The sequence below is a fragment of the Leptopilina heterotoma genome, unplaced genomic scaffold, assembly GCF_015476425.1.
Source record: "Leptopilina heterotoma isolate Lh14 unplaced genomic scaffold, ASM1547642v1 Lhet_313, whole genome shotgun sequence".
NCBI classification, from domain to species: domain Eukaryota; kingdom Metazoa; phylum Arthropoda; class Insecta; order Hymenoptera; family Figitidae; genus Leptopilina; species Leptopilina heterotoma.
In genome coordinates, this window is record NW_025111014.1 from 139749 (window position 1) to 211837 (window position 72089).

Below are 72089 nucleotides of genomic sequence, written 5' to 3' on the forward strand. Positions count from 1 at the left end.
AATGCTAATAATAATTATAAGAAATAATAATAATTAAAAAATGTTAATAAAAATTATAAAAAATACTAAGAATAATTATAAAATTGAAAAATACTAATAATTATAAAATTAAAAAATACTAATAATTATAAGCAATACTAACAATAATTAAAAAATACTAATAAGAATTAAAAGCAATAATATAAATAATAAAAAAAAATTGTTCTGACAATAATACGTCAAAACAAATTTTTTTAAATATTCGCGCGAGTCTGTTTTATTGACACCAAAAAAGCAAATAGTTCTTATTTTCCAATGAAGATGTCGGATAAAAATTTGATTATCGCGCATGCCTGACCGTTTAACATTGACTGATGGGAGAAGAAGGGGGCATTCGAATCAGTTATCAGTTATCATCAGTTCTCTAGTGGCCGGTTTAAGAAGGACTGCCACAAAAGAGATTTATAAAGTTGTTTTTTTTCAACTATTTTATAAACAAATTACGACATTAAGGAAAACCTCTAAAGCGACAATGTCGTACTGCACTCGAATTTTACATGTGCAGGTAAGCATTTGTTTATTTCAATATATTTCTCAGTTATAAATGTCACTTGACCCCCAATGACCCTTTAAAAACTTGACAATAATTTTAGATTTTTACTTACGAAAATCTTTTTTTCTTTTCTTTTTTCATCCAAATAGTTTTCTATTCTACGTCCTTCAAACAGAAGATATAAATAAATATTTTTTGACTGTCCCCGATTTTTACAGAAATAACCACAATACGTAATGTCACAATTACGAGCTGTATCGTGAAATTCGTTTAAATATTTGAACAATGTAGTCTAATTTTTAAAGTAAACAAATTTGGAAAGAAATTTATATTCTTATTCACGTGATTTATTTCATTTGATACAAAAAGAACATTTTTTTCCAGAAACGTCAAACTGTCAAAGCTAACTAAACGTTTTTTGACTTCTTATTAGTTATTATGAATTGAAATGATAATTTAACAATGTACTTTATCAAACATTGTGTATAAATAAATTCTGTAAGCGAAAATTTATTAACAAGCTCATGTTCCATTTTCGAGTTATATAATTAATGAGGAGCAAACATATACAATCATTTTCGAGGTTATGTTTTAGTATTACGCGCATGTCCCATAATGGACAAAGTTATTTGCATTCTTTTTTTCTCAAAATTGTAATCCTACTAGTAAAGGAGAATATTTAAATGTAAAACATAAAAAAAATTGTTTTTCATTTTTATTATAAACTTATAATTAACCGCATATGTTTTCAGGTTAGATCTACTGAAGTAATTAAAACATAGATATACTTAACGTAATCAAATATAATTTCGTATCATATTGTATAAACATGCAAAGCAAGCATATTTATAAAATTCTTTATCTTATCTACTCTCATTCAATCGGCAAATTTATAAGATTATTGAAATGAATTTTTTTTTTATTTTGCAAAATTATTAAGACTATTGTATCTATTTTTAACGCAGGACTTTTGGTTTCAAGTTCCCGATGCCAAAATGTATTTCTAGTTCTCTTTCTGATATATACTTATATATTCGAGTACATTAATAATAGATTATTGTCAAAGGTTCAATAAATTTGCAGACAGTGAGTTTATTGCCAAGTTCAATAACATTTTGAGTTAGGTTGTGATTATCGAAAAAAATAATTCACGTACTTGGCTCTTTTTATTTCACAAATTAATTTCTCAATACTGTTTTTATAGGAAATAAAATTTTAAGTCGTATGTTTTAAAATTAATATTAGCTTTTTACGTGTATTCTACGTATTTGCAATTATTTTTATGACCTAATTTATTTAATGATCTGCTTGTTGTACTCGAATACTTTTGAGTTTCGAAGAATCTGTATTACGTAATAAATAATATAATAAATGGAAGATATTAAAGAATATAAATAAAAATAAGATAGTAAATATAATGTACATAATAAATAAATACAAGGTAATGAATAATTTACAAAAATATTGTTACAGAAATTAGGTGGATTCGCTGGTGAAATTCAGCAAAGATGTTTCCACGCGAGTCCTCTTTCCTTTGCTGCTGCAAAGGTGGCAATGAGCAAATTCGACAGTTCCAACTACCTTCCATACGAAAAGTTGGATTCAAATTTACAAGTAGTGAAAAAACGGTAAGAAATTATTTTTAATATTTTCGTTTGATGATTTTTAATTTCTCATCCATAAGTATTAATTAATTTATATTAATTTTTAGACTCAACCGGCCATTAACACTATCAGAGAAAGTTCTCTATTCTCATATCGATGAACCCAGTAAACAAGACATCCAACGAGGAACAAGTTATCTAAGATTGCGACCTGATCGTGTAGCTATGCAAGATGCCACAGCGCAAATGGCCATGCTCCAATTTATTAGTTCAGGTAATGAAATGCAAACAATCTTCTAATTAATTTTATTGGCAAATACAGAGAGAGAGAGAGAGAGAGAGAAATTTTATTTAAACCAAATATAATTTATTTGAGTTCAATAAAATATTTATCTCAGAGTCTATTAATTTATATTAAGAATTTTCATTGGAACCAAATAAAATTTATTTGGAATCAATAAAAGTTTAAATAGACTTTGAGTCAAAGATATCTTCTTTTAATAGAATTTTAATAAAATTTCAAGAAAACATTCAATTATTTTCTAGAATTTTAATAAAATTCTTCGAAAAATTCTATTATTTTTGGGTAAATAACACAATTTTATTCTTCTCAGGAATTCAATTATTTTCAATATAATTTTAATAAAATTTCTCAAAAGATTTCAATTATTTTTACAAATAAATAATTTTTTCTCATGATTTCAATTAATTTCAGTAGAATTTTTATAAAATTTCTCAAAAGAGTTAAATTATTTTCTAAAATTTTAATGTAATTCTTCTTAAAAATTTAATTATTTTCATTAAAATTTCTACAAAATTTCTCGAAACGACATGATTTCAATTATTTTTAGTAGAATTTTTAGAAAATTTCTCAAAAGAATTTAATTATTTTCAAAAATTGTAATAGAATTGTGAACAAAAAATTAGTCTTTTAAAAAATTATAATTAAAATTTTTCGATGATAGTTACATTCTCGTAAATTATTTTTAAAAATTAGGAAATACTGAAAAAAATCAAATTTTTTGTGAATCGACTAAAATGAGCTTCTTAAGTTGTCAAATTTTATTTTTCGTTGGTTACTTTTTACTAGTTTTTTTTCGATTTTAAAGCTACTTTTTATTACTGTTCTAAAATTAGTTATCGAGTGCAAAGCCTGCTTTCAGTCAAATATGTCTTTTTTCTGGGTGCAATCAAGATTTAATATTATTAAATAATTAATTATTAATATTTAATATTATTATTATGGGAATTAAAAGTTTTACAAAGATTCAAAGAAGTTATTGACTTAATCTCTTGTTTTGAAATTCCAGGATTACCAAAAGTCGCCGTTCCATCGACAATTCACTGCGATCACTTGATCGAAGCGCAAATTGGTGGCGACAAGGATTTGGCTCGTGCAAAGGAAGTGAACAAAGAAGTCTACAATTTCCTAAAGACCGCAGGTGCTAAATATGGTGTTGGATTCTGGAATCCCGGCTCGGGAATTATTCATCAGATTATTTTGGAAAACTACGCATTCCCAGGATTGCTGATGATTGGTACGGATTCGCATACACCGAACGGAGGCGGTTTAGGTGGATTGTGCATTGGTGTTGGTGGTGCTGACGCTGTTGATGTAATGGCGAACATCCCCTGGGAATTGAAATGTCCAAATGTTATTGGCGTGAAATTAACTGGTGAACTTAAAGGTTGGACCAGTCCGAAGGATATAATTCTCAAGGTCGCGGGAATTCTCACTGTCAAGGGCGGCACTGGCGCTATTGTCGAGTACTTTGGTCCCGGTGTTGACAGTATTAGTTGCACTGGCATGGCTACTATTTGCAACATGGGCGCTGAAATTGGTGCCACTACCTCTGTATTCCCCTATAATGATCGCATGAAAACTTATTTGAAATCAACTGGAAGAAGTGACATTGCATCTGCTGCTGATAGTTTTAGATCGTCATTGTTGACAGCCGATCCAAATGCGAAATACGATCAGGTTATTGAACTCGATCTCTCGACACTTGAGCCGCATGTTAATGGACCTTTCACGCCTGATCTCGCTCATCCCATTTCTAAACTCGGTAATTTTGTTCTTTTTTTGATTTTAATCAATTTAAATGCAAAAGAAAAGAAAGAAATGAACAAAATCATAATTCTTACAATTGTTTTCGCAGGCGCAACTGCCAAGAAAGAAGGATGGCCCAATGAAATCAAAGTAGGTCTGATCGGTTCGTGCACCAATAGTTCTTACGAAGACATGGGTCGCTGTGCCAACATAGCGAAACAGGCGTTGAAACATGGATTAACGGCCAAAGCCGCTTTCAATGTGACACCTGGATCGGAGCAAATTCGCGCCACAATCGAACGCGATGGAATTGTAAGTAATTTATTTAATTTTCGAATTTCAGCGTAGCCACATGTCAATAAAATGACAGGAAAAAAAAATTTTTGTCAGGGAAATTGAGACTTTTTTCGACTTATTTTCAAAAATTGCGACTTTTTCAACTTTTCTTCAAAATATTGCAAAAAAATACCACATTTTTTTGGTATAAAATTCAACTTATATCTATTTTTAACCGTAAACTTTCATATTTTCCTGTAAAAAGAATTTTGTCAGGCAAAATAATTTTAATGTCAGAAAATTGTAAGGAAAATGTCAGGGAAATTGATAAACTGAAAATTGTGACAACCCAGAATTTGTTAAAAAAGAACAGAACAAATAGAATAGAATATTTTATAACTAATGTTTACATTATTTATGATATCATATATGATATCATAATAGAATCTATAGATTCTATTATGTGATCTTCACACAAAGATGTATTTTGTATTCGAAAATCAAGTATAATATTTTTTATCGAATAGGCGGAAACACTTCGGCAATTTGGCGGCACTGTTCTTGCCAATGCTTGTGGTCCATGCATTGGTCAATGGGATCGACAAGATGTTAAGAAAGGTGACAAGAACACAATTGTCACTTCGTACAATCGTAATTTCACTGGTAGAAATGACGCGAATCCTGCTACTCACGCTTTCGTCACCAGTCCTGAATTGGTCACGGCTATGTCAATTGCCGGACGATTGGACTTTAATCCAACAAAGGATCGATTGAAGGGCAAGGACGGCAAGGAATTTTTGCTCGACAGTCCCTACGGTAATTATTCTTTACTTCGAGTTTAATTTTCTCTTGATTTTGAATTTAATTTTTTCATAACTTTGAATTTAATAATCTGTGACGCGCTCCAAAGAAAGGTACTTAAGAAGCAATCAAATTTAGGTTTTTTAAATAATTTTTGGAGTAAAAATACAGAAAGAGATGGAATTACTTTCTTAGGAAACAATTTTATTTCTTAGGAACGCGTCACAATTCTCATAACTTAGAATTTAATTTTCTCAATTTGCTATTTTCTGGGGAGTAAATAGTAAAAGGGGTTTTACAATTTCAGTGAATTAATTGTGAAATAAATTTATTTGAAGGTGATGAATTACCGAGTCGTGGTTTCGACCCTGGAATGGATACATACGATTCACCACCTGCTGACGGCACGAAAGTAAGGGTTGATGTGGATCCCGGTTCCCAACGCTTGCAACTTCTCGCTCCCTTCGAGAAATGGGATGGCAAAGATCTCACAGATTTGACAGTTCTCATCAAGGTTAAAGGAAAGTGCACCACTGATCATATTTCCGCAGCTGGTCCATGGCTCAAATATCGTGGTCACTTGGACAATATTTCCAACAATATGTTCATTGGGTAAGATTTTTTTTTTAAATTTAAAATTATTTAGAATTTAATTTCACTATTTAGAATTAAATTGACAATTTTGCAATTTTACAATTTAACAACTTACAATTTCACAGTTTAAAAATTTACTATTTACAATTTCAATTTTGCAAAAACTATATATAAATTAGGTTAAATTTATTATTTTGCGTATTCAGATTTCGACTTTTTTCGATTTATTTTAATAAAATGCGACTACTTCGACTTTTCCTTCACATTTTTTTAAAACAACAGTACCACTTTTACATTTGTTGTATTTATTTATTTTTTTAATGAAACAGACATTGAATTTTTTTTCACCTCAACAGTTTAACAAAAAGAACCAAAAAGAGTTCCAATTGCGATTTTTATAAAAAATTGAATTTTGGTGTTTAAAATATTAAATTCACGAAGAACTATCTGAAAATTATTCAAAATAATTAATTTAGAGAAAAATTTTAATTAAATATTGTGGAATAGAATTGAATTTTGTAAAAGTTATTAATAAAAATTTTTAGAAACAATTATAATTCAAAATTGTCAACAATTCAGTTTTTTGAAAAATGTTATTGAAATTTTTTAAAATTAGTTGAATTTTTGAATATAAAATTATTTGGAAAATTTTCGGATAATTGAAATTTAGTGAAATATAATTCAACACAATTGTATTTAAAATTTTATTCTAAGTGAAGTTTCTTCTTCTCCTTAGAATAATTTAATTTTCAAAGAACTGACTGAAAATTTTTAAAAATAATTGATTTAGAAAAGAATTTTAGTTTAAAATTCTAGAAAAGAATTGAATATTGGAGGATTTATAGAAGAAATTTTCAGAAATAATTAAATTTAAAAAGGCTTTAAAATGAAATTTTTAAAGATTTGAATTTGGAATAATTTTTATTAAAAATTCTGAAGAACTTATATTTTTAAAAAAATTTAATTAAAATTTTTTGAAACTAGTTTAATTTTTTTATCCACTTGAAAAATTTTAAAAAAATTGAATTTTTGTGAAATTGAATTAAAAATTTTATTTTAATTGAATTTTCTCTTTCTTTTTGAATAATTTAATTATCAAAGAACTTTCCTGAAAATTATTTTAAAAAATAATTCATTTAAAGAAGAATTTTAGTTCAAAATTCTAGAAAATAATTGAATATTGAAGGAGTTATAGAAGATATTTTTCAGAAATAATTAAATTTCAAAAGGCTTTAAATTGTAGTTTTTTAATTTTCGGTAAAAATTTTGAACAATTTGGTTACTTCAAAAATTTTAATTGAAATCTTTTCAAAACTAGTTTAATTTTTTTATTTACTTGAAAATTTTTCGAAAAATTGAAATTTTGTGAAATTGAATTTAAATTTTTCTTTAAGTGAACTTTCTTCTTCTTTTTTGAATAATTCAATTATCAAAGAACTTTCCTGAAAATTTAAAAAAAAATAATTGATTTAGAGAAGAATTTCAGTTTAAAATACAAGAAAATAATTGAATATTGGAGGAATTAAGGAAGAAATTTTAAGAAATAATTATAAAAGGTTTTAAATTCAAAATTTTCGAAGATTTGAATTTTTAATCATTTTAATTATTGAATAACTTTCTGAAAATTATTAAAAGTAATTGATTTAGAGGAGCTTTTTGGTTAAAATTTCAGGAAAATAATTGAATACTGGAAGAGTTATTGGAAAAAGTTATAAACTTTTCTGAAAATTAAGAAATATTCAATAAAATCCAAAATATAATTTTTGTGATAATCCGAAATTGAAATAAGAGATTTTTTCGGCTTTTTTCGTAGTGTGAATCGACTAAAACATTTTTTTTTTTTTCTTAAAGCAGACCCGAGAGCTGTGTATTAAATGTTTTTAATTTTGCCTTTACAGAGCTGTTAATTCAGAAAATGGAGAAATGAACAAAATTAAAAATCAATTGACCGGAGATTGGGGCGCAGTACCTGATGTAGCTCGATATTATAAGAAAAATGGAGTAAGGTGGGTGGCGGTTGGTGATGAAAATTACGGCGAAGGTTCATCCCGGGAGCACGCTGCATTGGAACCTCGTCATCTTGGCGGCCGAGCAATCATTGTCAAGAGCTTTGCCCGAATTCACGAAACAAATCTCAAGAAACAGGGTGTCTTGCCTTTAACCTTCGCTAATGCGAGTGATTACGACAAAATTCAACCCACTGATAAAATCAGTTTACTGGGTCTCAGTTCCATCGCTCCTGGAAAGGTAACTTTACAAACTTACATCAAAAACTCGTATTTCTTTAATTCATTAAATTTATTGCTTATTCTTCATTAATCGAGATTTTAATTAACAATTTTTATCTGCAGTCCGTTCAGGCGGAAATCAAACACAAGGATGGCAAAGTTGACAAGATCACACTCAATCACACATTGAATGAACAGCAAATCACGTGGTTCAAAGCTGGATCGGCATTGAATCGTATGAAGGAGATCGCAGGAGGAAAGTAAAAGTAAGAAACATTTTTAAAACGAAGACAAAGTTTCGAAAATCATTGCAGTGCAAATATAGTAAATTAAATGAATTAGAGTAAAGCGGCACAACTAATTCGATGTTCTCTGATAGATTGAATTTCGACGAAAAAAAACGTGAAATATTCTTAGAATATCACTGAAAGTAATTAAAAATTGTAATTTTTGAATTAGAATATTTCAGTCCATGTCGATTGAAATAATTGATCACAATTTAAGAAAAAATTATTCGAATTTATTTGAAAGATTTTGATACATTTTTCCGAATTTTTCAATAATTGGAAAATTTTTTCTTTCTAAATTCTTTAATATATAAGAATGATTGTCGAATGATGAATTGCCTCGAGTCAAATAATTTTATAAGTGAATCTAAATAGTATTGCTTATTGTATAGACAATAATATTGTCTCCTATTGACAATAGTGATTAATCCATCATTCTTTGCAAGTGAATGCAGCGGAGAATCTCGCAAATTTTTTAAATCAGCGATTTCTTTTTTATTAAAATCGTGTACGCCCCGATCGCTGATATTTGAAAAAAAGGAGTGTATTCTTCGCTGAATATCTGTCAAGTTATTATTATTTTCTTTCTATTTTGAAAATCATGTACATATTGTTCACAATGAATTATATATGACGAATATTTATAAAATCTCTGATAAAAAAAATCAGAGTATAATAATAACAACGCTTTGGAGTGACGATTAATTTCTATCAAGTTGATTAATTTACTTCCATCAATTCAACTGGAGTATTTACACGAATAAAGAAAGTGTAAAAAGTTCACGGTACTTTTATTTCTTGACCTGTCAATTCAATATTTTCTTCATTTTTTAAAAAAAATTTTTAATCAAAAGAAAGGAAAAGTCTACAAAAAAAGTTTTTCACTAGTATATAAAATTTCTTTAAAATAAAAATGCGCGCAGAAATAAAAAATACGCGTACAAAGAAATTATTTACTACCTAATTAAAAAGAGAAAATTGTTGCTTAATTAACTTTTTCGGAACAAAAAGATTTGAATGTTGATGTTGAACTGTTGCAGTTGAGTGGTTTCCATGACAATCGGCGTTTCCTTGACAACGTCGAGTGTTCGTGGTAATCACAAAAAAATGAAAACAGTGGATTATTAACTCTACAGTGTTTACAATACATTGTTTTGCACAATTATCTATTATTAAATAAAAAAAAATTAATTTACAATTCTTTTAATACAGTGATAATTGTCGTAAATTACTGAGGAATTATTTAATGTTAATTTTTCCAAGTTTTCATGTCTGTTGAAGGTGAATTTTTTATTACTGTAACCGGTGCCATCGAGTTCGCCGAGTTTTATGATGCTGATAATTTATTCTGCAAGTATGAATATCACTATGGTCCAGAGTGGACTGTCGTTGGCGTAAGAAATTTAAATTAATTAATTTTATTTAAAAATACCTATAATAAAATTTATTTTTTAGAGTAAAAAAAAAATTTAATTTAAATTAAATAGTTTTAAAAATAGATATTTTTTTGAAAAATGTATTACTTATGGAAGTATCAAGTCTCTTTTTTTAGAATATTTTCATAAAGTCATTTAATTTAAGGGTGTCGAGGAAGGTTTAACTCAGATGAGTAAATGCAGTAATGATGCTCGACATTTAGCGGTTTGGAACTTCCCTTTGAATATTGCTTTCAAAAGCACAAATCCACACGGATGTAAGTTCATCATTTTCTTAATTAAAGTTATTTTCAAATAAATTAATAAATTACAGTGAAAGAAGTTTGAAATTTAAACTATTTTTGTTAAAAATTGATACGTATATTTTTAATATCGAAACATTTTATTAAATTGAATGAATAAATTGAATCAGTAAATCTATATGAATTATTTTGAAAAATATTTATAATATTTGAAAATAATTTAATTCTTTTGAGGAATTCAATTAAAATTGTATAGGAAACAATTTAATTCTTATAAAGAATTTTATCAAAACATTTGAAAATAATTCAATTGTTTCGAAGAAGTTTATAAACATTTTTAAAAAAAAATTAAATTCTTTAGAGAAATTTTATTAAAATTTTTGAAAATAATTAAAAATATTTGAATTCTTTAAAATATTCGAAAATAATTGAATTGTTTCGGAAAATTTATTAAAATTTGAGAATATACTTGAATTCTTTCGAAAAATTTTAATAATAATTTTAGAAAATAATTGAAACTTTTCGTGAAATTTATTTAAAATTATGTATTGACAAAAATAGAATTGCAGCAAAGAATTTTACTACCTATTTATAAAAATAATAGAATTGTAGCAAAGAATTTTACTATTTATAAAAACAATTGAATTCTTCCGAAGAATGTTATTATTTATGAAAATAATTGAATCAATAAGTTGATTAAATAAATAAATTGAATCAATAAATAAATAAATTTATTTTATATTTTAATTTTGAGAAAATATATTGAGAAATAGTATTTAATATTCATTTTTTATAATAATCACAAGTGGTACAAAAAAAGAGAAAAAATTTACAATAAAAAGATTGAGAAATACTCATTATACTCATTAATAATTTATGGAAAAAGTCCAAAATGCAATCATTAAAAATATTTGGATCAGTGAAGAAATTCTTTTTCTCCCCAACTTGTTATTTCAATTGATTGGCTGTGAAAATTGCTTGCAGGGCCACAATTAATTTTATCGATGTATGGATTGGATCTTTTTGGACACGATGTAACTAGAGGATATGGAGTCTGTCATGTGCCGTTAACTGCGGGTCGACACGATAAAAAGTACGTGAATTTATTTTCACTGTTTCACATTGTCGAAGCATTTAATTGAATTCTTTATTTTATTTTTTGTTCACTTTTTTTTTTGTTTTTGATAGGGTGCCAATTTATGTTGTCGAATCATCTTCAGTTGCTCAGCAATTTTTGGCTTGGTTAACCGGAAGAAGACCGGAATTGATTGATCCTTCGATACTGGCTGGCGGTGATGGTCGTGAATGTAAGAGAATAAATTTTTGTTTCCTTTTTTGCTCTTTAAAAAAGTTCATTTAAAAGGGAGGGAAAAAATTTAGAAACTAGGAATATGACAAGAAAGAAAAGAGGGATTTTTTCAAGTATTCAACACTTTTTTTATGTTTATTTTTTGGAAAATGAAACTTGACGATTTTATATTTGAGATAAAAAGGAAAATTTACAATTTAAGAAATTTCCTTTTGTGGAATATTTCAACCATTCGATGTATGTAAATAAAGAGGAAAAAAGACTTTTTTTTAATTTCAGTGACACGAATGAAAGTTCAAGGATCACTTGCTGTTTCGTTTAACGTCATGTTAAAGGACTTTTTCAAATTGGGTTACGATAATGGTGAAAAGAGAAATAGGTAATAGATGAATTATCACTAACGAATAAATCCAATTTCTTCCTGTATAACATTTTTTTTTAATGTAAAACAAAATAAAATTGTCTAAAAACAAGAAAAGATAAAATGAATCTATTTAGAAATTACTTTTCTACAAATTAAGTAATTTATTTAATACACTGTAACAATTGACTCGATTTACATAAAAGTGGTATCACAGTAGAGTTATAAAAATAACGTAACACTTTTATACCGCTTAATGGAAAAAATACTTATATTGTGATATAATTTCTATAAATATATCTGTTTATAAATCTATTTTTGCCGCAGGACCGCGAATATAATTATTTTCAAGCAAAAATAGAAGAAAATTCATATTATAGTCGTCAACGACTATTATGAAAAACCAGTTTTCATTTTTCTTTTAAGAAGAATTGTATATTCACAAATACCATATTTACCATAAATAGAGACATTCACAATTATTGTCAACTATTCATAATATCGTACGTTAATTAATTGATCTAAAATTAAATATCATATTTCGATCAAAAAGCATTTATCGAAAAAAAATACCTTTTGACGTCGTTAATATTTTAAATTAATAATTATAGGTATGAAATATTTGCTAAAGCATCAAAATTGTCGGCAATTATTTTCTTGAAATGAAATTTAATATAATTTGTAAATAAACTGTTGAGCACATAATTAAAATGATATCAATTGAGCCTCTGAATGTGTGTTATCCGGAAATATTCTGGAAGTACAAGAGAACTAAATTAATTTCTGAACTTTATAAATTGTAAATCAACTCCAAAAATAATAAAACGAAAATATAATCTAATTTTAATAACTATAATTTAGTTTCGTTTTATTATTTTCCATTTTTCTTTTTTAGAATGAGAGATTGATTTTATTTAAATATTGTACGTTTTTTTTCATTAAACGATTAATTACCGTTTAAGCTGGTATCGGTCTACATTTTACATTTGGCACCTTAACATTGTCATCGGAAGTAGCAGTGCAATAAATATCTAATAATTCAAATATAACTCCGTTCGTCCATCCAAAGCCTGATTGAACTACATATTCTCCTCCTCCACCGTAAAATCCGGGTTTAACTGCATCGTACTGAAACGAAAAAAATTTTTTAACATAAAAAATATATCAAAAATACAATAAATTTTATTTATAATTAATATTCTTTTCGTATAAAAAATACTGCCGACTTTCTATATACTATATCTTGAAAAAGAATTTTGAATTTAATCCAAGAAATTTCTGTTTCAACTCCAAGAGATTTTTATCATGAAATTCGTTCACAGGGAAAAATTGCTTTTTTATTAGCAAAATTTCTCTATTGTCAAGAAATTTATTTCGAAATAAAAGATAAAATAGAATTTTTTACAATTCTTAATTTTACAAGAATTTTGTTACAAATTTTTTTTTTCTAAAATGTATCGATTATTCAAATTTTCTGTGAAATTTTTATTTTATCTCTGAAAACTGTCATATTTTTTTTCATTAATCTTAAAAAATTTAAGCAGCACGATTCTCGATTTAATAAAAATTTTTTAATTTATGATTGAACCAATTTTTATTTCACAATCAATCAATGGATTAAAAATTAAATTAAATTCTTATTTTTTTTAAATTATTATAATTGCTTTAAAAAATTAAATTAATTTGATTATTATTTTTTTTAAATTAAACTTTTTGTAAAAAAAATCAACTAAACTATTAAAAAATTATTAATTGCTTTGGTCAAACGATCAATTTTAATTAAGAATTTTACAAAAAACAAGAAAGAAAAAAATAAAAAAAAACACTTATGGATTTCTTCCACTAATTTTCTATAATTTAATGACAATTTTTATCAAATTATTTTTTTCTTAATTTAAATTAATTAAATTGTTTACAAAATTAAATTAATTCGACTATTATTCTTTTAATTAATTTTTCTTTTTAGAAAATATTTCAGAAATTCAAAAAAGAGTTACAGTCGAAATTCGATTGCACTAAAAATAGAATTAAACCATAAATAAATACAAGATTATTTATTACTACTAATATTATAACGAATTGTATACTTAATAAGTTAAGAGAAAAAAAAAGAAAATCTAGATTTATAACGAGCGTACTGAGATTTTTTCTACTTTAATCTCTGTTCTAGTTAGCTCTGAGGTCAATTTAGCAAAAAAAAAAAAAAAAAATCCACTAATTCAAGGGGAAATATATTGCGCTTGATATTTTACTTTTTATCCACTTTTATGAATGAGACAAGAAATTTAAATTTCGCGAAAAAAAAATGTAAATTATAATTTTTTTTCTGCTGTAAATTGTAGTTTGTGTTTTTGACTTTCTATTTTTTTTCTTTTTGCATAAGAAGTGCCATTTACCAAAATTTAATTTGCGACAACTGGTTAGTGGTCATTTCTTCGTCTCCTCGTTTTCGAGCCACTCGAAAACGGATTAACCATCTCGTTTAAAAACGAGCTTAGCGTTGGGTTGTAAAATTGTAAAACGAGTCATAGAGAAAAGTTCATGAGAGTGTCTCAAGTGCCATAGACAGTAAACATCCCACGTTTCGCACTTTTTTATTCTGCCAGTTAGATTCTTTCTTTTTTTTTGTTCCATAAAAACCGAATTTTACAACTTGAAATACATTCAAAATTTTCCAACCATTTTTCAACTCGTTTTGGCAATTTTATATTTTTTCTCCTTTTCGCTTCTTTTCTGGTGATATTTTTTCTAATTTCATATTTTTGTTTTGCTTCACAAATTTGTAATTTCAGTGTAAATAATAATGATAATAGCTCTCTCTCTCTCTCTCTCTCTCTCTCTCTCTCTCTCTCTCTCTCTCTCTCTCTCTCTCTCTCTCTCTCTCTCTCTCTCTCTGATTTTCATGAATCTGATTTAAAAAAAAACAATTTCCGAATAAGTGAAAAGTCTGGAATGAATTTAAGAAATGAAAAATTCTTGTGTGACAAGGCTGTTATATGAATTTTTGCGTTTGCCAAAGAAAGCACACGAGAGTTTAGATTGGAAATGAAGCAACATGAGGAAATTGAGATAAAAATAAATTCTGAAATGCTTTCTAGAGAATCGTATGATTTAATGGTTTGCTTTCTGCAAAAGTAATTCCCTGTGGATATCGTATACACTGAAAGGATGCTATGACTTTTTATGATTTTATCCTCTTAAGATTTTCTCCACGACGATATATAAGTGACCTTTTATTTATTTTCTTTTTTTCCCCCTTTTTTGCAATTCACATATTGAACACTAATTTGTTTCACCTTTTTCTCTCTTTTTTTTTAAAATAAAGATATGGAATTAGAAAAAAATAGATAAAAATCTATAATTAATCGAAATAATTTAAATTAAATTTTCAACAAATTTCTTTTTTGCGAAAATTTCGGAAAATTTATTCCATTAATTTCGATGACAGTTTTTCATCGATGAACATCGATGAATTTATTTGATTTTGAATATGAATGGCGAGTCCAGATGGGTCTCATTATTTCAGATATCCATACTTGCTTTAACACATTCAGGTCTTGTTGAATGGTTGTTGAAAGCTACGACAATGTAGATCGTCATCACTATCATCTCAGTTGAGCAGGCGTTAACAATAAGGGATGATGCACATTATATGCATTGTAGAAGTCAGACATTTAGTCCTCACAATAAACGATAATGACGGTGAAAAATAATTTTTCAATCCCTTTTTTTCGAAAAATTTTTCTACTTCAAATTTTTCTTCTTTTCCAGTAGATGAAAATTATTTCAATTTCTAATTATACTTTTCTCATTTATTTTTTCTCGTAATTTCCGTTTATTTTTCTCATTCTTTCCAAAATGATAAGAAGACAAAAGTTTTCAATTTTTCCAAAGAAAAATGCTTTTTAATGCAAAGCAGTCCACTTGATATTTTTGAGAAATATTTTTTTATTAAAGGCGAAACGACATTTGTCGAATAAATAAAAATGATTGGCAACTTAAGGGAGCTTTTTTCTTCAAGATGCTAAAGTACATTGAATTTCAAAGGACGTGGATATTGATCCGAGAGTCTCGTCTCATATAATTCCCAATGATTCTGCAACTGAAGTGATTGGAGAAATTGAAAAAAAAGAAGTGTGTCTCTTGACAAGAAGGAAAATTCACCGGAGAGTGAAAAATAACATTTCCTCTTATTTGCTTTGTCTTCTATCGCGTGTGCGTATTTTTATTCGAAACTTTGAAAAATACCGAATAAGTACAGCAGTTTCTTTTCTTTTTCTATACTCATCCAGTAATGAACTGTAAACAAAAATAAACAAATAATATTTTTACATTTTCTTTTTGTTAAACTTCTTTTTTTAACTAAATCTGAAAAATAAATGCACTTTTTCGAAATTCGAACAACGTTGGGAAAAAAATTTCAAAAATTGTTCTCCTTCAAGTTTTTTTTTGGATCAATATGAAAAATTATGATCTTAATTGGAGAAAAAAGAGGTCTTTTATTTATACGTCTGTTATTGTTTCGAGAGGCGAAACTAGAGGAAAGAGTGAACTAAAAGATTGAAGGATGTAAAAAGAGGTCTTTCCGTCAGAACGGAAGCTGACAAATTGCCGGAACCTTTAACTTCGGAAAAAAACGTCTTCTCTACTTAATTAATCGAATTTATTTCCCATCATTTATCATTAAAATTCTATCCGCATTTTCATAGGAAAATTATTACACATATTCCTTCGAGAAATTAAAAACCGTTTTTGTTTTAATTTTATTTACTATTCAGACATTTATTTTACTTATTTATTTATTTTTTTATTTAATTTTTAATTTTTTTATTTACGAAATATTAGAAAAACGTCTCAATTAGAAAATTTCTTGTCTCATTAATATTTTGTTTTCACCTCCAATTGAGAATAAAAAAAAGGATAAAATATTATTATTAATTATCATGTGAAAATGTTTGCTTTGATTTATTAAAGTTTGACAGTTAAGAAATTCGTTAATTAAACTAGAAGTATCAAAGTTTAATAGCGTAAAATTGTTCGTCTTTCATTAAAACTTTCTTGCAGTCTCTGATCTTATGATTAACGAAGATCTGATTTTGAATTACGAATACTGAAAATACTTGAGTTCGTATAACTTGATATATAAGTTCATATAAATACCTTTTCAAACATTTCATTAAATTCGTTGAAACCAATATGATTAGATCTCAGCCATCTAGTTGCAAGCTCTTTAGATAAAGTTACAGCCGGCTCATAATTCGTTAAATAAAGTCCAACAATTACCATCGATTGCAATGGTGCCCAAGCATTTGGAAAATCCCATTGCTCACCAGTGTCATCCAACGATGTGGGAATTCCACCTAAAAAAAATTATAATTCATTTTAATGACTACATTTGAATTGGAAAATAATTTTCTCATCCAGCGAGAAAAAAACGAAGTATTGAATAAATAAAAATCTTTATTGAATAAAAGTTAGGAAAAAGTAAAAGAAGAATAGAAATTTGATTTGTATTATTTTTTGAAAATCGGGTATTCTCTCCATAGATATTATCCTATTAAACTACATTACATATATTATCACGCCCTTTTACAAAAAGCAAGCTTGTGTATTAAATGTCAATAAATTTTACACTCTAGTAAGTTAGAAACTCAATTTTCCCCGATATTGTAAACTAGAATCAATCCTTAAATTCAGTTAACTTACTCTAATGTGAGATTTATTAAAAATTTTCTATTCTCTACAATGAGTTGAAAAGCTCCTTTAAAAAAGTTATTGCCATATAAACGAATAATAAAGATTTCTCCAAAAAGAATTATTTTATTAAAAAGAAAATTGCTTTCCTTTATTGAGTTTATGATTTTTGCTTTTGCCATCGTCTCTTTGTAATTTTATATTGAAAGCAAATATTGGAAATGCAATAAAGTTATAGCCAGAACAATTCTATTGCAAATATTTATCAAAAATAAATTTCAACTACAATTCATCTTAACCAAAAAGAAGAATTCTGCATAACAAAAATTTCTAAATCCAAGTAGAAAAAAGAAATTTATAAATATTATGGAAATTAGATTTTAAATTGAAAACAATTAAGAAAATATTGTTTTTTAATATTAAAAAAGATGGGAGTTCAATAAAATGTTAAGTTTCAAACTATTTATCCGAAGAATTTATGTTAGTTCTTGAGAAGTTTTATATAAAAGCACAAGATCAATGTATCCGTTCTTTTGAAAATCTCTTACTACGTTCTGGATGAAAGGAGACACCTACTTGGAGCCATGTGATTTTTACGATCAACAGAAATGGTCCATTCAATTCAGAGTTTGAAAAAAAGACACTTTTCGACTTAAAATGCTTATTTTCGACACTTACGATAAATTGCTTTTTGAGAATTAATTAATACAACTAATTTACACAAAAAATTTTTTCAATTGATAAAAAATCCTAATTTTTAAGATTATTATTATTACTGCCAGAAAATCTTTCACTCGAAGAATTCAATTATTTTCATAAATAGTCAAATTTTTCACAAAAATTACATTATTTTTAGAAATAAAAAAATTATTTTCAGGAATTCAATTATTTTCAAAATTTTCAATTATTAATAAACACAATTATTTTCAAAACTTGAAAAGAAATTCTTCATAAACTTTAATTACTTTCATAATTTTTAAAGAAACTCCATTATTTTTAAAAAATTCAATGAAATTCTTCAAATGAATTTATTTTCAAAAATTTTAATAAAATTCTTCGCAAGACTTAAATATTATGTTCAAGTTTTTTGAAAAAATTCTTCGAAGGAATTCAATTATTGTAAAATTTTTTTTAAATAAAATTCTTTGTAAGAATTTAATGATTTTCAATGCATTAATTTAAAAATTAAAAAAATAAAGAAAGAAAAATTATCATTAAAAGTTAGGAAACAAAAAATAAACAATTAACTTTAAACTCTGAACACATTTCCTAAAATATTAATAAATCCTTCGAAAAAATTCAATTATTTTTATAAATAGTAAAATTCTACGCAAGAATTCAATTAATTTTATAAATAGTAAAATTCAATTATGTTCTAAACAATTTCAATTGAATTCCTCGGATGAATTCAAATATTTTAAAATATTTCCATAAATTTCAATTATTTCCAAAAATTTTAATAATTTCTTCGAAACAATTCAACTATTTTTTAAAATTCTTTGCAGCAATTAAATAATTTTTAATCTAATTTAAATAAAATTACACGATAGAATTTAATTATAATTGCAAAAATTTCTATAAAATTCAATTTCAACAAGAATTTAAAATTTCCTAAAATTAATTCAATTATTCTCAAAATATTTTTAAAAAATTCTATATAAAAATTAAATTACTTTCAATATAATTTTGAAATATATTCGTCAAAAAAAATTGAAAGAATTCAATTATTTTCGAAACAACTTTAATTGAATTTCTCGAAAAAATTTCATTATTTTTAAATATTTCTATAAAATTCTTCATAACAATTTAATTATTTCTTAAAATTTTAATAAATTCTACGAAACATTTCAATTATTTTTATAAATTTTTATAAATAGTAAAATCCTTTGCAGAAATTCAATACTTTTTTAAACAATTTTAATAGAATTCCTCGAAAGAATTTAAATTTTCAAATATTAACATAAAATTCATTTATTTTCTAAAATTTTAATAAATTCTTCGGAACATTTCAATTATTTTTATAAATAGTAAAATTCTTCGCAAGAATTCAATTATTTTCAATACAATTTTAATAAAATTCTTTTGCTTTCAAAATTTTCAATTAAAATTATTGAAGAAACTCCATTAGTTTAAAAAAAATTCAAAGAAATGTTTCAATAGAATTTAATTAGGATTTTTAAAAATTTAAATAAAATTCTTCACGAAAATTCAGTTATTTTCCTAAATAATAAAATTCTTTGAAGGAATTCAATTATTATAAAATTTTTTGATAAAATTCTTTGCAAAAAATCGATGACTTTCAATACGTATTAATTTGAAAGTTGAAAATATTTGAAAAGAAAAATTATAAAAAAGTTAAGAAACAAAAAAGCAAACAACTAATTTCAAACTGCGAACAGATTACCGGTGTACTTTATTATTATTAATAATTAATAATTATCTATTATTTATTATAAAAAAAAAATACAAAATTTCTGAAGTATTGATAATTTTTATTCTCAATGGAATAAAATATTGTTATTCTTTTATATATCAATGTCTACACATTTAGTGACGATAATGATAATAATCTGTGAATCGTGAGAGGATCTCAAACAAAGGAATTACACTCTTTCCTAGATTATATAATATACGTAGTCGTACGTCTATGTGCGGTTAATTGAAAATGGGTTCTTGAGAATATGCATGGGTCAACAAAAATTAATATTAGTGTCAACACGTGCGAAACTCATTGCCAGAATATGATTCCTTTGCACGAAACTGCAATCAAATTTTTAATATAACCAAATATTTTCGAATTTTCCCTGTTGCTTGTTTGCAAAATTCGGGGAAAAACAAACAAAAACAAGAAAACAATTCTTCTTAGAATATTTTGTTTTTAATTTTTCTTTTCTCAATTTTTAATGAATTTTCCTTTGTTTCTAATTTTGAAATACGTGGGAAAATACTGACCTAAAAAGCTAGTGATGTTCTTGGTTTTGATATAATTTAGAGTTCTTTTAGCGTACATCACTCTATTTTCAATATTGTAACTCCTTGTGTACAATGGAGCGAAATTCGACGGATAAAATATATTCCTCTGCCTTTTGTGTAGCATATCGTAATCGTACCATATTCCATCTTTTTCATTCCACAAAAGTGTTTGTATTCCAACTTGATATCTCATAGCTATTTGCTGATAATAACGTGATTTCTGCAAAAGAATACAAAATATTTTAGTAACTTTAGAATAAATTTCCAAATAAATTGTTAAATTTATTTATATTCTAAACTATCAATTTCTAAATTAATAATTTAATATTTAAATAATATCGATAATTTAAATAATAATTATCGGTGATTTTTTTCTTCAAAACTAAATTTCACTTTCGTATTCAAAAAAAAAAAAAAAAAAAATTGTAATAAAAGTAATTTTATTTTCCCGCTTATTAAAAATGAAAAAAAGACGTCACGAAAATAAATAAAATTCTTTCAATGTTTAATTTCAACTCGATGAAATTGTAAATTTCTTTAGTCAGTAATTTACTACACGGCGATAATTGGTCAATAAAATTGTTCTCCTCTTTTTAATTGGCTTTTATGTGTTCACACTATTATTAGGGGGTCAGATTAATTCTTAATAAATCGAGAAATTTGCAAAATAAAAAATTTTCTCCCATCTTGTTTTTAAATATTGATTTTGAAAATTAAATTAATCGTACAATTTCATTTTAACAAGAACCATCTCTTATTATCTACTGGGATTTTATAAATGTGAATTTTCCACTGTATTCAAAGTGAATAATGTAAAAGAATATTGGTCTAGTTTCGTAAATTGAAAAACGAATCTGATGAAATGAAATTACATTGAAAACATGATATTTGCATGTAATTGATCAACTATATACGTTTTATCATTACCACATTTGAATGCGATGTATACTCTAAAAGTTTTGTTTTCATTACAATGATAATGACCGTTTCTCGAGGGAATTAAATTAATTGGGAATCTATAACAGTGGAATGTTTTTGTAAAATAAAATTGTCTGACAAATGAATTAAATTACGAAAAGAAGAGATATTTATTCTAATTAAATAGCGAAATAAAAAATTTTTAAAATTTTAATTTTTAATAAATTTACAATTTATATTAATTTTATAAGAAATAATACTTTTTTAATTTAAAAAAAAATGAAATAAATAAAGCAGATAATTTATTTCATTTATTTCGATTTGTCGAATATTTTCGCAAACTTTGGCTAAATTCGAAAACTTAAAAAATATATTCAAAACCAATTTCGTAAATAAAAGTGGAAGCGCGTAAAACAATAAATTTAATCGTCAGAGTATAGGAAAAAAAGCCATTTCAAAGTTAACGAGCGCTTTGGAAAATCGTAAGATAAAATGGTTTTTAAATTAGTAACATTTTTTTCACTTACTTTTAAGAAAATAAAATCATGCCTACAGTGTTGGCGAGTAAATATAGCCAAGGAAAAAAATTAAAAGAATTCTAAGTTTTCTATGATAAAAATTTATAAATAAATATTTCTCTGTAAAATCGTAAAGTTAAATATCAAACTTCTACATTTTTTTTTATTTTCATTCGCAGTATATATGTAAATGACTCAAAAAGGAAAGAATTCAATTTCTATCAATCTTAAGATTGTGTTTGCCTTTAAGGAGTTATTGAATTTTTCTAGAGTTGCAGGCAATTTGGATTAATTCCAAAAAGGCATGCTCAAACGTTTTTCATATAAATCGCGTAAATTTCAAAACTTTTGACATTGACTTACTTCCCAACACAATGGAGTGCAAATAAAACTGTCCACAGGGAATTTGTGACTGAGTACAAAAACTTGTTAGTTATCTCAAACTCTAGAATTGCTTAATTATGGAAATGCAATAGAAATAAAGAATAGAAAAAAATTGTTTAGATGATTTATTTTTAAAAAATTATTTCCAATTTTTAGTTATCTTGAAATTTTAAGAATTTCACTCACTGAAAATTTAACCGATAGAGAAAAAATTCTGTTAGAAAATGATCAAATCTAGAGAATTTTGATAAAAATGAATTTAAAAATGAATTCAGAAATTATTTCAAATTAATTTCAAAATAATTTCAAAATATTTACAAAATAATTTCGATTTTATTTGATTTTCAAAATTGATAGTGAAATTAATAGGATTCGTTATTTTTTTAAGGGAATATTGAAAATTTACGATATACTCACTACGAAATTTCCAAATTTAGCGTGAAATTTACTGAGACGTTTGGCATTACGTTGAAGATACGCATTGAGATCGACGGGAATAATATATTTTGTGGCAATATTTGAAATATTGCGCCGGGCACTTTGACCCAAATTTGAAGAGGAGACAAACCAACGAGCTGAAAAGTCCCAACCACTCTCAGCGCCAGCTTTTAAATTTTCGTACAATTCTTTTTTATCCTCCTTCCTGGTTAGATTTCTGGCCAATTTGTAATCCTCTCTATAAAAATGGACGTTTTTTGTGAAAAAAATTACATTTTCTAAATTAGAAAATAAAATTAAATCCAATAATTAGATTAAAATAAAATTCAATATTCTAAATTTATAAATTGAGTTCAAATAAAATCAAATTTTCAAAATTTAAAAATCACATTAAACTGAAATCAAAATAAAATTAAATATTCTAAATTAAAAAATTGAGTTAAATTAAAATCAAATTTTCAAAATTTAAGAATTACGTTAAATTAAGAAACAAATTAAAATTAAATTTTCTAAATTAAAAAATTGTGTTAAAATAAAAAAAAAATTTTCAAAAGTAAAAAATTACGTTAAATTTTGAAATCAAAATAAAATAAAATATTCTAAATTAAAAAATTGAGTTAAATTAAAATCAAATTTAAAAAATTTAAAAATTATGAGTTTAATTAAGAAACAAATTAAAATTAAATTTTCTAAATTAAAAAATTGTGTTAAAATAAAAAAAAAATTTTCAAAAGTAAAAAATTACGTTAAATTGAAATTAAAATAAAATAAAATATTCTAAATTAAAAAATTGAGTTAAATTAAAATAAAATTTTTAAAATTTAAAAATTACGTTAAATTAAGAAACAAATTAAAACCAAATTTTCTAAATTAAAAAATTGACTTAAAATAAGATGGCATTTTCAAAAATAAAAAATTAGGTTAAATTGAAATCAAATTAAAATTAAATTTTTATAAATATAAAAAATTGTGTTAGAATAAAATAAAATTTTCAAAATCCAAAAATTACGTTAAATTAAGAAAAAAATTAAAATTAATTTTTCTAATTAAAAAAATTGAGTTAAAATAAGCTGAAATTGTCAATAGCGTCAATAGTAAAAAATTACGTTAAATTGAAATCAAATTAAAATTGAATTTTTATAAATAAAAAATTGAGTTAAATTAAAATCCGATTTTCGAAATTATAAAATTGCATTAAATTGAAAAGTAAATTAAAATTAAATTTTCTTAAAAAAATGGAGTTAAATTAAAAATTAAAATTTTCTTTCTCAATTTAAAAAATTTATATTTAAAACTTTAAGTTATCTTAAGAAAATTCTGTAAAATAAAATAGTTCGTTAGTTTTGATTTTTTAGTTTTTAAAAAACATTTTACTTAATTTTAAGAACAAAACTGAAACAAATGAAATAGGAATACGAATTGTTAATTTTGTTAATACTAATAATAAATACCGATAACTTTCGGGCCTTGGTCCTTCATCTTCGACGTAATATCTAGCCATTACGTAATTTTTTCCTTTGAAGGGAACATTTACAGTTTTCTTCTTCTCCCAATATTCGAATTCTCTATCCAGAGATGGAAGAATTTCTTCAACAAATTTATAGTCCTGAGTGACGTCGACGTAAGTTTGTACCTAAAAAATAATTTTCCATTTAGAAATTCAATTCTAATTCAATTCTAATCTTAAATTCTAATAATTACTTTAAAAAAAATAAAGAACAGAAAAATTCCCTTTTTTCGTAAATTTCTCTTTTGCCACTCTATCCATAATCTTATATTAATGAAATATTTCCGATAATACCTTTTTTTCTACGACTTAAATCAAATGATATAGCCATCGAGATAAAGTTACATATCTAAACAAATAAAATGAATTTATTCACATAGATTTCTACGAATCATCGTGATACGATGGTAAAAAATGAGGAAAATCAATATTAAATTGTAAAAAAAATGTTTTCTATTCTTTTTTTTTATTATTTTACCGGTTTAAACTGGTGAAACAGTGCGGATTAAAATACGACGATAAATGAAATAAGTGAGGAATAATAAACATAATAATTGTCGTGAAACCTGACGCGAAAACAAAGAAGAATTTTTCGCCAAGCTCTTTGTACGCGATACTCTAAAATTACCTACAATTGTTGAAACTTATGTTACGCTTCCTCTTTATCCCAAGGCGCCACAAAAGCTCGATTCTGAGAAAATGATAATGTACCACCGAGTCAGGTACTTTAAAGTTTTCATTTTTTGAAACTTTATTTTCTCCATGTGTATATATATTGTACGATCCGACGAGAATATCTTGTTGAGGTTTGATGGTCACTCTTATTCAAAAGAAAGTTATATACATGGCACTTTGAATTGGAAATAGAAAATTGAATTTCATATTTGATTACTTTTGCAATAGAGACAAAAATACAAAAAGAGATAAAAATTCCTTTTTTTTGGAACAAAAATTTCTGTTTTTGAATTTGAATTCTATTGATTATCTATAGCAGAAATTCTGCTATTTGGATACTTTTATTCCTATTATAGAAGAAACAGGAAACAAAATGAAAAAGCCCTTTTAGAAATTTGGAGAAAAAACGAAAACCACTTTTGATGTGTTTTTCCTGTCGAACCGAATCGTTTTTAAGTACCTGTAGTCTTGAAATGAAAATTGAAGGGTGCCTCCCTTGAGTACAACTTCATCATCCCAAGTACATATTATACGATTCAGTTCTGAGATAACCAATCATTTATTTTCCCATGGGAATACAAAGAGTAAATTCCGAAGTCACAATAAATAAGGGATGAAATCGTTTTCATTTTCCTTTTAAAACGATTTTTTTTCTAATTCAATACTTTGAATTTAAATTAGTTTTTGCAAATTTATATCAATTAAAAAAATGGAATAAAAATAACAGGGTTGCTACAAAAATTTAATTTTCTTTTTCCCAGACTTTTCCCTGATTTCAAGACCAAAATTTTGACTTTTACTCTAAAGAATATTCTGATTCACTCTAAAATTGATTATAGATAGGTACTCAAAAAAATGTAACTTCTCCAAAATTCAATTATTATCTAAAACTTTAACTAAAATTAATTTTTAAATAAATTTTCATTAGAAAATTCTACGAGAATACAATTATTTAAATACAAACATAAATAATTTATTAATTGAATGTTTCTTCAAAAAACCAAATTTTTAAATAATTGAATTCTTTAGGCGAATATTAATAAAATATTTAAGAATAATTGAATTCTCTAAATTATTATTATTAGTATTAAAAATAATTGAATTTCTGTGATGAGTTTTATTGTTTATGGAAAAAATTAAATTCCTATAAATAATTTTATTATTTAAGAAAATTATTGAATCCCTGAAAATAATTTTAGTATTTAGGAAAATAATTTTATTATTGCGAAGAATTTTATAAAAAAGTTTAAACAATTGATTTTTTTCGAAAATATTTATGCAAATTCTATTTTAAATAATTGAATTCCTGTGAAATTTTCATTATTTTAGAAAATAATTGAATTTTATTATTTCTGAAAGTAATTAAAATTTTTACACGAATTCTATTTAAAATTTTAAAAATAATTAAATATTAGAGCAGAATTTAACAACTTATAAAGATAATTCAAATCGTAACAAGAATTTAAACAAAATTTTTGAAAATAAATAAATTTCTGCAAAGAATTATATTACTTTTGAAAATAATTTTATTATTTATAAATTATATTATATTATAATTATACAAATTATTGAATTAGGTAAAATTTTTGAAAATATTTGAAATGTTGACAATTATATTTAGATTTTTTAAAAATAATTGAATTTTTGTGATGACTATTGTTATTTATAAAAATAATAATTGACTTCCTCCAAATGATTTTTTATTTATGAAAATAATTAAATCTCTGGAAGGAATTTTAAAATTTATGAAAATAATTGAAATACTGCGAAGAATTTAATGCCAAATTTAAAAAACATTTGATTTTTACGAAAAACTTTATGCAAATTCTATTTTAAATAATTGAATTTCTGCGAACAATTTTATTACTTTTGAAAATAATTGAATTTTTGTAACGGATAGTTTTTTATGAAAATAATTGAAGTTTGCAATGAATTTTATTAAAATCCCTATAAATAATTGAATTTTTATATTCATTTATAAAAATAATTGAAATGTTGACAATTTTTTTTAGACTTTTTAAAAATAATTGAATTCTTGTAATGAATATTGTTATTTATGAAAAAAATTGAATTTTTCAATGAATTTTATTATAATTCCTGAAAATTGAAAAATTAATCAAATTCGTGTTAATTTCATAATTTATGAGGCAAACAAAAAGACACAAAAATTGAAAATTTTCTTATAAATTCTAAACATTTAATTTTTTTCAGTACTTTTGATAAAAATCCCTGACTTTTCCCCGATTCCCCTGACCTGTGGCATTTCTGAATAAATAAAAAAATAGAAATAGACAATAAAGAAATAAAAATAGAAAAATAAAGAAATGAAAATAGAATAAGAAAATATAAAGATAAAAGTAGAAAAATAGAAATTGAAAATAAAAAATAAGAGCAGAAAATGAGAAACAAAATAGAAATAGAAAAATAGAGGTTAGAATAAATTTAGTAACAAAAATAAAATAATAAACGAATTCTTACCATATATGTCAATAATGGAGGTTGACTTCTCATTAAATAATAAACTCTTCCTCCATTTGGAATGAATCCATAATTATCGACGAAACTGACGAAATTTTTTATCATTCCCTTCGCAGTACTATACATATTGCTGAGAAGTAGACCCTTGATGATCCAATAGCTGTCCCAGTAATAAAATTCTAATTCACGAAAACACAAATTTAATTTTACTATTTTTATACGAAATATTTGCACAATTAATTAAATCTTTTAAAGTATAATTGAAAAAGTTCATTTATTATAAAATTTCAACATTAAAGCAAACCTTTGAAACGTCCTCCAGGAATGATGAATCCATTTTCAACGGGAATTAAACTATGTCTATTGGGATGAAGAGCCACTTCTGGTTTTATTTTTCTTGCCAATATTTTCCACAGGTCATTCAAATTTTTTGCAAATATTTTAAATTTTGGATCCTGAATATGGGATAAAATTGGTGGATACTTGTTCCAGTCTGGTGGAATCCATTCTTCTAATTCAGTTTGATTTGTAAAAGCGTCCGAAATAAAGACTTCTAATTCGCTCTTCGTTGGTTTTCTATTTGTCCTCGTCATTAAGTCTTCAAATCTTTTAGGAGAAAATTATACGAATTTGTTCAAAAATTTGCTTTTTTAATTAATTGAAAATATAAATAAGAAAAATGTAATTAAATATAATGTAATTAATATAATATAATTAAATATTTAAAATTTTTAAATACGATTAAGTGAGTAAATTACAAAAATCTCATGAATTGAAAGAGATTAATTAAATATTTAATTAAAAGATTAATTATTTTTATTTTAATTGAAGGAATTAAATTATTTAAAAGTGTAAATTAAGCTTGCAATTACTTTCTCAACGTCACATCGGGATCGTTTCTTTGAACTAAATCAACAAAAGTTTTACTGTCTGGATAAATGTTTGATAATTGAATGGTTTCCAGTAATTCTCCAGTGCAGTAAATTTGACTGAAATGAAAGAAACATATTTAAGTAGAGTTAATTTATTTCTGGTGTGAGTAATTAGTGTAATTATTATTAAAGAATTATGAAAATCGAAATACAAAACAGTGTAGTAATTAAACAACTTAAAACAAATGATTGTTTTAAGTTGTTTGTTAAAAAGCGTTTGCGTCAAACGTAACAATTAGAAAATAAAAATGTTTACTTTTAAATGTGACGTATTCCATAACCTCAAATTCGGCATTGTTATGATTTTACGACATTAATAATCAAATCACCTGCTAATACTATTCTGCACCTGATTCAAAGCATTAATTTCAATAAAAGTTCGATTAAAAAAAATAATTATTAACCACAATGGAATTGATTCTTTTTATCTTTCTTGCAATTAAAATCTTGTCTTCTTGTTATAAACAATCTTTCTCCATTTTGAAATAATCGATATTCTACCAATTCTCCATTAAATATTGATTGGAAATACATTGCAGCGCCACCACTGTTAGAGAAGCACTGAAAGGTGTCAAGAAAAGCGGACAATATTTATGTTGCAGCTCCACCAATCAGCGCGCTGGATTTCGGCGATGAGAGCCCGCACCAATCAGCGCGAGGGAGCTGAACGCTGCAGTCGGGCGCCACACGTAAATACGGCCGAGTTTGCAGCGCACGCTCAGTCCGATTTGGGAAGCTCTTGAGGCAACATCTGCGTCGCTTGAAGAAATTTTTTTTACCGACTTTCCAACATCATTACTATCAATTTCTTACGCATTTCTACAGTAATGTAAGGAATTTTCATTTCCAGCATCGAAATGAAAGGAGATGTGAAATATAGAATCGAACATTTAGTCAATACAGGTAAATGCAAGCAATTTTAATTATTTGCATTTTTTTGATATTCAAGGTTGATAGTAGACGTCAAAATGATTTAATTAGTAGTAATCAGTAATAAATGTTGACAATTAGTAATGATATTATTATTAATAATGTAATTATTAGTTAATGTAAACTCTATACTCGTGTAATGAAGGAAAGCTTTGTTAAATGTATGTAATAATTGTAAAAATTATTAAAAATATCCGTGTTGGTAATTTCTGTTACAGATTCATCATATACAGTGTGACTACAGCGATGAGAGCTCGCACCAATCAGCGCGCTGGATTTCTGCCACGTGACCCGGGAGCTGCACGTAAATAGCAGCGGGTTTGCAGCGCACGCTCAGTGTGCTTTGGGAAGCTCTGGAAGCAACAACTGCGGCGCCTGGTGAAATTTTTTAAGCTTTTTTTCCACTACTAATGCCTGGCGCTGTTCTACACTGACGTGAGGGATTACCGGATTACCAGCAACATGAAGCAAGAGAACAGGGAGAATTAACTGATGTGAAAGTCAATGCAGGTAAGCATCTACAATGTCAGTACAAATGCAGATGTAAGCATGTAGAATGTTATTTACATGCTCTTGTGAATACTAAAGCGCCATAGTTGAATATTAAACTGGCAATAGTAAAGTAACGTAATTGAAATACATTGCGAGTCGAGACCAATCATTGCATAGTATTTCAACATGCCAGTCGGTGCAGCAAATATCGCCTTATACTTCTAGCGATATCTAGAAGAATTTGTAAAAGAGACATTGAGCTACCCGTACTTTTTTTGTCATGCCTGGCGCTACTTAACAGTGACATGAAGGAAAACAAACAAAAAGATAAATTAGGGAAATTAAAAGACAATGTAGGTAAACATATGTGAACAATTTTTTTCACATTCATGATTAATTGAAGTTACTAATCATTTAAAAAATACTTTATTTATTTTTTAAACGATTTTAACCTAAAAATATTTCTTAATTGTAAACGTTACAAACTTTAGAAACTTTGAAATATTTTCGATTATTTTTTAAATTATAACCTAAAACCTCTTTCAATATTACAATCTTTCGTATATTTTTCATCGAAATTACATTCGATTTCAACATTTATTAAGATTTAACTGGGCAATGGAGATTTTATTCCTAGCTTTGCAGTAATATTACTTTTTTTCTACAAAAGGAGTGATTGCTAGTGGAAGGGTTAAAGGACAAATCGCAAGTTTGTTTAATTATTATTTTTTTTTCATTAATTCTCCAAACGAAGTTATTGGAAATTTTGTCGCGACACGAATGTTTAGAAAGATCTTGCTAGCAAATTAAATATTTTCTTTTTTTATTTTAAATATTTTCTTCTCAAGATTTAAATCAACTGATCGACCTAACCTAAAATTTCTTTATTACGGATTTTTTTTTAAACGAACTTTCACAAAAAAAATTTTATGCATATTTAATGAATATTTTTAAAATATTCTATTTTATCGATTCAAGTAAAATAAAGTAGATTAACAAAAAGAAATTTTAATTTAATAAAGTGTAGTTTACAAAATTAATTAATTAATTTACAAATTTATTAATGTATTTAAATAATTTAATTTGTAGTAGAATTTTCTAATAAAAATTGATTTAAAAATGAATTTCAGTTAAAACTTTTAAATAATAATTGAGTAGTAAAAGCAATATAGCTCGAATAATTAGAAATAATTGAATTTTGGAAATGAATTTTTTTGCAAAAGTTTAATTGAATTTTTTGTATTATTTTAAGTTTTTATTTTATATTTTCTAATATAGGTATATTTAATTGAAGAATTTACGAATAATTGAAATTTCGTAAAATTGAATATTGTAAAGAAATGGATTTGAAAACTGGTTCGAACCCTACAAGATAGATTTTTCTACTTTTTTTGGTTTTCAATTATTAAAATTTAAAGATTAATGCGCAAGTGAAATATAAAAGTTAAACTTTGTTGATAAATTCATAACATTGAATTGAAGGTATTTTTTTTACAATTTTAAGCTCAGGTGACGGATGCGTCCCGGGACGTATGTGAGCCTAACGTGCCACTCAAATCCCTAGATTTGCACCTGAGCTGTGTGTAAGAGACGAGTTTGTGTTTTTTTACAAAAAAAAGTAGGTTTGAAGTATGGGAATTTAGGTAGGAATAGCTTTTTTGTACGACTGTGATAAATTTCGTATTAAATGTTACCGTAGGTAGGAAATTCGGAAATTTTTTGTAAGTGTTTCTCAACTGGAGTATACTAGTAAAATAGTAAAATACTGGTAATTACTTTCCTCATCATTTTCATATATTTACGTCACTTTGTTGTTTAATATTTTTTACTTTTATGACTTGAATTTTATTAAATATTTTCTATATATATATTTTTTTTATATTTAATTATTATTATTATTATTATTATTATTTTATTATTTTTATTTCTTTATATCTTTTATATATATATATATATATATATATATATATTTAATTTTTTTCTATATATATATTTTCTAATATTTTTTTTTTTATTTAATAAAATTTAATTAACGTTACACTGAAAAATATCAGTTTCTATATTTTAAACAAAAATATGAAACTTGAATACAAAGGTTAATTAATTTATATTTCAGTTGTTTGTCCAATTCTTTGTTGATAAAATCTTTCGCAAATAAAATGTAATAAAATTGAAAGTTCCATTTTGGTTCGAAAAGTAAAACGTATGAATTTCCACCAGATATAACTACATTTTTTTCAGTGTAAAGAACTTATATTTTCCATTTAAATTATTTTGATTTCATCTTGACAATATTTGTGTAAATTGAGTTTTATTATTTTCATGATAGAATATTTTTTTACTCAAAATAATAAAATTAATATTTATCATCTATATTGTCAGAAAAATATTTAAGAAAATCTTATTTTTATGAGAAATGATTAAATTAAATCATAATATTTTACTGTCTTGAATTGAAAGCAAACATGTTTTTATGACTTATTTAATTAGACATTTTTCTGAATAATATAAGATTTTCATTTTACTGTACAGATATTTTTTTATCAAGCACAAAAGAAAAATTAATTTGTTTTTTTAAATTAAAAGCTCTGTAATGATGAAAAAAAATATATATACTGAAATTTAAATGGAAAATATATTGAAAAAAAGAAATAGGGATTGTTTCTGTTTTCTTATCTTTGTTCTTAAGTTTCACTCAGACGAGCTAACAACTCGGGAAATTATTTTTAATTAACTCTCGCTTCTAATTGAATAACTCGAGAATTTTAACGAGTAAAATATATATATTTTTTCAAAAGTTATACAATAATTTGCTTACTGAAAATTTACGTTGGAAATCATTTTTTAAATTACATTTCTATTGAACTACTATTTTTAAATTAGCGAAGTTTTTTTTACTAATTCTTAGTAATTTTAGTTATTTAATTATAATTTTTTATTATAATTTAGTTAAAGAATTTTAAAGTACTAAAACGAAATAGTAAAGTTTTAGTACTCTCTAAATTTAAATTAGTAAAAATGTTTAGGTAATAATTTTAATTAGAGACAGACTTTTTGCTTTTGAATTAGTAAAATTTACTATAATAAATAGAAAATTTTATAAAATCAATCAAATATTATAATTTATATTTCCACTGATATATTAATAAAATTTACTAATATATTAGTGGAAATTACTATTTATTAGTTCAAATTAGTAAAAATTTTTACTAATTCAGAGAGTAGTAGTAAATTAGATTAATTCGAAGTAGTGATCGACTTTTTACTAATTGAAATTTAGAGAGTAATTTATTAGGTATTTAAAACTTTTTAATTAGGTACAATTATAATTAAAACTAAAAATTAATTTAAAAATGAAAAAAACATAAAAATGTTTTTATTTTATGTTTTAAAACATAAAACTTTAACAACTTTTTATATATTTTCGGATATATCGAGTATATATAGATCGTTGAATTCTGAGAGTTTTCCGTTATATAATTATTTATCGATTTAATATTGGATCAAAATGAACAAATAAATTCTCGTAGATAAAATATATCGTATTTTTATCGTTGACTTTCATAGTTCCTTGGTCTCAATTGAATGCTTTTATGGGAGAAAAAGGTATACTTAAGTAGCTTTTTTGTTCCAAAGATCTTTAGCCATGAATATATTATTGAAAACTTCTATAAGTTCATATTATATAACGAAAAATGAGAATCAAGAACACTTTTTCAGGTGCGATGAATAAGTAATTTTCATAAAGGGATTGCAATTTTGATTTATTAATACGTAATTGTGATTTTTCTATATTTCCAAAATATTTATTCTTAGGAGCAAAAATAATTTTTTAAATTTTACATTAAAATTCGAAAATAGAGGAAAGTGTATTTTTATCGTAAATACAATATATTAGATTTTGTAAGAAAATAAAAAAAAATTTTATTTGCATTTTGAAATTGCAATCTATCATTTAAAAATAGAGTTACACGTGAGGTGAACTTTTATTGACTTTCAATATTATTTTTGAAAAAAGAAGTCATTCTTGTCACGCAATGAATTGTATTGTCGAAAAAAAGAATTCTATTCTATAAAAATTCAAGGGTTATTTAGAGGGAATTCTTTGTCGTATATTTTAGTTGGCAGAGAAATTATGTTGTGAAAAAATATATCTTTTATCATTTTTTCTTCATTCTGAATTTAAAATAGAAGTTATACATATAAATAAATATTTGTTCAATATTCTTCAAATTTCTTCGCAAGTTGATTGTATGTATTCCGCATAATTTGGTAAATTCGAATTTTTCGTGTAATTTCACGCAATTTGCATATTGTAATTTATCATCGTGCAGAATTATTAAATCAATTTATTCCTTGAAGATTTCCTTACAACGATATTTGATAAAAGAAAAGTTTGCCGAACTGTTCTTCGTTTATTTTCAGGATAATAACTAATAACTATTTGTCGATTCCGTTTGGTATTGGAAAGTCGGTCGTATCTATTCTAAACTCAAAGAACAATATTCAGATTTCATACTTTTGAAATCTGTAAAGTAGCAAAAAAGTGTAGTCATCAATTTTTGTTTGTTTCGACTGTTTAACTTACGGAACATATTCTGAAAATCCAAAGAAAAAATTTCGAGTTTTTTTGATTTGTCTTTTTCCCAAAAAAAAACTTTTTAATTAAAAAAAAACTTTGGTACTTTTTCTAGAGAAAAATATTTACAAGTATAACAATTTTATTTGAGTTAATAAAACGAATTTTTTTTTACGAATTTAGGCGAATTTTTCTTTTGTCTTCTTTAAATGAAGATGAATTTATTAAGAAATGATATTTGGGTGAAATTTGTCCGTAATTTGTTTCTCAATTTCGAAAAAATTAGTTTGCACACCTTTTATAAAGTTTACTTGACCTTAGACAAATTTCTACGTTACAATGACATGACCTACAGAAAAACCAATGCCACTAAAAGATAAAGAAAATTTGTGTCATGGGTAACGATAATATGATTCTAATGCAAATAAACTGCGCTTTATACAATTTTTAAAGTAAATTTATTTTATAGATTACGTTTGATAAAAAAAAAGTAAACTTGCGCCTTTATGAGATGAAAAGCAACAAAAGAAAGTTATCAAGTCTAATAAGATGAATTAAATTATTTTATCATCCCCTTGATAAAATAATTATTATCACGATCCCCTTGATAGATCGTGAATATAATTAAATTTTCTTTTAATACATTCTTTAATCTCCTGTATTAAATAATGTTATTGTATTTATTCCGGCAGTTAATTTATAGTTACATTCTAAAGTAAATTTAATTAAATTCAGAAGTAAAGCTTCACTTGTATATGAAGTCAGACGTGTTTGATTGAAGGCAATTTCATTGTAACTAATGATTACATTTAGTGTTTGATAGTGATGGTAAATTATTTAGTTGTGTACAAACGATAAAATGAAGTAGAAAATAATGCTTTTAAATGTATATTGATTACTTATGTTTTTAATTTTTATTTGATATTGATTATGACGCTATTAGTCAATAGATTTTATAGATGTAGATTTTACGATTTTTCGAGAAATTTTGTTTGTTTCGTTTATTTATTTTTTTGTATAATTTAGTTTTTTCCTTTAAATAATATTGCAGGTGTGTTTAATGATCTATTTTTGCATACGTATATGAGTTAATTACTATTTTATCTGGTTCATATTTTTTATCGTATTTTTCGTTCCGCGTATATATCATTCATATTTGAAAGAACTAATCTCGAGATTGATATAAATCTATTAAAATTATATTAAATTGGTTATTTATAACTATATTCGACTTATTGAACTTTAGGTTATTTTTGTAACTTTTGTAACTTTTGTTATTTTTGTTACTTTTTTTACTTTAGTAACTCTTTTAACTTTTGTATAATTTTGAAAAATAAATTTTTGAATATCTACAATTTTTTGTTTTCGGCTCAGTTTTTGGTATGTTTACAAATTTATCGGATTGTTATCTGAGATTCAATTGATAAAAAAACATTAATGAAATTTGATGTAATCGTATTTGGAAATGGTGATAAAGCAATTATTATATCGAAAATTCAGAGAAGATTGTCATCGTTGTTTTCTGTGATAATAAATCTTTTTTTTTCGCGCAGTCAAGTAGTTTACTTTCGATAATTTTTTTTATCGACGGAATCTTAGTTCTTACGCATCTAGATCGTGATTTTAGCGTCATCAAATGGAACAACACGATATTAAGTGTTAAAGTTTGATAGTCTTCCTGGTAGCAATTTTTTTTTTCAGAAATAGGCTCGTAAAGTAAAATCAAATATTAATCTTATTAGTCAACCGAAAGGGAAGTTTTTCGAAAAAATAGTTTCATTTTCTAGAGAAAACATTTTATTATCCTTTAATGTTTTTTTAAAGATTGTTGTAACATATATTTTATATTATAGATAATTACAATTTTTGATATAGAGAAAGTTATCTTCAAATAGAAGAGTGAAAAGTTAAAAAAAAGAGAAAGATCAGCGTTGATATATAAGTTATAAAAGAAAAGACTTCCGTCTTGAAAAAAGCGTTAAAAGTTAAGGGACATTTCAAGAGGGTCGACGATAAAATCAGTCGTAACGTGAAGTATTAAGGGATGGGTTTTGGTGTAAAGTTGGAGGACAAGTTGACGACATTCATCAACTATAGGAGAAAGTTTCACGTGACCAACAGTCATTGTATATATGGAGTTCAAAACGTTTTGAACATGTACCTACTATATACCCCTCTCTTAACAAACTTACTGCAAACCCAAGATCGTCAATATTGACTTTTCGACAGGTGACTCCGCGCGGAGCAATCTCGTTAATCTTTCCATACCGGCTTTATAGAAAAGCTTGCACAGGAAATTCTCAACTTTATAAGTAGTAAAGACAAGTCTGTCAATATATAACTCCGTTTCAAGAGACACAATCCATTTTCACAGTTTTTCCTTCAAAACTTAAAACAGGATTGTGAACATTTTTTCAACTATAATCAGAATGTTTTTTCACTGCATAGCCGGGAATTCAATTTGACCGGAAGAAAATAAAAATTAGTTACCATTAACTATTTTATTAGGGAAATATTACTATTTGAATTAGTGACTGACTTTTTATTATCAAATTAGTTATTTTTAACTAATTCAAATGCAGACACCAATATTTGTCATTTTGTAGTACTTTAATTAATGTATTAAAATTAATTACATTTACATTACATTACATTACATTTTACATGATTGCCACAGACCTAGATATTAATTGGAATTGTTCTAGCAATAGTTTGGGGCCAGTAAAAAATTTTTTGACTAACAATTGTTAGTAAACAGAAGATAAAGTTCGCTCAAAAAATAATTTTCCATCTTCTGCTGATTATCGGCTGTGGTTACTTTTTATGAATTGTGAGCTCAGGGGAGTTTTTACATTAAAATATGTTTCTGTTTTATTTTTCAGTTTTCTTTTTCTGAATAATCGGAGTTGCAAACTTCGTCTGGGAGAAGATCGGGTACAGAAAAAAAACAGTTTAATTTTGGTCAAGGAAAGAGATCTCCATGATTGTAAAGGATCTCAGCCGAAAATCGTCATCTTGCTCTACAGGCGCAATGGTATCCGTATCCTTTGATCAACGTGAAATTGTATCCTTTATTGAGTTCTTTGTTTTTGCCTAATTTACTTCTAATTTTTTTCCTGTTTAAAAAACTTTATTAGTCAATTCACTTTTTAAATAATAACAGAGAAAATCTAATTTAATTATAAAAAAAATGAATTTTAATTTTAATTTTTTAAATATTATTTCCAATTTGTTTTACAAAATTAAATTACTTAACAAAGCAATTATTACTCAACTTTTTTGCATTTATTATACCTACTAAACTAATTTGCAATTATTACTTAACTGATTTGCAATAATTACTTAACTATTTTGCAATTATTATTTAACTATTAATTTACTAATTTTATTTATTTTACTAATAAAAATTTGTTATTATTACGTGGATAATTTCTGATTATTACTTAACTAATTTGAAATTATTACGTAATTATTTTGCAATTATTACTTCACTAATTTGCAAAAAACAAATTTTAATTATTAAAAAAATAACATTAATATTGAATCAACGAAACATTTTTAATCTAACAAGATTTAATTTGTTTTTTAGAGGTGGAATATATCCTTTATTTAGTTCTTTCTCTTTGCCTATTTCGCTTAATTTATTTTTATTAATTTTAATTAATTTATTTTTAATTTATTTTATATTATTATATTATTTAATATTATTATTTTTAATTTAACAAGACTTAAATTGTTTTTATTACCATTTTTTTTGATAATTAATCGATATAGAGATATTAATTTATTGTTAAATATGGCAGTAACCATATTTTTGTTTCAAAACAGTAGAATCAAGGTTAGGAAAAAGTCAGGGAATTTTATTTTTAATCATAGCTGGACATTCTGCAATTCGACGAACTAAAGGACAAGAAAAGATGTGGAGAAGAAAAGTGGCCCCAGCACACTGCCGTTTTTCTTTATTTTTTTTAGTAGTTTATTTAGTCTATTTTTGTATTTCTTTTTTATTTTAATTTCACGGTTCCGTGTGGCCCCCGACCTGGTGCAGAAGTGCAATGAAAAGCCAGGGATCTTCGGGGGTGGCCCAGAATAGGCGATGACGTAGGATCCCATCGCCACAACGTGGGCTCATCATCCACCGTGGGACATCTCAATGTCGACTATCACAAACTGTGATAGTCAGACTCATTATAACAGATTCATCTGTTATTATTTATCCTTCCCTGTTTAATTGACTTTTTCAATTAATTTCATTTGATTAAAATTATTTATAGTAAATTAAAATTGAAAATCAATTGTTTAATTATCACTTCTAAGTTATTTTGCAAATATTTTATCTTTTTTAAGGTCATGTTATTCAGTGGTCATGTGTCTCATATACTTTACTATGGGAACACGTGACCACTGAATAACAACCTTAAGGTCATGTTATTCAGTGATCACGTGTCTCGTATACTTTACTATGGGAACACGTGACCACTGAATAACAACCTTAAGGTCATGTTATTCAGTGATCACGTGTCTCGTATACTTTACTATGGGAACACGTGACCACTGAATAACAACCTTAAGGTCATGTTAATCAGTGATCACGTGTCTCATATACTTTACTATGGGAACACGTGACCATTGAATAACAACCTTAAGGTCATTAATAACAAGTGAATTGAAATTTTATATTGGTAATTTTCAAATTATTTATATTTTTAATAAATAAAATAAATTCAACAAAATTTAGAAATTTTCTTAAAACAGGGAAGGAATTTCGACAACATAGTGACGCCATTGCCAAAATGTATTATTTTGTAGTATTTTTATTTACTACAAAATTTAATACTTTTCGCAATGTTTCTTTGTATTTCTTTCTATCTATGAATGTTTATCTACAGTGAATAATTTTTTATTTACTTAATGTTTTTTTCATAATTTAAAGTAACTTTCTTTCATTTACAAAAATAAGAATTAAAAATTCGATTCATTATATTTTTATTTTTATATTTACCAATAGAAAGTATAACAATTTATTTAACAAAATTTTAACAGACAACAAAGTACATTGAAAAGCAATCTTTTTGGTTTTAAATTTGAAATTTGTTATTAAATACTTTTAATTTAATAATTTAAATACTTCTATTAAGTGCTATAAATATTTTCTCACTTTTTTTGAGAATTAAAATAAATTTTTAAATATTATTTAAAAATAATTAAAATTTTATTCACTGTATTCTTTATTAATTTCTATTTTCTATTTTTGAATGTGTGAGTAGGTTTTGAGCTCAGATGACGGATGCGTCCCGGGACGTATGGGTGAGCCTAACGTGCCCCTTTATCCCTAGTGTAGGCAATTTGCATCTGGGCGGTATGTGAGAGAATCGTGGAGTATTTGTGCGAGTACCTGTGATTTAAAAGTAGATTTGCATAAAATAGATACGGGGAAAGAAATAATTAGCTTTTTTGTATGAAAAAATGGAATAATTTTTTTTTTCGTCGTGTTAAATACTTGGGTAGGTAGGGAAATCGGAAGAAATTGCCATACGTACACGAACCAGACACCTGCGTTTGACGCAGTGTGCAACCATACGTACACGAACCAGACACCTGCGTTTGAAGCAGTGTACAACCATACACACGAACCAGACACCTGCGTTTGACGCAGTGTGTACCACTGGAGTACCAGTGAAAACCTTTATTTGATTATGTTTCATCTTTATTTAAATTTCTGTCACTATGTTGTTTTTTATTTGCTATTTAACCACTTCACTGGCGGGGCGTTCCAAATGGCGTTCCACGCGCCGAGGCCCAGACTGGCAAAAACACCGAAATGGCGTTCCTAATAAAACATTATTTTTAAAGAGTGTACACTACTTTTAACTTATACAAAGCAATATTTCTATAGTTTAGACATCATGGAACAAGATTATCACAATAAAAATTTCAGTTTTTGGGATTTTCAATGTTTTTTCAAACAATGAAATAGTCAATTTTTACCACTTTTCACCAAATGGCGTTCCACTTTTTTTCAATTTTTACACAGTAAAACTCATATTTTTTATTTAAAAAATATATTTACATACAAAACATTATAATATAATAATGTAATAAGTAAAAAATAAATATAAATAATTAATAAATAAAATTTAATAATTATTAATAATAACAAAAGTGGAACGCCATTTGTTAAAAAGTGTTAAAAATCGACTATTTCAACGTTCAAAGAAACATTGAAAATCTCAAAAACTGAAATTTTCATTGTGATAATCTTGTTCCCTGATGTCTAAACTATAGAAATATTGCTTTGTAGTAGTAAAATGTAGTGTACACTCTTTAAAAATAAAGTTTTATTAGGAACGCCATTTCGGTGTTTTTGCCAGTCTGGGCCTCGGCGCGTGGAACGCCATTTGGAACGCCCCGCCAGTGAAGTGGTTAATACAATTAACAAAAATTGGGTCATCCACGTATAACTTCACATACTTTACAGTTTACTTCCCTTTTTGCCCCCCTCCTTCCACATCGATGCCGCATATATCGTTAGGTACTTAGGTTCCATTTTTTTGAAGATAGGCTCAAAGAAATGACTGATTCCCTCCCTTAAAGTGTGACGTAATATATGGACAGACCCTATTTTTGTAATTGCTTTAAATATTGTTTTGCATTGTATTTTATCTTTATTTGTCTTTACACTGAGAAAACGATTTATTTGATTCAGGCAAATTTTGTTTGAATCAAACTTAAAATATTTTTGCTATACAGTCAAATATATTTAAATTTAATTAAAAGCTATTTTTTGGTTCATTTAAAGAAATAATATATTTAATTCAAGCATAAGTTATGGTTGCTTTTAAATTATGTGTAATCAACTTTGAAGTTTAAATCAAACATAAAATTTTTAAACATAATTTTTGTTTAAATCAACACAGAAAATATTTTTAAAATAAACATAATTATCTAAACAAATAATATTTTTGAATCAAAGCAGTAGATTTTTTCTATATATTCAGATTAAGCTTACAAACTAATTTCAATTAAATAAAATCACTTAAAATTATTTTTCTATTTGAATTAAGTATGTTTTCTCAGTGATACTTTGTTTGTGTTCTATTTTTTCAGGAAAGAAATGAGAAATTTTGGTTTATTTTTTAGAAACTAAAATTTGTCGTATTGTATATAGGGTACCGTGGATGTCCTAATTACCGTCCACTTTTTTTTAACAATAACAATAATTATAAAAAAATTATTTCCTCAAATCTGTCCAAGGTGAACTAATAATTATTAGTAACAATAAGTAATTATACTCTCTAAATCTGAATTAGTAGTTTTCTACTAATGAAATAGTGCGGATTCGTTTACTAATTGAATTAGTAACTGTTTTTACTAATTTTTAGTAGTTCTTTACTAATTATTAGTAGAAAATTTACTAATTTGAAATAGTAAAAAATACGTTCTACTAATTGAATTAGTAATTTTCTACTAGCAATTAGTAAAAAACTTCTAAAAATTAGTAAAAAATGTTACTAATTCAAATTGGTAAACGAATCAGCAGTAATTCAGATTTAGAGAGTAATCATTATATTTATTATAATAGCAGGCTTCGTACTCATCTACTAAAACCTACTATTTACTACTTTTTTTTTATGATTTTTTATTGATTTTTTTTTAGAAGCAGATTTCCCAAAAAAATTCAATTATTTTTATAAATAATAAAATTCTTCTCAGGAATTAAATTATTGTTATAAATAATAAAATTCATTGCATGATTTCAATTATTTTTAATACAATTTTGAATTAAATCCTCCCTCTAAAAATTCAATTATTTTTAAAAGTTTTTATTATAATTCTACAAAATAATTTAATTATTTTTAATAATTTTGACATAATTTGTTTATTAGAATTTGATAATTATTTTCGATACATTTTTAATTAAATTTCTTGAGAGAATTTAATTATTTCCAAATAATTTTAATAAAATTCTTTGTAGAAAAATTCATTTAAAAAATTTATCGAAATTTTATTGTTTTTAATAAAATTTCTCAAAAAAATTCTATTATTTTCAATACAATTTTAAATTAATTCCTCTCTTGAAAAATTCAATTATTCTTAAAAATTTTATTATAATTTCTTCAAAAGAATTCAATTATTTTTAAAAATGTTGATATAATTTATTTATTATTCATTAGAATTTAATCAGTATTTTACATACATTTTTAATTAAATTTTTTGAGAGAATTTAATTATTTATAAATAATTTTAATAAAATTCTCTGTAGATATTTAATTAATTTCAAAAATTTTGTCGAAATTCAATTGTTTTTAATAAAATTTCTCAAAAGAATTAAATTATTTAAAAAAATATTTTAATAAAATTTGGCGCAAGAATTCAATTATAATTTTAAAAAATGTTGATATACTTTTTTTTTATTAGAATATAATAATTATTTTCAATGCATTTTTAATTAAATTTCTTGAAAGAATTTAATTATTCAACAAAAATTTTTAGTTAAATTCGTCTCAAGAATTAAATTATTTAATTAATTTAATTACATTAAAATTTTTTTGTACGAAGCCTCTAATTATATTGTAATAATAATAATAATAAAATAATTATATTCTAATACAATATAAAAATTTACGTTTAAATTATTGCGAGAGTGTCTCAATTAAAAATGAACCCAATAAAATTTGCGCACGAAGGCAAAGGAGAAAAGGACATTTTTTTTCATTTAATAACTAAATTTCTTTTTCCTGAATATGGAAAAGAAAATGAAAAGTTTCGTTTGATTAAATGAGAAGAAAGGTTTAGCTTGGGAGGTGAAAAAACTTTTCTAATTTAGTCGACTAAACTCTTTTAAGAGAGAAAAAATTATTTCTTTTATATATGACTTACTTCGTATTAATTATTCCCAAGTTTCTTTTCTCTTCTCTGAATTTAGTAAATAATTAGTGAATTAATCACTTTGCTAAGGGAAGGATATTAATAATTTCCATAAAGTTTTATTAATACTTAATTATTTTCAATTTAAGAATAAAATTATCTTCTCTGATGAAAAAATTGTCTTATTAGTCGAATAAGGATTTGATAAAAATGTTTTTTTTAAAGAGTTTTAAAAATCAATTCGGTCTTTTTTTAATGTAATTTTTTTAATAATTGAGGATCTTATATGGAATTTTGTAAAATAATTTTAATATCGTATTTGAGTCACGAAATTTAATAAAAATATATCCATGATTTTATGGATCATAGTAAAGAGATTAACTTATTAGAAATGAATGTCGTGCTTAAAGAGGAAAAAAGAAATTTTTTGCCTAGGTATCACACAGCTGTCATTTAGAATTCAGAATGAATTCGGAAAGAAATGATGTGACAAAAGCTATGACTTGAATTTACAAGCACGATTCTCGTTATTGGTCTTGGCTGGAAAATTCCTCAAAAATATTGTGTGTGGGCGCAACTCTGCCGTCGCTCATTTATATATACATATATATAAAAATCCGGACGCATGGAGATTTATAGGAAGGTTCTAGGTGAATTACGATCGAGACGCGAGCATTGCCAGAAATTTTTTTTTTTTTTGGCCAATCTTTGACAATTTTCTTCATTTCTAACATGAACTTTAAATTCTATAAGTTCCTCAAACTCCTCTTGGAATCATATCAAGTGGTTTACTTTCTGTTAGCAGGAATTTCCAATAGATCAATGAATTATTTTTTTAATTTAATATAATTGGGAAAAAAGTCCACTTTTGAAAATCCACGTAATAAATTAATTATATTTCATTTTTTTTTTATGTTTTTAATTAAATTCAGTTAGTCAATTACATAATTCTGTAGATGATATTTTGAATAAGGTTAATTGGATTTCGTCTGCTTTAATTGCTTACTCGTAGTAAAATTAATTATGTAACATTAATTACATCCGTTTATTTGTTATTATTATTATTATTATATTTTTTTATTAGGTACTATTTACTATTATTAATTTTGTGGTAAATAGTAATAAAAGAATAGTATTATTATTATTGAGTTATAGGATCTTGAGAGTTAAAATAAAAGTGTTTCACAAAATTTTTATTATTTAAATTTGAAAAAATATTCATTCACCAATAAATATTGACCAATAAAAAGAAAGTATGATAAAAAAAAAGTCGCGGAAATTTTCTAACAGCTTTTTCCAGTGCAAACTAATAAAGTGAAAGATTTCATTTTCTGCCAAGTTTTATAAATGTGAGTAACATTCCGTATGTAAATAATAATAAAAGTGTAAATGCAATGCTTCTCGAAAGTTTGGCTGAGATATTGGTTTTGGTTTTTATTGTTATTGCTGGCAATTTTAACACTCGTAACAGTTTCTTCAATTCAAAGAATTATTCAATCAAAGAGTTTTTAAAAAATATTCTCTTTGTTTAAAGAAAATTTTGCTTTTACTATTTTTAAAATTTTTTATTTCTTTTACAGAAAATTTGTTTAGAGAATATTTTTTTAAATATGAATAAAAAGATTTTAGAGAGAATTTAGAGAATTTTTGCAAATTTTCGGGGGAGAATATTGAGAGAAGTTTTGCAAATTTTTAGAGAGAATTTAGAAAATATTTTTAAATTTTAAATAAAAAGAAATTATAGATTATATTAGGATTTTTCTGTGTGATGATTAATGAATGAAAGTTTATAAAAGTAATTAAATTTAAATGCACAGAGGCGACATTTTAATTTTGATTGAAATTAATAATTTGCGGTTAATTGGAAAGTTTATTGTTTTTATCTACTAATTAATAGGAGTCTTTTGAATGAAATATAATTCATTTTATCTTATATTTTCATGAAATAAATGAACATTTCTGGCATTTATGTTTGAACTGATTTAATCAAGAGATAAAATGTAGGTCGTACATTTGCATATATTAAACTATTTTAACCAACCAATCATCTGTTGGAACATTCGTGTTTAATAAATAATTATTTGAAAAATAATCCACTTTTCAATGTTCAAATTGCACTTTGAATTTTAATCATTTATTATTGCGTTGAAAATTATTCGCACTGAAAATTTTAAGTACAATAATGTAATAATAATAATGGAAATTTATTGAAATTTGTTTTATTTTTAATAATTTTATATTTTTAATATTTTTGAAAATTTTAAATTACATTCTAAATCGTATAAATAATTATTTCATTTAAAGCGGAAAATTATTTTCAATATTTTATCTCTTGTTTTTAAATAAGTTAAATAATTGATTAATAATTCATTTTCTAATGTTAAAATTTATTTTCAATTTAAATATAAAGTAATATAAATTAATTTAATTGTTAATTTTTTAAAACAATTTTGTTTAATTTTTTGTTTTTTGAAATTATTGATACATTTGTAAAGTGGAGAAAGTTTTTGCTTTAATGGTTCATTTTTGGGTGTGACAAATTTTTATGATCCCAGCACTTTAACATGCGGGTTATTGTGGACTTTGAATTAAGAAGTAACTTTGAGGAAAGTTTTCAGAGCTCCTTTATATATGAAAATGCTTTCAGAAGTAAATTTAAAACGGAAATTGTTATATATACGTGGTTATAAAAATGGTATTTAACTTCAAAGGTTTATTTCATTTTCTTTACGGACTTTTCTTTTGCTTCGCAATTTACTTAGTTGATTATTTTATCAGATTCTTTTTATTAAGTTTCGCTTTTAAACTTGGTTGATTGTTCTTCAGGTTCATTTCAATTTATTTTTATTCAATTCATTTTAATCTATAATATTCCATCTATTAATGGTTTATAATTATGTTTCGATAAAAGAATAATTGAGGATAATTAAGAAAATTTTCAATTTATAGGGAAATGTAGGTGCGAGAAATAATTTATAGTCCAACTTCTTTTCATTACTTGTTTTCTTTTCGTCTTCCACGATAAATTTTCTCAAACCAAAGTTCAGAATCAGCAATACGTTAAAGTCACCGTTATTCGATTTTGCATCGAATGTAATTTGTCTGAGTTCAATAGTTATATGTATATGTATATATATTGATTTGCGAAGGATGTATAAAATTTTTCTTTTCTCTCTTTCTATTTTGAAACTTATGAAAATCTTTTCCTATCAATATGTATATTTTTTCTATAAAATTCGATGCAATTTGTTTTTTTTGGACGAAATTTAATCACATATTTTACACTTATTTCGGATCCACTTAAGTCTATATTACGTCTGATCGAAACTGAATTTAAATGATCCTTTTTACTTCTTCTCTCGTTGGATAAAAATAGTGAAGAAGTTGAATTTGAAAAGAATGCACATGTATTTTTCATGATTCTAACACGTTCGTTTCGATTCGATAGATTTTATTTGCATTTTATTATTCTATTTATATATTATTATTTTTTCCACTGTTTGTGATGTGCACTGATTTAGTTGACGATGCAAATTTACCGTTGAATTAATTATCGAGGTATTATATGGCAAATGTTTATGGATTTAAAAATATGAGTGAGGTAAAATTGAAAATTTATGTATGAATATAATGAAAATGTTTTGTGTAAATATTCAAATATATTGCGGAGGCATGTAGAAATTTTTCCAAATTAACGAATTTTATTAAATCCTTTTTTTATTATTTTTATCCTTTATTTATTTTTTAATTGTTTAGTTGAAGGTATAAAATTGAAAGGAATAACTAAAAATGTAAATCAAATCATATGATCCAAATTTTTTGTATTAATTCGATAATTTTATGAAAACTGGGTAATTGTTGAAATACTTTTTTCAGTAATTATTATTTTAAATTTATACAGGGTTGCTACGCAACCTGGAAACCTGGGAAACCTGAAAATGCCAGGGAATTTTTTTTTAATCTTGAAATCTAATTTTACTTAAATATTTCATAATTAATTCAATTTTAAAAGAGTTGCGTTTACAATTTTTATAAGTAGATAAACTTCAAAAGGTTTCAATGTGAAATTTTGTAAAATTTAAATTTTGAATGAATTTCATTAGAAATTTTAAAAAACTTAGATTTTTGAAAAATTGTTGAAATTTTGTAAAATTTCAATTTTTAATGAATTTGATTAGAAGTCTTAAAGAACGAAGATTTTTGAAAAGATTAAGAACTCAAATTCTTCTGAAATTAGTTAAATTTTTTAATATATATTTAATTGATTATTAAAAATAAAGGATTTACAGAAGAATTTTACTTAAAAACACTGAAAGAAATTGAATTTCAAAGCAATTACAAGTGATTGCAGAAATTCAATTATTTCAAAAAATTTTAATCAAATTCTTGGCAAAATTTCAATTATTTTCAAAAACTTTCCTCAATTCAATATCTACTACTTTAAAAAAATTTTACAAAAGAATTAAATTATTTAAAAAAAATTTCAATAAAATTCTACGCAAACATTTAATTATCTTCATAAATAATAAAAATTTCACAAGAATTCAATTATTCACAAATTATTTTCATAAATAATAAAATTCTTTTTTGGAATTCAATTATTTTTATAAATAATAAAACACATCACAGAGTTTGCTACAATTTATTTACTAGAGTTTAAGTATTATTTTCAATACGTTCTTAATTAAATTTCTTCAAAGAATTAAATTATTTTTAAAAATTTTAATGAAATTTTTTGTAACAATTCAATTTTTTTCAAAATAATTTTAATAAAATTCTTCGTAGAAATTTAATAAATTTTAAAAATTCTTCAAATTTCAATTATTATCAAACTACTATTTCAATAAAATTTCACAAAAGAATTTAATTAGTTAAAAAGAAATTTTAATAAAATTCGTCTCAAGAATTAAATTATTTTCAAAAGTAATACAATTCTTTGCAGAAATTCAATTATGTTAAAAAATTTACAAAAATTCTCGTCAGAATTCCAATTATCTTTATTTATAAATAATAAAATTCTTCTCCGAAATTAAATTATTTTCAAAAATTTTAATAAAATTCTACGCCAACATTTAATTATTTTCATAAATAATTAAAATTTCACAGGCATTGAATTATTTTCAAAAACTCTTATGAAATTCTTTGGCTAAGTTCAATTTTAATACAATTTTAATCAAATTTCTCAAAAAATGAAATGATTTTTAAAAATTTTATTAAAACTTGTCAAGCTAATTGAATTATTTAAAAATTTGTTTATAAAATTCTTAATGATAATTCAATTTTAAGAAACATTTAATTATTTAATAAAATATTTATTTTTGTATTCAAATAATTGAATTCTCGTACATTTTTCTAATAATAATTGATTCAAAAATGAATTTCAGTTAAAATTTTAGATTATGATTGAATATTGAAAGCATTATAGCTTGAATGTTTAAAAATAATTGGATTTTAAAAAGGTTTCAAACTAAAAACTTTAAAATTTTGAATTTTTCACACTTTTAATTAAAAATTAGTAGAATATTAATTTTTTTGAAAAAATTTAATTGGATTTTTTTGTTGAAATTATATAAAGTTTTTTATTTTCTAGTATATATATTTATAATATAATTTATAATAATATTATTCATTAGTTTAATATTTAATATTTAATCTTCAATGTTTATTTAAACCAATAATTTTTATTTAACTTTATTTTTATTTGTTGCAAATTTGAAATTTGGAGAGAATTTAATATTTTGGAGGGATCTTGGAATATTTAGTGGACAAGGTTACATGTGGATTTGGTGAAAATCTTTTTAAGTCTCGATAGATATATCTTTCGAAAGCTGCTGATAACTGATGAGCAGCAGTTGTAGTCGAATTTTATGACGCGCATTTACGACTATCCATTTTCCTGAATTACTCAATCTCAAGTATGAAGGATATATTCATGAGAGGTTCTAAAAGGGGGAGAATAGGTGTCTCGTGAAAACAATATATTACTGATGAAAAAACCACTCGATAACATACGTTTCAGAAAAAAATAACGATTTTTATATATTTTTATTGTATCTATATACACTATATAGATACAATATGTTACTATTTATGTAGGTATAGAACTTTTAATCTAGCGGAAAATGCGCTTACAAAATGTTCCTCTATTTTTGAATTATGTTATATACACAGGTAAATTGTAATTCCAAAAAGTTTTCAATTTCAATAATTCGAAATACTTTTTTTCATATTTTTCCCTATATTCTTCAATCAATTCAATGCATTTCATTGTTAATGGAAAATTCACTAAATAACCCTTTGAAATTTTTTATTAGATTTTTTAAATTTAATTCCCTTTTTATTAAAAAATTCTTTTGAAGAAATCTTCTTTGAATATGAACTTTTGTTATTGGCATTATTTTTTTTAAATAAAAAAAAAATTTACGATTGCATTGAAAGATTTTTCGTGTTTATTTATTTTAATTGGTTCTTGATTTTCCAATGAAATGATGTTATTTATTTTATTGGGAAAAAAATTTTTTTTTTTGTAGTTAGTTAAAAATGAAAATCTCGCAGTTTTATGTGTGCATTCGCTATACATGAATAAAAGCTCGTAAAGAACATGAAAGCATTTTCCACTTTTCTATAGATCGATGATACAAAAATGCAATGCGTTGAGTAATGTCTTTTATTGTGTTTGGAATTTTATTGATATTATGTATATAAGAAATTCATAAAATAGAAATTTATAAATGGTTTCGCTTGGAGTAAAATTTTTTTTTTTCGAATAAAAGAATTATGGAAAATTGGTGAATTGTAATTTGGTGGTATATACAATGAAAACTTTTCAGTTTTCAATGCACGAATGTATTTTTGTAGATAATAGTGAACTTGTTAGTAACGATAAGGCAGAATCGACGAACGCGATTAAATTCAATGACCTTCCGGTCTTTCCTTATTCTTATAAAGTTGGAGCAATAACTTCCCTTGGCATTTTCATTTTCGAAATTTTAATCCTGTTGATGGAATTAAAAATCAATTTCTGTTTAAAGTATTTTTGCAATATTGATAATATAGCGAAAAAAATGTATTTGATTCAAATGAACGATTTGTCTTATCAAATATATATTTATTTATATCAAATAATTTTTATTCAACGGAGAAAAATGTAGATAGTAACTTTTACTATCTACAAAGTAAAACTAAAATTTTCTAGAACTTCTGTGCATTTTTCCCAATTTTTACTAATTTTAACTAAAAACTAAAACTTTTTAACTTTTAAACTTTTTAACTAAAAAAATGTCCGAAGTACATTTTTGTAAAATGTTAGTAAAATTTACTTTGAACGTAGCAAAATTAACTTTGAAAATAGTAAAAGTTGACAGAAATGCGCAGAAGTTCCTGACAATTTAAGTTTTACTATGAGAGTAAAAATAATAATTTCATAACATTAAGAAAATGACTGTAAATATTTTTAGTTTCGTCGAAAAACCGGAAAAGGAAAGTTTAAATTTATTAGAGACTCCAAAAGTTAGTAAATAGAATTTTAAAATTTTGAAAGAATTGTCGAATTTTGATAAAATTTCAAAAATTCTATTATTGTTTTCAAAGGAAGTTTGGTTACTTCTCAAAGAATTAATTCACTGCATTCCAGTACTGAATTCAAATTATGATAAAACTTTAGAAAAGATATTAATTTTATGAATCATAAAAATTTGAACTTTGGTAGTAAATGCGGATTTAAATAGAAAAGAAATTTTTTGCAAAGATACCAAAAATATTCCATTTTTAATATACTGTTTCAACAAAAATTTACAATTATGATTTTAATCGTAATTTTTGTTTGTTTCTCTTAAGGGCATTTGAATCGTTATGACGTCAATTTTAGAACACTGTGACGTCATATTGGTACACATATCTTTATAATGTTAGAGGTTATATATTTTGTTATAAAGTTCGAGTAAAAAATGCTTGGTTACTTTTTTTGGTAAATTAAAGAGTGGAAAAAATATTCGTAAAGAAATATCATGTGCAAATGATTATAGAGGAAGGGGGAAGTTTTATTATTTGTATATAAAAAAAAGTAAAAGAAGAAATTAAAGAGAAACAGGTGATAATGAATTATGGAAGCAATATATAGAAAAGCTCATGTATATGGGTCTGATTGTGTATAGTCTTTTCTGCACTTTCTGTTCAACGATGGGAACACCCGCGGTTGATGAAAAGTGGAGACCAAAACAATGGCCAGACCCACAAACTCGAGAGAGGTTGAAGTTTCGTTGAAAGAGAGGAATATAGTCTACCTCGGTACATAATATAGCGCCGCCGGCAGAAATAAGCTGTCGCTGCATGAGAAATGCACCATAGAAAAGACGAAATTAAGTAAAACGTGCAAAATTAAAGTTTTCACGCTAACTTCTGAAAATGCATTGTTTCGGTTTTCACGTCTCGAAAGTAGGTGTTAATTGCAACAATGCCTGCAATTATCTTTAGAAAGCAGTCACACCAAAATTTAATGTCAAAAAATCTTATTATTTTGATTAAATTTTGGTAAAAAAAAAGTAATTTTTGAAATCACCTTTGTATTTAAGATTTTAAAATTGAAGAAATATTGAAATATTTTCAATATTGCTAGAGATTCAGATGCTGCGTGGGAAGAAATTTTAACAGGGTTGCCAAAGGTCAAGGAAGTTAGGGAATTCAAGGAAAAGTCAGGGAAATTAGAATTGTTCAGAAAAATCAGGGATTTTTTATTAAAAGTACTGGAAAATATTAAATTTTCAGAATTTATAAGAAACTATGAAATTGACAAGAATTCTAATACAAAACCTTCAATTTTTTTTATTTTTGACAATAATTTCTTTTTAAATAACTTAATTCTTGAAAATCTATCATAAAATTATTACTTATAAATTATTTAATGAATAATTTTACTTAAAAATTTCAAAATTAATTGGATTTCAAGAGAGTTGCGTTTACAATCTTCATAAATAGATAAACTTCAAAGGTTTCAATTTAAGATTTTAGAAAATATCAATTTTTAATGAATTAAAAATTTTAAATAGGAATTATAAGAACAACTGATTACAGAAATTCAATTATTTTCAAAAGTGATAAACTTCTTCACTTAAATTCAATTATGTTCAAAAAATTTTAAAAATTCTCGTCAAAATTTCAATTATCTTTATAAATAATAAAACTCTTCTCTGAAATTTAATTATTTTCAAAAATTTTAATAAAATTCTTGGCAAAATATCAATTATCAAAAATTTTCCTCATTTCAATTATTTTTAATATCGATTTTAATAAAGTTTTCCAAAAGAATTCAATTATTTAAACCGAATTTTAATAAAAATTTCAAAGGAATGCAATTACTTACCAATTTTTTATAAACTTCGCAACAATTCAATTATTTCGAAAAATTTAAATAAAATTCTTTTTAAAATTCTATTATTTAAAAAAAATTTTGACAAAATTCTTTACAAGATTTAGTTAATAAAATTGCAATTTTAATAAAATTTTCCTATACAATTCAATTATTTTTATACAATTCTTCTTAAGAATTCAATTATTTTCATAAATAATAATATTTTTCTCGAGAATTTAATTATTAAAAAAAGTTTTCTTAAAATGCTTTATAAATTTAAAAAATTATAATAAAATTGATCATAGAATACAATTATTTTCGTAAAATATTTAACACTAGTCCTAGGAGTACAATATTATTGTCAAAAATGTTTCTAAAAATCTTTGAAACAGTTCAATTATTTTCGTAAAAAATAAAATTCTTCCAAGCAATTAAATTATTTAAGAAATTTTAATAAAATTCTTCCCAAGAATTCAATTATTTTTATAAATAAAATTTTTCACAGAAATTCAATTATTTAAAAAAAATTTTAATAAAATTCTTCGTTAGATTTCAATTATTTTCAATTTTTTAATGAAATTTCTCGATAGAATTTAATTATTTTCAAAAAGTTTAAAAAAATTTTGAGAAATTTAATTATTTAAAAAATTTGAATAAAATTCTTCACAAGAAATTACTTATTTTCATAAATAAGAAAACTTATCGCAGAATTCAAATTATTTTTTATATAATTTAAAATAAACTGATAGAAAATTGCATTTATTCGTAAAATTACTTTTTAAATTCACCAAAAGAATTCAATTATTTTAAAAAATTTTGATAAAATTCTTCATAAAACTTCAATTTTAAGAAATATTCAATTATTTAATAAATTATTTATCTTTCTATTTAAATAATTGAATTCTCGGAAAATTTTCTAATAAAAATTGATTAAAAAATGTTAGCGTTACTCAGTATGGAATTTTTAAATAATTAACTGCAATATTGCATAGCAATGTTGAATTAATAGGATAGGGGAGAGTACATTATTATAAATATAAATTTAAAATTTTTTTGATTCAATATTCTCTGAGTATTGTGACAATATTAATATGCAATTTTGCTTCAGTATTAAGATAATATTATTGCAATTTTGTGTACATTAGGAATAAGTTGCTTATAAAAGAAATGGAGAACGTTTGATTACTTTCGGTATAATTTATGCCAAAAGTGAGAAGTCGATTAGATATTATTAAAGTTCGCTTGTTAAAATGTAAATTAAGTGTCTTTTAAAAACGTGACATGCTGTATAGTTTTTTAAGATAGCGTGCTAGTTACTGCTCACAAAGTGGTGCACAAAATTATGTGTATACAATTTTCTTATCGTTGTATAAGTTTTCAGTTCAGGGCAATTATTATTTGTGTCCATAAAGTTCATTGGTTAAAATCTTAGTTTGCAAACTTTTAGAAGAAAATGAAGTTTCTTAAGCCTCTGATAGTATCGAATTTATTATCACGACTGGAAAAAATAACATTCTGGAAAATTGATCATTTTCTTCTATTAAATTTACAATATCGTTTTCTTTCACAATAACCCCTTTTTCATTTCGATTCAATGAAAAATTGTAATTTAATTATACAAATTTGTAATTAAAGAGTTAAACTTTATTTTCCTTTCATCATTTATTTTATTCGTTTCAGTAATTTGTTGGAATTTTTGGAATGCTGTACAATTAGTGTAGTTTTTTGATAATTAGTTAGGAATTTAATTGAAATTAATTTTCATTTGTATACATTAAATGACAATTTAGTTTTTCATTATATTCGAATGTAAAAATTTATCCCTGCTTCATTTATTATATTATCCAAATTTCTGTCCTATTCGTATCTCATTAAAATGAAACAAACCCGTTTTATTACATGTTGGAATTTTTCGCTAAAGAAAATGTTAATTTTTTTTTTTATATCAGAAAATTATAATTAAAAATAAAATGTTCGTTTAAAAATCATTTTAGCGAAATCACACAGTTTCTTGGTGGTTTTAACACCAATGTTTAATTTTGCTGACAATTTGAGAATTCGTTTCGTAAGCAAACACACGTTTAAAATAGAAATGGAAATAATATTTCTGATTTACGCAGTAAATTACTTGTGTAATTTTTATTCAATGCTCCAAAATTATTTGATAATTAATTTCTTTTCATATTAAGATAGATTACAATTTTCTTGGATTACAATAAATAATTTTTTTATCAGAGTTAATTGGAAATTTTAATAGATTAATTATAGTTACTTATTTTTTTTATTAGTTTTTTTCAATGTAGTTGCAGTTCTGAATAAAAAAAAATTATCAGAAATAGCATAATAATAAAGTTGACAAGTAATAAAAATTTCTCAACTATTTTTATGTATGGTATGACTTTGAAAAAAATCCCGTTTATCAAACACGTTTTCATGTACATATATACCAAGGAAATGTATAGTACATATCAATTACTATTTCACACCCAAGTGTACAGATATTTCTGTCATTCACATTGATTCATTTTAATAACTCATTTGCATAATGTTCTGCGCTCAGCTGATATTACGATCGTGTAATTTTTTTTAGCTTAAACAAACATTTCTACAAGAGAACATTGACATTGATGTAGTTTTGCATTTCGATTTATCTTAAATTGACAATTAATTAACAAATTAATTAAATTAGCATATTTTTTTCATACTTTTTATTTTGTTATCTAATTAATGAAATTTGTTTTTATTAATTAGGAAATAAGTATTAAATAGTTTTTCTCTTAAACAAAAAAAATCACTGAAAAAAATTTATTTTACTCAAATAATCGATTGTTTATCAGAATATAAATATTTACTTGAATCAAATAATTTTTGTTTAAATCAAAGAAATAGAATTTGAACCAATATTGTTTGTATTCGAAGCGGATACCATTTAATTGACTTAAATAAAAATTATTTGATTCAAGTAAATATTTACTTGGTAATAGACAAGTATTTGATTATTTGGGATAAATAAATTTTTTTAGTATAATTACTAATATTATAGTTGAACAGAATATATATTTATTAAATAGTTTTTTAATAATTTTTACATTGTTATTGAGTTTTTAATAAAATTTTAATTAATTAATATTAAATGAATAAAATTTATAATTAAATTAATATTAATTAATATTAATTAATATTAAAATATCAATTATTTTGTCAATTTAAGATATAAATGAAGTTGATGATTTTTTTGGTGATTCTGAATTGTAGAAAAATAACTCACCTATCGCAATGATCCTTGATATTTAGTTTTGAACCACTGAGACTAAAGGCACTAATTTCAGTGAAGAGTAGAGAAAAAATAAGGAAAAAAATTGCTCCATTTTTTTGAGGATTTTGGTTGAAATATTTATGTAGACTAGTCATTTTTATTATCTAATTTTTTAATTATCTAATGTTTTAAATTCATTTAACGGATACGCGAATTCAATTACAGGTCAATGACCTGTTTTGCAATAAATTATTGTTATTTAATTTAAAAATTTTGACTAGATAGAATTAAAATTTAAATTGTCGATTCTTAATTTAAGAACGACTCGCGTAACGCGCTTATAGCTACTGATGGCCTTTCCGCACTCAATATGACAACGGCTGGACAGAATGGCTCATTTATATGCTTCGCGAATTGATAACAACTCCTCTGCTATTGGCTGTTGTTTAAAATTCATTGGAATTACAACTATTTCTAAAAGTAATTAGGTTCCTTCCTTTATTTATTTGTCAGGGTATTTTTTTTAACAAAATTATTCTGATGTACACATTTTGTTTTTCATTGTCATTTTCTTTTCTATTTTTATTGTATAAATTACGAAGGACGTGTTCATGGTTTTTTTAGTACTAGAAAGTCCTTTAAAATAAATATCGCTATATAAATATTCAGGTTGAATTGTTATTGTTTTGTCAATTAATGATTTTTAATGTTTGATATATAGAGACTGTATTAAAAATTGTATCATGGGGATTTTAATAAAAAAAATTGAAGTAGGTATCGTGGTCAATTTATTAATAGGAATTTGTCAGTATTATTATGATTAATATTTGTAATTTTATTATCAATAAAAACAGTAACAATAATGACACTAAGATCCATCTCGAGATAACGTGTTTCTCGAAATCATTTTTTAAATTTTCCATATTTTATTTATTCGGGTTGTTAAATTAACAAGAAATTAAAACATTAATCAGTAGGTAACATTAAAATTAAAATTAATTAAAATTTGAAGTATACTATTTTAAAAACGTATTTCTCCTTTTTAAGGATAAACAGTTTTAACCTAGAACTTTATTTATATAAAATTTAGAAATTATTATTACCTACAGTTAATAATATAATTATATTTATATTTTATATTACTATTATTAATTTCTAAAATTTATTTTAAAAATAAAGAAAAATTTTGTTAATTATTTTGAATAAGTAATATAATTTTCTAAAAGTTAGATTTAAATTATGGAAATTGTTATTAAACATTTATAATTTCTTCGAATTTCTTTTTTTTTTATTAACTTTTTTCAATTTATTTCTTTTTTTTATTACAGATAATTCAATTTTGCATTTTTTTAAAAGGATTATGCACATTATTGTAGAACATGTGAATGCTTCTTTTTATTTATTTTTTGAAATATTCTATTTAAAAAAATTTTCAAATTTACAAATTTTTTTTATATGATAATTATTATGAAAACGTCACTGGAAAAACAGATCTGTCACTTTCAAATTTAAATAGCAAACAAGAATAGAGATTAATTTGTAAATTATCTAAGAAATTAAATGAGCGAAATTCTTATTGAAAGCTCAATTTCAAAATTGATATTCAATTATATTTATGAAAATCATTGAAGATATTGAAATAAATGTAAATTTTTTGCAAATTATATTTTCAATTGCTTTGTTACATCAAATATTTATAAATTAAAAAAATTACGTTTTACGTTTTAGGAGTTGGATAGTTTCTTTTAAGGATTTTTCTTTAGCCAACCAACGTCTATAGAAAATAAAGAAAATTAAAAATTTGGTTAATTTTTTCAATATTTAAAATCGGGGCTGTGTACAATTATTACGTAAGGATTTTTTTTTTGATAATTTAACTCCCCCTCCTTTTCTCTTATGTAAAAGAGAAATGAAAATAAAAAACATAAATTAGGATCATTTTTTTGCTGGTCATAAGGAATAAATGGAGTCACCCCTTCCTTCCCCCTTAAAAACCATACGTAATTTCTTGTATTTTTACCTCTTAAAATTTTTAAAATTAAAATTTAACATTTTCTTAACAATGAAATTAATAAAAAAATAAAGTATTTGCAAATATAAGTAATTACTGTTGTCATCGTCATTTATGTTCTCTTTGATATTGTTTTATTATTATTTTTATTTTTATTAAATAGAAAAAAAATATTTTTTTGTACATTGAAACATAATAATTTATTTGATTCAAATAAATTATTACTTGTCAATTATCAAATAAATATTTACTTGAATCAATTAATTTTTATTTAGGTCAATTAAATGGTATTTGCCTCAAATACTGAAATTACTGATTCAAATACAATTTATTTGACTAAAATAAAATTTATTTGACAATAAATACCTATATAATCGATTATTTGAATCAAATAATTTTGTTTTTAAAAATCGACAACTATAATCATTGCACTGAAGAAATGTTATTTGATTCAAACAACCGATTACTGGCCAATTGTTCAATGTTTACTTAATTTAAATAACTATTTACTGAATTAAAATAAATATTTACTTAAATTAAATAAATTTTATTTAAATCAACTAAATTGTATTTGATTTGAACCAATAATTTCAGTATTTGAAAAAAAAATTTGATTTTAATAAAAAATGTTTGATACAAATAAATAAAAATAAATGAAAAATAAGACTTATTTTTCATTTATTTTTATTTATTTGCATCAAACATTTTTTATTAACAATTACTTAGTAATAATTGTTTGTTTCTTTATTTGAATCAAATAATTTTTTTTTCAGCGTGTTTTCTGCTTCTATTTATTAATCTTGGATAAACGAATGTCAAAGTTAAATAAAAATTTAATTTGTAGAAAGAACAGGATTATTAAGGATTCAAGAAGGATTATTATTATTAAAAATGTACGAAGGATTACCAGAGATTTCTAGGATTACTTTTTTTTAAGTAAAAAGGTTTTTTTTACTCTTAGTTTTTGTTACAATTTGTTTGATTGTTAAAAGAACGTATTTTTTCAATTTACTGAAATTACTCCTTACTTTTTGAGGTGCGTCTTTAACAGTTTAATAGGTTATTAATAGTAATACTAATTAATTAATAACTTTAAATATTACATTAAATACTAAGTAACTTTAAATTTTTTTTGCAAAAAATCTTAAAAGATAATTCTTTGGAATTTGTCCTATTTTTTTAGTAGGTTAATTACCGACATCGATAAAATTCACTTTATCTAACTTACAATAATATTTTTCGATTAATTTCCATATCTTATTTAATCAATAAGTGAAAAATATATTATCTTTAAAGTTTTGAAGACTTGAAAACCAGCAAAAAAAAAAAAAATGTTTTCCTTATTTTTATATTATCAATATTGAATGCAAGTCTATATTAATATTGTTAAAGTCATAAAACCGTTTTTTAATGCACTTGGCTATAAATTTTCGAAATGTTAAAACTATTAGAATGCAACTATTTTTTATAAAATTTACAATTGTGAATGGCTACAATTATTCTCAATGTGTATAGCTATATTTGTTTTAAAGTGATCTGGATAGTGACTGTTTTGTGAGAAACAGGTGGTTTGATAATTTATTGTATCAAACGGTATTATTGTTATTAGTAATTTATTACAAAAATTGTGCATTATTTGTATTTTTTTTTTGCGTTTTTAAGGTAGTTAAAAAACAACTGTTTATTTGTTGTTGTTATTGTTAATTTAGATAATTCAGTTACACCGCTTTTCTAAGGATATCAAATTGAGACAAAAAACGTATCAAAATTGTTGCGAATTTTTGTTGTTTTTGATACGTTTTTTGTCTCAATTTGATATCCTTAGAAAAACTGCGTGTATTGTCAATTTTTATAATTATAATCTTTAAAAAAATACTGCTTGATTTTCTGTTTTAGTATTCTCTCTCTAAATGTTTAGAATTTTTATATTGTAATGAGAAATACTTTTTTTTGAAGTAAATTTATTTTCAAAATTATTAACTAAACATTAAAGATATGATTTTTTAATTTGACTTTTGATTCGTTTTTTATGTTGACTTTGATCTTATTTCTGGTTTTTAGTTTTCTAACAAAACACATGTTCTCAATTGTTTACAAAATTATTTGTATTATTTTGTTAGTTTGTTGCTTTTATCTTCATAATTGTTATTTTCGTACATTGTCCTATCTTCCTTACGTTTGAATATTTTCTATAATTTCCAAGTAAGGAAAAACTTGTGTTTCCTGTCGGAAAATTTGTTTACATATAGATAAAATGCCACTTGACAGTTGAAAATAATGTTTTCCAATCAACAGTTGTAAAACATGTATATATGTAAACAATAAAATTGTATCAGCTATCTGCTCCTAAAACTGTTTTAAATAGTTTCCGTTTCAAAAATTTTATTGAAAAAAAGAATGGTTTCTGCTTGATTCAGTTTTGGAGTAAAATATTGCATAGAATAAAAAAAAATAATGGATCCTTTTTTTTGCGGTAATTTCGATTATTTATACAGTATATACTCAATAGCATTGTCAAGAATAGAACCTCAGATTTACGATTTTAGGTATGTGAAAAGCTTTTGTGCATTGGAGTATAAACTAGAAATTCCATTGTTTATAGAACCCATGTATCGTATTGTTATTGGTTTGTGGATTTTCGTATAAAACTTCGTTAGGTGGAAGGGAATATAGTAATAAAAAATGAATAAAAGGAAAATGTTGTTTAATGTGTTTAATAATCCAAGTGTATACAATAAAATACAAAGTATAATACTAAAATGTGACATTATTTTCAAACTGTTTTCATAAACTGTTTAATTTTAGTTTCATTACAAATAATATATGTAGAAGTTTAAACTGATAGACAAAATAATTTTCCTAACTCGATTATTTCAAATTTTTCAATTATTCATTTACTTATTTTCTTATTTACTTACAGTTAATTTACATTTTATTTAAAATTTACTTTTTTGTAATTTTTCATTATAATTAATTAGTTTAAAATTTAATAAACAATTCAAAATAAATGTTTAAATAAAAATTTTGTTACTACATTTTTAATAATGTAGCTTTTCACTGCTTTCATAATAAATGTAAAAGCTTTAGATGCTCTTAGATCGAGATAATTTTTAATCCCCATTGTCGCAGTTTACTTTCTTAATTAGATATTTTATTTGTATTCTTTTTATTTTCTCCATATTTCCTCATATAATTAAAACAATTCTAATATTGACTATTTGCAACTGTTTTTAGAATTAAAATCAATTGAAGTTTAATTAATTTCGATTTTTAATCCTTTTGTTAAATAAACTTTGTTGCGAAAGGGCATTCCATTTATTTGCTGTTCATATATTTTTGCAAATAAACAAACATCGTTGTTCTTTTTCCTCGTGTAAATTCAAACTAAAATATGGACAAAATAAAAGCTTTTTTATTTCTGTCGTGTAATTATTTTGTTCTGTTTTTTTCACCTAATAAATGGCTACAAATATTTTTGTTTTCCTTTAAAAATCTTTCTCGAAACTTTTATCACGCGATTTAATTTTTTTTGGTTTATTTATTCGAAATTTAAGTTTAATAAACATTTTTCTCTTACGAATTTTTAGAGGTGTTAAGAAAAATAGCATTTTTAAATAAATAGTTAAATCCACATAGATTTGTGAGGGATGGAAACTTTAATCAGATTTCTGATTATAAAGTAAAAGTATGTTTTAGATTTAAATTTAAATGACATTTACTTCAAATAACAAATTCTTTCAATCTCTTTAATCCACGTCATGCAATATAAATGAAGGAATTTTCTAAATTTCGCGTCAAACAAAAGAGACGTATTTCTTTTAATATTTCCCCATCTGCAACGACTCGAAGCGTATTTTAAATGTAGCATGTGATATACCTGCACTTGTTTTATACACGTGTCATACAAAAAACCTATATTTGAAACATCATGATTTTGCGAAACTAAGAAAAAAGTAATATAAAATAAACTCTTTCTATTTTTTCTCTCTTTAAAATGTCACTGATTAAAAAATATATGTACATATTTACAACAAATTTTCAATACTGAAAATATAATTTAATTATTTACGAAATTGAAAAAAGAAAATCCATTTAGAAATAGAAATACATATCCTTATTAATGAAATACACAAAATCTGAATAAAGCGTTGACGTTTCGATAGGGGAAAAAAATATATGAAATATTGATGCAGATAGAACTCTCATCGACATTCAATCTGTTCGAATGTCAAACTCCAAATGATATGAGATAAGTTCTCTTTTCATATTCGTTTCTGGATATTTAGTATTCAAATCACACTCCTCTCCAGATAGGTTTTAATGTCAATTTAGTGCATATAATATATGAGTACTTGAAGGAAAAAAAAAAAAATTGAAGAGCAAAAGGAAAAAAAACAATTAGTAACAGAGATGATAATGATGATCTCGCTCTTATTATATCTCTTCCTGTATAAGGGCTTAGGGGGTTAAGTGTGCAAAAACTGCCCCCGCATCTATTTTTTTCAAATTTGGCCCATATATTACTATCCATATGACTATAACTTTCTGCAATTTTGAACTCAAAATTTGCTTTTTTGGGGGAGTTATGGAGGGGGAAAGCAAAATCAAAAAACTTATTTTTCTCGAAAACTACTGAACCGATTTTAATGAAATTTTAAGAGGTTGTAAATATAGATAAGACGATTTTAGAAAAGAAAATCCAAATATTTTTTTCAAAAAAAATTTCAAAAAAATTAACTTTGAAATTTTCAAAAAAAATTTTTTTTTTTTTTTTTTAAAGTGACACCTCTAATTTTTGTTTTAAAAGATACCTTAGAATGTCCGCTTTAACATATATTTTTTCCAGATTTTTAAAAAATGTAGTTTTTTAAAAAAACGACTTTTTTGAAAAAAAAACCCAAAAAATTAATTTTTTTCGGAAACTACTTAATGGATTTGAATAAAATTAAAATCTGTTGTATATATAGATAAGACAATTTAAAAAAAATATTCAAAATTTTTTTCAAAAAAAAATTGCAAAAAAATTAATTTTGAAATTTTCGAAAAAAAATTTCTCGATTTTTTTTTTAAAGTTACACCTCCAATTTTTGTTTTAAAAGATACCTTAGAATGTCCGCTTTAACATATATTTTTTCCAGATTTTTTAAAAATGTAGTTTTTTAAAAAAACGACTTTTTTGAAAAAAAAACTCATTTTTGAGTTGAATTAATTTTTAGATAATTCAAAAAAAAAAATTGTTGGACCTTTTTTGAATGTTGTATTTTAAACTTTTTTCGTCTGCAGTTAGCCTATAATAATAGTTTTCGGAATTCACCACGAGAAGGTTGCAGTACGATTTTGAACTCCATATCGGGGTGCTTTTTTAATCACAGAATAAACTTGGGCTTAATTTAGTTGTCTATCAAATGACACCATTGTTTAACGAGAGAGAAAGAAACATATATTATTTATAGTGGTTTCATTTGAATAACTTACTCAAATTAAAACCATGTTTTTACTGTGAACGTGAGTCCCCTTGCCTCTCACGGAATCAAGGTTAAGGAAGTTGACATTATTACCTTAGTCCTCGTCACTATCACTTTCAATCACAGGAGTTAAGTTAGTCTTTTTGAATATTTCGCTAAGTATTTCCGCAGGTTTAATGATTCTGGACAAATATCTTGCATGGCTCAAGTAATAAACCACTGCAGCTACATGAGAGCAACAACCAACAGTCCTATTACCATTGGCACATTCGCAAAAGTAATGGATCAAACCCGAAACACCATCTGTATTTGGTTTATAACGTACAAAGCATCTGTACGCAGTACGAGAAATATGACGCGATTGAACTCTTATTTTCAAAACATTTGACTGGTCTTTGACATACTCCAGTTTGAGTTTATCATTTTCGTCCATCATTTCTGCCAAATACGATATCGCTTGAGAAAGCTGGTAAGAACCAGTAAACAAGATTTTCAAATCTCGTTCCGTCATTTCGGGAAAATCTTGTAGGTCATCTGATGAAACGGATTGAAAAGGTAGCTTACGACGAAGCCAACCATTTTCTTCTACCTCAGTTGCTAATATATTCGGCTCATTTTTTTGCTTGTGCATTCGTTGCAGAATATCATCAAACATATCGACATCTGAGTGAAATCTTTTTCCAAACTCATTGTTGAGAAATGATGTTATTCTAAAAAAAGGCCCTATCTTCGGTATCAATTTGTTATCAAGTTTATGGTCCAAAAGACGATATTTCTGCTTTAAGGCACCATGAACTGATTCAACTGGCCAACGGATTTTTGTAACAAACCGTGAATTGTTAGCTTCTTCCGTGGACAGTTGTTTTCGTTTGCCTTTTAAAGCAGGCATTAAAACTTGAAATTTTTTTTGTTCTAAAATGTGTGTAACATCACGAAATCCTCGATCTAGAACGAATACATCTCCTTCTTTCAGAAGCCTACTTAAACCATTTGGATTTTCAATGAGGCCTTTTAAAATTTCTGAGTCGTTTAGATTTGCAAGAAACGGTCCTACCATGTCGATAACAAAACCATCAGTTGTACATATCGTGAAAGGTTTACAGAGAGGAACCTTTTTTTGCCCTGAGAAAGATTTCCTTTGGTATTCGTTATTAGTGCTCTTTTGATGCCGAGCGTAGGTGCCATCGCATATAACAAACAGTTTGTCCTCAACGTTAAATAATTTCTTTGCCATATTAGTTGTATGATTTAAAATAAGATCATCTCTGTTTGCAGCTTGTATTCCAAAACGCGTAGGCAAAACATCTTTTTCGAACGAATTTATAATGCTTTGGCAATACTCAGAAACATTATGTTCGTTTTTGAGTTGAAAGATAGAAGCTGTCATTTTATTTGAATTTCCCGATCTTAGTTTAAATAAAAAAACAACAATTGCCTGAATTACGGAACGTGATTCTGTATTGCGGAGTGAAGTCAACATACTTTTTATTTTCATAATTTCATCCCACTTCAATCCGGTGAAAACTCCTAATTGTTCCTCTGGCATACTATACTCACCTATATGTTTAAATAGTGAAGAATCACATCGCACAGTAAGTGTATCCATTAATTTAGATAATTCCAGTTCCGTGAGACTAGTTCTATTAGAATACACTTTTAATAGTTTTAGATCTTCTTCATAAATTCTCTTTTTTATGATGTGACTTTTACAGCAACGATTTCCGGAAGGAATGTAAATTTTTGTTTTGACATAAGTAGAAATTCTAACTTCTTCTGCAATTGTAGTCAAATCATTAGTAGAAGAACATAGACAGCAATATTTATGTGTAGCCACTGTACGCGTTAAAGGAATTTCGATATATTCAATCTCAGGAGTTTCTTTCGTTTCTTTTAATTGAATTTTTACAGGTGGATCTTTTATATCCAAATCAAGAGAAAGATCTTGCTCTATTTCAAAGTCATCATCATTTTTTTTATTATTTCTATAAATCGAAAGCCGACAAGGTTCACACAAAATATCATTGACAACAATCAATTGTTTTAAGGCTGAAGAGTATAATTTAGCTTCCTCTTCATTTTTTATAATTTTTATTTTTCCCTTTTTATGAACGAGAAATTGTTCACAACTAGCACATTTTACTAAAATTTTCGACATAACAAGAATTAACTTGAAAATTAAAAAAAAACTTACCTGCTCTAACTGCTCAATAAACCGTCCTTGATTATGCAGAAGTAAAATAAATAATGTAATAAACGAAAACAGTATTACAAATACACTAAATGCTTATGACATATTCATTGCATATAAACAATTCTTACAGTGACAATTAACAAATTCGTAAAATAGAAGCAATTACATGGTCTTCATGTACTAAAAGAACTAATAATAATTATATACCTATAAAAGCTTATATAAAATATCTAAAAACAAATTCGTTTGTGAGTAAATCGACAACAACCTCCTGGTGGTTATGTATATATATATATATATATATAAATTCAAGGTGTAACTTAAAAAAAAAAAATTTTTTTAAAAATTAATTTTTTTTGGATCTTTTTTGAAAAAAATTTTGAAACATTTTTTTTAAACTGTCTTAATTATGTTTATAATATATTTAACTTTCATTTAAATCGGTTAAGTAGTTTCCGAAAAAAATTAATTTTTTGGTTTTTTTTTCAAAAAAGATCTTTTTTGAAAAAACTACATTTTTAAAAAATCTGGAAAAAATATATGTTAAAGCGGACATTCTAAGGTATCTTTTAAAACAAAAATTGGAGGTGTAACTTTAAAAAAAAAATCGAGAAATTTTTTTTCGAAAATTTCAAAATTAATTTTTTTGCAATTTTTTTTTGAAAAACATTTTGAATATTTTTTTTAAATTGTCTTATCTATATATACAACAGATTTTAATTTCATTCAAATCCATTAAGTAGTTTCCGAAAAAAATTAATTTTTTGGGTTTTTTTTTTCAAAAAAGTCGTTTTTTTAAAAAACTACATTTTTTAAAAATCTGGAAAAAATATATGTTAAAGCGGACATTCTAAGGTATCTTTTAAAACAAAAATTAGAGGTGTCACTTTAAAAAAAAAAAAAAAAAATTTTTTTTGAAAATTTCAAAGTTAATTTTTTTGAAATTTTTTTTGAAAAAAATATTTGGATTTTCTTTTCTAAAATCGTCTTATCTATATTTACAACCTCTTAAAATTTCATTAAAATCGGTTCAGTAGTTTTCGAGAAAAATAAGTTTTTTGATTTTGCTTTCCCCCTCCATAACTCCCCCAAAAAAGCAAATTTTGAGTTCAAAATTGCAGAAAGTTATAGTCATATGGATAGTAATATATGGGCCAAATTTGAAAAAAATAGATGCGGGGGCAGTTTTTGCACACTTAACCCCCTAAGCCCTTTGTCTCGTGAATATGTGCATCTGCGTCAAAACACATTGTATGAAGAAAAATGTAGAAAAAGTAAAAGAGAGACAGTCTGCTATAACTTTAAATTATATTTCCGTGACGTTTACTTTTTATGCTGCGGTGAATCGTCTAGACAGAAAGTATTGTGCAGTAATAATTATTATGCACAAACATAATTTACAATTATATTTCTTAGAGGAAATTATTTTTTTTGGGTTAATTTAAAGAAAGTAGTTTTTAGACACTTTTTGGTAAAATTCGTTTTTAGAGTTCAAATGTTTTTGTTATTTTTTCTGTATAGAGGAAAATTATATAAAGAAAGTAAAAAAGTATCAAAAAAATAAAAAAAAAATAGAAGAGTTAATTTTAGATGCACTTGGTGTAAGTTCTATTATCTACAAGATAATAGAAGTTGGAATCAAAACGTGGTTGTAACTTTCTGTGTCAATTTGGCACACAAACCAAGGAGATTACATTTTACCTACATTTTGAATGTACTACATAAAGTGCATATGGAAATTTGAACACTAGTTGCGTATCCTCGCAATGCAGGAAACACTTCCTCTCTAGATAGCTAAATTTATTTCATGTTTACATTTCCAGAAAAAGTGTTTGGTATACAAAATTTTTTTGGAACAATTCTTGTAATTTGTTTGCTTGTATTTTGTATAATTATAAAGTTGGTGGGATTTTTACATTTTGCAATATAATAGAAAGAAAAATATTTTTCTATTTTTCAATATAAGTGTAAATTTTTTTCTTTCTTCGAAAATATAGGTGGGCGTTCTATCAAAAAGGTGAAAAGTGTCTTTCTGACTGTTCATCGATGAAATATAGAAATCATTTTTACGTAACTTCTTCCATTTGAGTTGAATTTCTTTTCACTTGACTAGATAAAAAACATCCCTTTTTAACTATAATGGTTCTTGAAAAAGAAGAAGAAGAAGAAGTTATATCGCGCGTCGATAAATCTTGAAAATGTTTCCTGTGTCTATAGATATACACACCATAATCAGATCTAATTACTTCTGGAAATATTGAACTTTAGTAACTTAATGGTCGAAAGATAGTGGAAAATTTTCGGATATCATTTACCGTTTACTCTCCAATTAACACATTATAAAAAATATCACGCAATATTTATAAAACTGAAATTGTTCGAGAAAAAAAGGGGGGGATTTTTATACATTATTTATGGCTCTTAAATTCCAATGGAAAAAGCAGGAAGGAACTTTTATAAAATATTGCTGTAGAATATCGAAGGTGGACATATCGTGTTTATCGTAAATGCGCCAAATCGTAAAAAGTATCATTCAACTTTTAATGTACTTATACAAAAATATATTGACAATATTATATAACGGATACAAATTTATCATCCCTGAAATGAATCTCTATTGATTTTAATTAGAAGTAAAATTGTATTATTTACTATTTGAACTCATTGTATTGGGATATTATAAAAAGGATAAAACTTGTTGAGATAATATTTCTTTAGTATTACTATTAAACTGAGTCATAAATAGAACATTCCACTTTATATGAAGGGTTATAAAATTTTGCAGTTTCTATATTTTATTGTGGGAAACTACCATTAAAAATTGTAATAGCCATTAAATTCTTACACCTTTTTCACATTGAAAAAACGTGTCGATTAATTTAAATTTTTTAATTTTGTATTACAGACATTTTGATAACAATGTTTTTGTAAGTAATTATAGTAATTATGATCGTTCATATAAAAAGAGAATATCCGAGAATATGTATTTTTAGTATGTACTTTTTATTTTTCAATTTGTTATTTAACGCTAGTTCCCTGAAACTCTTTTCAAATCTATATATATATATTTAATGGAATTTCTGGTTTTTTAAAAATATTTTTCTTAAATCTCATTACAAAACAATTTTTATAATGAGATGTTAGTTTGATAGTAATGGGTAGTTGTGTTTAATTTCTCGGTAGTTATTAAAGTAATTTTATTTAATTGGCTTTTTTCGAATAAACATTCGATTTTAGAAATTGGTGATAATTATGAATAATATTGATTATGACAGTTTCTTATCGACTTAAATTGCGGGTGCCAATCGAAGAACCGGTTATAATTATTTAAGGTTTAAAATTCTTTGCTTCTAAATTAAAAAAGTATTATAATTTTTATTTCTTTGTAAGCATTACGTATTTATATGAAGATTAGGAAAATGTTCCTCCAAAAATTGTGATTTAGAACATTTTAATGTTTTATTCATTTAACAATGGTTTTTAGTTGAAAAAAATATAACTGGTTCTTCGATCAGGACCTTCAATTCTATGTGCAGAAGAGATGTCTTTTTTAAAATAAAAATTTCTTTAGTACACACATATTTTCTTGATTTATCTTTTTGTAAAGCATTTGTTTTTATCATCTGAAACCAGAAATTCTAACCATGAATGACGACTGGCTTTTTCTTTGTTGGAAAGTATAGAGGAGATTTTATAAGACTTATAGTTCAAACAAGTTGAAGGTTCCTTGGGGATACTCTGCAAATAAAGGTGCATTTGATTTTTTTCCAATGGAGGAAAATATAGATAACGTAAAAAAAAATATTTATAATTTTATTTCGCTTATTTTTCATTTAATCCAGAGGTAAAAAATTGGTTTTTTTACAAAAAAACAAGCTCTGAAAGATAATATAAAATTATTAATGAAGTGATAAAGAATATGGGGGGGGGGATTCCGTTATCATCGTTTAATAATAGTCAATTTTGATAAAAAGAAAATAATCGGTTTTACTTCTTTTATGTAATATAATTTAGTTCGAAGTAAAATGAACCGAATCGAGAGGAAATTATAGGATGAAAAAGGTTTCTCATTTCTTCTCAATAAGGAAGAAAAGATTATTAACATTTTGAATAACAAAAGAATCTTTTGAGTAGAAATAATTTATAAGGATTCGCTGATGGTATAAATCAGTTTGTTTTTTAATTTTCACGAAGGAACATTAAATTGTTGATGCAGTCGGGGTCAATGAATTATTTTACTAATTATTTTTTAATTAATTTTTTCTATAACCAAAATTTGTGTAAATAAAAACAAAGTTTTCTCTGATAATAAAAATATTTTATTTAAATGTGAAATATTTTTATTAGAATGTTTCTGTAAAATGTAAAATTACAAAACTTTACACTTTGTGATTTTAATTATTATCACTTCAACTGTTGACAGAATTTAATAATAGATTTTTTAAAAAATTGAAACTTTTTCATTTCGTATATCGAATTTTCTGACTTTTTATTATCAAGGTGAAAGAAAGTGAAGGGAATTTTTTTCGCCATTTTTTTCCAGATCCCATGCGAATTTATTCTGAAGGTGACAAATGTATTTAATGCTCGGTTCTAAAAGTAGACTTTGATAAATAAGAAAAGTAATTCAGAAAATTTCAGTCTTGAAAATTGTTTGTGAATAATTTTACAAAGTTTTTTTATTCATTATTCTTTATCAACAAATAATTATTTTTTTAGAAACTGACAAATAATTATTTGTAACTTTCGGAACAAAATAGTATTAATAATAGTTTAGTATTAATGATTGTTTTAGCAGTAATAACAATGAAAATATATTTAATGCGGTGAAAGAAGTATTATTTATTGATTATAAATTTAAAATAAATATAATCTATCATTGAATTGTGAGGTGATGGCAGATGGATCTTTTCTTAAAAGCATGTCGGTTAAATATAGAACGAAATTCTAGGACTCAGTGAAGAGGTAATATGTTGAATGATCAATTGGATATGCATTTCACCAAGGGAAATATCTTAAGCTCTTGGAGAATAATATTTAATAAATCGATGGTTTCTAGATGGAAATTTGTTATTTCAAAAGTCTCATAGGATTTAAAAATTCTGTTAAATTCAATATATTTTTCTTGAAAACTTGAGTAATTTGTATGTGGGATTTTTCAACTTGGAGGAATTGGAAATTGCGTAAAACTTTTAAAGGGAAGATGTTCTGATATTAAATGTATTATCATTAATTTAATTGAGAGTGGAAATTTTTTTTTTATATTAAGGAAAATATTTATATTATGTATTATTTTTAGTATGTTTTAATATGAATATTCGTTACATCAATGCCACTGTAGTAGCAGGTGAAAGTGAAAGAAGCTTTTTGTTACATGTAAAAGCGACAGAGAGAAACTTGATTTGAAGTAGAATTTTCTCGAAAGTGATTGATTATCCACAAAGCATGTTCCTATTGGAAGCGAGACAAAGACGTATCGAATAATCTATCCTCTGGGCAGTTGAGCAACTCGATGATCTGTAAAGTGCGTGCCTGAGGGCTTAGGTGTTCAACTGAATTATCTATATATCTCAAAAGATCCATTTCATCTCCTAAAATTCCAGTTTATCAAAGTGAGAAAATGTATATATATATATACATTCCATTAAGATACTTCCCTCCTTAAATAATATCGATATATTAAATAATATTTCGGAATTTTTTCTACATCTCCGATTCAGAAAACACAAGTATAGAAAGTATTAAAGGACTTATAGATAGTACCTAATACAAATTGATTAATTCGTTTAACTATAGGTCCATGTGGGATCAAAGAGAAACTTGTAGTTCAATTAAAATTTATTTCTCTTGAACTCTCTATAAACCATAACTTTAAAGCACACGAAAGAGCTTTAGATTTGATTATTGCTCGATAAAAATATTGTAGTAGAAGAAAAAAGGGATTAAACATAAATTTCGAATTTTTTAAAGGGAAAAATCTATTCTTGCGATTATAAAAAATTACATTCCTGGGTAATTTTCTTGTGATATCAAGAATTTGACTTCTGATTCTTCTGAAACTTTATTGTTTCGATATTTGATTTGTTGTTTTTATTTTTGTTTAATTTTTTCAATTTGAGGAGTTCTGTTCATGAAATGACTAATTTTTTTTTTATGTTGACATTACCGCATTTTTTCAACAAAAAATAGGTAGTTGTTTGAGAATTACTACAATTCTTGTAGTATTTGTTTCTTGCGGCTGGGTAGTTAGGTTTCTTAATTTGCATTCGATTAAGTTTGCACATGTTAAATTTTATAAATGTTATGCATAATTTATAACTTGAAATATTCTGTTTATATTCTTGAAATGCTTCATTACTAATTTATGAATATTCTCAAAATACAACTTGCTCTCTAAATCTGAATCAGTTTGAATTTCAACTTATTTAAATCAGTTAGAATTTCAACTTATTTAAATCAGTTAAAATTTTAATTTATTTAAGTTAGTTAAAATTTTAACTGAATTAGAGTTAGAGAGTAAATTAGAATTTTTTGTGAGTTAAACAACTTTTTAGTTATTTCGTAGAACAAAATTTTTAGAAACTTTAGAGAACTTTTAGATTTTTTGCAACTTAAAAATCTGTCTACATCTTTTTTTCAGAGTTTTCAAAATTATAATTTTTATTTACAAAGCAACAAATATAAAATAAATTTTACGATACTTGCAAAAGTAAA

General features: G+C 24.6%; 3 protein-coding genes across 5 annotated transcripts; 2 read left to right on the plus strand and 1 right to left on the minus strand.

Annotated features, from left to right (window-relative positions):
* Positions 1–372: 372 nt before the first annotated feature.
* LOC122504756 (probable aconitate hydratase, mitochondrial) lies at positions 373–9153 on the plus strand. The gene is made up of 9 exons (XM_043615991.1): positions 373–544; positions 2006–2160; positions 2244–2410; positions 3447–4202; positions 4296–4498; positions 4990–5278; positions 5602–5875; positions 7756–8104; positions 8209–9153. The coding sequence occupies exons 1-9, from the start codon at positions 512–514 to the stop codon at positions 8347–8349; spliced, it is 2367 nt and encodes a 788-aa protein (XP_043471926.1). The 5' UTR covers positions 373–511; the 3' UTR covers positions 8350–9153.
* Positions 9154–9445: 292 nt separating this feature from the next.
* On the plus strand, positions 9446–12378 carry LOC122504754 (B9 domain-containing protein 1). The gene is made up of 5 exons (XM_043615989.1): positions 9446–9766; positions 9954–10065; positions 11035–11143; positions 11239–11357; positions 11639–12378. The coding sequence occupies exons 1-5, from the start codon at positions 9641–9643 to the stop codon at positions 11740–11742; spliced, it is 570 nt and encodes a 189-aa protein (XP_043471924.1). The 5' UTR covers positions 9446–9640; the 3' UTR covers positions 11743–12378.
* Positions 11861–56065, minus strand: LOC122504753 (trehalase-like). 3 transcript variants are annotated; one of them, XM_043615986.1, is made up of 10 exons: positions 55721–56065; positions 28178–28294; positions 27610–27911; positions 27306–27484; positions 24097–24278; positions 22625–22883; positions 20367–20607; positions 16881–17080; positions 12675–12848; positions 11861–12474 (listed from the first exon to the last, which is right to left on the minus strand). In XM_043615986.1, the coding sequence occupies exons 1-9, from the start codon at positions 55861–55863 to the stop codon at positions 12678–12680; spliced, it is 1794 nt and encodes a 597-aa protein (XP_043471921.1). In that variant the 5' UTR covers positions 55864–56065; the 3' UTR covers positions 11861–12474; positions 12675–12677. The 3 variants fall into 3 exon arrangements, with proteins under 3 accessions (XP_043471921.1, XP_043471923.1, XP_043471922.1); XM_043615988.1 differs by lacking the exon at positions 55721–56065 and adding an exon at positions 28567–28734; XM_043615987.1 differs by lacking the exon at positions 55721–56065 and adding an exon at positions 28494–28515.
* Positions 56066–72089: the final 16024 nt, after the last annotated feature.

What these genes read in the sequence shown, in the direction of transcription:
- LOC122504753 (XM_043615986.1), bottom strand. Translation starts at nt 55,863, where the DNA reads ATGACTAGTCTACATAAATATTTCAACCAAAATCCTCAAAAAAATGGA. An exon ending in ATCAAGGATCATTGCGATAG is followed by an intron (nt 28,295 to 55,720) that starts GTGAGTTATTTT and finishes CTTTCATTTCAG; the next exon opens with TCAAATTTACTGCACTGGAG. An exon ending in CCAAGGCCCGAAAGTTATCG is followed by an intron (nt 22,884 to 24,096) that starts GTATTTATTATT and finishes CCATTTTTATAG; the next exon opens with AGAGGATTACAAATTGGCCA.
- LOC122504754 (XM_043615989.1), top strand. Translation starts at nt 9,641, where the DNA reads ATGTCTGTTGAAGGTGAATTTTTTATTACTGTAACCGGTGCCATCGAG. An exon ending in AAGCACAAATCCACACGGAT is followed by an intron (nt 10,066 to 11,034) that starts GTAAGTTCATCA and finishes AATTGCTTGCAG; the next exon opens with GGCCACAATTAATTTTATCG. An exon ending in TGGCGGTGATGGTCGTGAAT is followed by an intron (nt 11,358 to 11,638) that starts GTAAGAGAATAA and finishes TTTTAATTTCAG; the next exon opens with TGACACGAATGAAAGTTCAA.
- LOC122504756 (XM_043615991.1), top strand. Translation starts at nt 512, where the DNA reads ATGTCGTACTGCACTCGAATTTTACATGTGCAG. An exon ending in CAATCGAACGCGATGGAATT is followed by an intron (nt 4,499 to 4,989) that starts GTAAGTAATTTA and finishes TTTATCGAATAG; the next exon opens with GCGGAAACACTTCGGCAATT. An exon ending in GTTCCATCGCTCCTGGAAAG is followed by an intron (nt 8,105 to 8,208) that starts GTAACTTTACAA and finishes TTTTATCTGCAG; the next exon opens with TCCGTTCAGGCGGAAATCAA.